At 40.2% G+C, this 72,089-nt stretch overlaps 6 non-coding genes across 6 annotated transcripts; all 6 read left to right on the top strand.

The window, feature by feature from the left end:
- The first annotated feature begins 3,494 nt into the window (after nucleotides 1-3,494).
- LOC145677057 (5S ribosomal RNA) lies at nucleotides 3,495-3,613 on the top strand. Its single transcript, XR_014129604.1, has one exon. It is a non-coding gene; the product is annotated as a 5S ribosomal RNA (ribosomal RNA).
- Nucleotides 3,614-19,569: 15,956 nt separating this feature from the next.
- Nucleotides 19,570-19,688, top strand: LOC145677066 (5S ribosomal RNA). Its single transcript, XR_014129612.1, has one exon. It is a non-coding gene; the product is annotated as a 5S ribosomal RNA (ribosomal RNA).
- An 18,323-nt stretch (nucleotides 19,689-38,011) lies between these two features.
- LOC145677062 (5S ribosomal RNA) lies at nucleotides 38,012-38,130 on the top strand. Its single transcript, XR_014129608.1, has one exon. It is a non-coding gene; the product is annotated as a 5S ribosomal RNA (ribosomal RNA).
- A 177-nt stretch (nucleotides 38,131-38,307) lies between these two features.
- LOC145677065 (5S ribosomal RNA) lies at nucleotides 38,308-38,426 on the top strand. The gene has a single exon (XR_014129611.1). It is a non-coding gene; the product is annotated as a 5S ribosomal RNA (ribosomal RNA).
- Nucleotides 38,427-59,907: 21,481 nt separating this feature from the next.
- Nucleotides 59,908-60,026, top strand: LOC145677061 (5S ribosomal RNA). The gene has a single exon (XR_014129607.1). It is a non-coding gene; the product is annotated as a 5S ribosomal RNA (ribosomal RNA).
- A 177-nt stretch (nucleotides 60,027-60,203) lies between these two features.
- On the top strand, nucleotides 60,204-60,322 carry LOC145677064 (5S ribosomal RNA). The gene has a single exon (XR_014129610.1). It is a non-coding gene; the product is annotated as a 5S ribosomal RNA (ribosomal RNA).
- Nucleotides 60,323-72,089: the final 11,767 nt, after the last annotated feature.

The raw sequence follows: 72,089 nt of genomic DNA, 5'->3' as shown, positions 1-72,089 counted from the left end.
GTGGTGGAATGAAGAAAGTGGGAGGAAACGGGAGAACCCCGCGGTAACCCACCGCACATAGTTTTTGTCCACCATAAAGTTAACTTGGCGGGGGCTCAAGACAGAAAGACGGTTGGAAAAACAAATAAACGATGTTCCATCCCGTAAAAATGTTGGCGACCTATGAAATCAATATTTTTTCTTAAAGAAAAAAAAAAGAATTAAAAAGAGAAAAAAAGGTCAAAATTTCGCGCTCGCTTCGCTCGCGATCAGCAGAGAAAAGAGGACGTGACGCACCCCTAAAAGTGTTGGCGACCGATTGAATAAATATTGTGGGTAAAAAAAAAAAAAAAAAAGTCAAAAATTTCGCGCTCGCTTCGCTCGCGATCAGCACAGAAAGAAGGACGTGACGCGCCCCTAAAGGTGTTGGCAACCGATTCAATACATATTGTCGGTAAAAAAAAAAAAAAAAAAAAACGCTCGCTTCGCTCGCGATCGACATGAAAAAGGCAACGACGTGACGCCCCGTAAAATTGTCGGCGACCTATTCAATCAATATATTCGGTTGAAAAACAAAGTCAAAAGTTTCCCAATCGCTTCCCTGCCGATCGACATAAAAAAAAAGGCAACCCCTTCACCTCTCCTTATGCATTCATCAGTAAACATACAACCATAGATCACAATACCACTCACATCACCTATCAGTTCTCCACGTCCATCAAGATCCAATCATCGCCCTGGCCCTTTATGATGATACACAACATTACATGTTATTGTGTGCATTGCCCCGCGTTACAATACATGACCAAAAAAAAAAGAGAAAAAGAGCTGCACTGCCTTCAGTGTAGACATGTTCGTATTCGTAGAAAATGATTTTAGGTACACGATAGTACAGTAATCTATCTTCACATGCTTCAGATGTGAACGATACCTACACATGAAGAGGGCTCCCGAGGTTTCCTTTTCCAATAGGATGGAGCTCCACCACACTTGCAGAATGACGAGAAGTTATGTTAATAAATATATCCCAGAGTGTTTCGTAACTCGCCCTTGGTCCTAATGATGAAGCGTTCTTCAGATGGCCCCGATGTCTCCACACATGATACTATGCGACTTCTTTTCACGAGGCTCTCAAAGATCACGTTTGTGTCCTAACATTCTCTGCAGATATGACACAGCTGCGATAGCGGATCACAGAAGCCTTTCCTCTCCTTACAAGAGACGTGTTCATTCGAGCATGGGAGTAATTCGACTATCGATCAAATATCTCCCGTGTCACGATAGTAGTCACTTTCAATTCTTCTAACGAAGGTAAGAAAAAATGCTATACAAACTTCCTTTCGGTATATAAAGGATTAGGGGCCCAGAGAATATTTTCTTTCAAGAGGATACATTCTTTTTCGAACACCCTGTATATAGATCCTCTAATTATAACTGCAAACAAAATGTTGATTTTGCAATTGCTTCCATGAGAGAAAATTCTGTGCACTTTCTTTCTGAAGGGCCGGGCCTAAACGTTTTCCTTAATCATTAAATTTAGTAGTTATCTACAATTACATAGTTTTCCATTGTTCTCAAAATAAAGATTTTTCTCTATGAATTGTTGAATGTTGCTAGGGATATTGAAGTAATTCTTTTTAGTGTTTTTTTCTTTACAATAATGTACTGAACGCCTGCATTAAGGAAGTTCGTGTGTCCATCTTGCAAAATGTTTCGTCTTTTTTCATGCCCACTAAGATAAATATTCATTTTGCTCTTTTCTCCGTATGCAAACCACATTTCTTAAAGGCAACATTTTCATACAAATGTAGTACTAAAAACTTCTAATTGGCAACATCTGGGCTGCGAAGAGGAAAAAGAAAGAAATCTCGTACGTATTCGCGCGCAATTCGGAATTAGCCAATGAAAAGCACAAAAGCGGCCACCATCTCTCTCTCTTTCTTATTAACGGTTTTGTACTTTCTGCAGTTCTATCAGTGCTGCTAACCTCTTACTATATCATTGAATATGTATGTTTATATATATATATATATATATATATATATATATATATATATATATATATATATATATATATATATATATATATATATATATATATATATTTTACAAAAAATCATACTACTACGGAATAATATTAAATGCCTGTAAACCCTCATTTCTGTTTGCACTTTCTGTTACACTACCTTCCCCGAACTTCTTTCAAGTTATTAAGTGCAGAACGGGGAGTTATACATATTTACTTGCGCTTTCACAATATCTGCACATTGTGTAATAATAGGAGACGTATAAAATAAAACTATATACTAATACGTATATATATATATATATATATATATATATATATATATATATATATATATATATATATATATATATATATATATACAGTACACATTCCACTATCCGAGGCTTTCCTTTTCTTTTCTTGCTGACGATAAATTACGCTCTTAGAAATGTTGTCTGAAAACAATAAGAATATGTGCAAAAAATACAATCAGAGGTAGAGGTCTTTAACAGGAACTAAGCAAGGGAGTTGAAAAATTTTTTATGCATGTAAAAAATATAGACATGAACCAACTTGTGAAATAAAAAGACCAGAAAACTACTCTTTCTAAATTATGTGTAAACTTTTTACCGAAAACGAAAGTTGCACGAAAGACTTTTTGTCCCTTTTTTGGCCTCCGGTGCTTGGGGTCCCTGGTTCAATCCCAGCTCGTGCCGTGTGAACTTTGTCGTGCATAAAGACCGTGCTCATGGGTTTTCTCGGGTTTCTCCCGTTTCCTCCCACTTTCTTCATTCAGTACTCATCATCACCGTCTCCTTTAGCGTAACCGGTATAAGTATGCGACGTAAATCTAAAGATTTCATTTCATTTCCCTTTTCTGCTCATACTGCTGATTATGCGCGATTATGCCAACATCCAACTCCGCGGATAATCGTGCGATTACTGTATATACAACTAATACAGATACGTAATTACATTATCAGTTACAGTATCGGTTTTTATTTACTAATTTGCCTCACTTTATTTGCATCCCTGCAGTAAATAATTCTTATCGATAATAGTTAAAATGTATATTACATTTTAGTGCTTCACGACTGAATGATCATCTGCCTTACGTTATCTCGCAGCTGAAGAGGATGCTACACTGAAAACTACCTTGCGTTATAAAGGGTAAGTGAAACATATCTTAAAAATATCTTTCATACATTTCATTGTGTACATTAAAGAATGTAAGTTTGCCTTTTTCCTGTAATCAATACTTAATAAAGGATTTATTTTTATTTATTTATATACAATTTCATACGTGGTTCGTGATAGTAAACTCGATAGGACATAGTGGCACTATGAACATCCGAATCACTCATCATTCGAACATTCAAATATTTATTCGAATATTAGTATATTCCAAGTAATGTTAACGACGTTAATATGCTTGCCTTTATAGTTAATAATGTCAATTCTTACTTAAAACATACTTCCTTAACAGGACATTGAAGAAAAGGTAGTTGCCAACGGCCATACCATGCTGAATATACCGGTTCTCGTCCGATCACCGAAGTCAAGCAGCATCGGGCCTGGTCAGTACTTGGATGGGTGACCGCCTGGGAACACCAGGTGCTGTTGGCATCTCTTTTTCAAATTTCATTATCCTTCAAGTACGAAAATACTAGAAACATTAATTTTATAGTACTTTCAAGAGATAATTTATCAACATTATTTCATAGCGATTAATCGATATTCTAAGCGTTATACCCACTATTTCTTACACTAACAGCCTGTTTATTTGCACGGCACATTAAAATAACCTGATTTCCGATCCGTGTGCACCTACTACTATACTTAACACGGAATGTATTACCACTTTTTAAAAGTAAATTATTATGACTAAGTGTAGATCTCCGGCGAGTAAATGCCTTTCGTATACAAGCACGACACATCTCCGCTATGTGCTTTACTTTTTTACTAACAGCATATAGAAATTGGATTTCAAGGTGTTTCTACATAACAGAATGAAGCAAATTTCGTGATTTAACTCTTTCGAATAATGTGTTGGTCCTGACAAGGACCGTTTGAAATGAAAAATCTTGAAGAAGATTTTTACTTAGAGCTTGTGTACTTGGTAACAGCCTTCGTACCCTCACTTACAGCGTGCTTGGCAAGTTCACCAGGCAAAAGAAGGCGCACAGCTGTTTGGATTTCCCGGCTGGTGATAGTTGACCGCTTATTGTAATGGGCCAAACGAGAAGCTTCAGCAGCAATACGCTCGAAGATGTCATTAACAAAGCTGTTCATGATACTCATAGCTTTGCTAGATATGCCAGTGTCAGGATGCACTTGCTTCAAAACTTTGTAGATGTAAATGGCATAGCTCTCCTTCCTCCTCCTCTTCTTCTTCTTATCTCCCTTGGAGATATTCTTTTGGGCTTTACCAGCCTTCTTTGCAGCCTTTCCGCTAGTTTTTGGTGGCATGATGACTCACTCGTTCAGCAAAATTAGATGTGTCCGCAGAAACAGAAACAGAAAAGCTAGAATACAGAGGGCCCCTTAGCAAGAAAGCTCGCCCCGTGAGTGAAGCACCAACCTAAATCTACGTGCTTCTCCTGCATGCGTTAGTAAACCTAAAGCATGTGTCGGTAGGTGTGTGCCGCGGTTTCTATCTTTTTCGAGACATTTACACGCGAATCTGAGTTGTGTAAATAGGAAGAAAGAAGGGTAAGAAAAAGAAGATAGGAAAGCACGAGAAGTTTTTTCACATTTTGAGATTTGATAGAGGGATAAAAAACCTGGAAACCAGGAAAAAAAACCCCAATCGGTCATGCTGCATGCAATAGTCAATTTACATGGCAAAACCACACTTGAAGGGGTGGCAAAAATCCATGTAAACTTGTCTGTAGTAATAAATTAATATTTATCTGTTTAATTACAACCTATCTTAAAATCTGTTAAGTGTTAAAACAAATCTGTGTTGTCTGTAAGGGGAGGTGTATTGTTAGTGGGGACAACTGTTATTTTTTTCAACATGCAATTTGCCAATGTCGTTGTCCATTGTCGGTGCTGTGAGTCATCATCGGTCTGCGGGTGACGGCTGGCTATCTCCCCTCTGGTTCTTCTGCTTCTCTTCTGCCGGTCCCCCTGCTATGTATCTTCTTTGCCACTGTTATTGGATTTGTGACGTACAGCTGTCCTGTGGTTGTGGATAATGCATTTATTGACAGGTTGAATATCTTCCTGGTGGCTATGGCTATTATTTCTGTTAGTTTGGGCCTCTGTTCTGAGGGTGTTGTTATTGTCAGAATGGATGTGACCCAAGTTATTATTTTGTGTGTGGCCTGGTCTATTGCTTCTTCTATTTCTTGAATGGTAGGCGTTTTTCCGGGTTTTTCTTCTTCTGTTGCTTTGTCTGGTACTTCTTGGTTGTTGTTCTGTCCCTGAAAAGAGCCTGTTGTTGTGGGTCTGTCTTCAATGATTAGCTTCATTCTTACTGTTTGAGATGTTTTTGGCCTTTCAGGACAGTTGCTACTACCGGTTCTATGTCCATCTTTTCTACAAGTAGCACAGAAGTTATTATTTATTGGGAGGTTGCAGCTCGTTTCGTGCGTGTTTCCACATCTGTGGCATCTTCTCTTATTAGTGCATTGGTACTTGAGGTGACCGTATGCGTAGCAGTTCCAGCAGGGCATGGGACGCGGCTGGCTTCTCGACTGCTCTACTTTGTAAGTTCTGGGTCCTGATTTTAGGCCATATGTGATTAGTTTGTTCACATCTTCTGGGCTAGTTGAGAAAAGCCTCACGAACTGCGTGGGTCCAGTCTCTGTCCTGATTCTAGTGAGGTTACTAAAATTGATGTTCTGGTTGTATAAGTCGGTTTCAAGATCCTTTAATTCTTTGTTTACGGGATAGCCTTTGATTACACATGTAAATATGGGAGGTTTCCTCGTCTTCTGTTTTCCCTTGGAACTGCCTGGTTGGCTATTGTTTGCTCTGGTGCGTGCTTCTGATTGGTCAGAAGTTGTAGTAGTTTTAGTGGTAGCTGTACTCTTGTTTTCACTTCTTTTGTTTGCTTGGTTCCTTGTTGGATGATTTCTGGCTTCTGATTGGTTATTTGGTTTTTGCTTCTTGTTCTCTGATTGGGTATTGCCGTCTTGCTCTCTGTTGGTGCTTTGTTCCTTATGGTCCTGAGAAGGGCCGGAAATTGTGGTCTTCTCCTGGATGCGTGTGGTTTTCACCTGTGTGTTAGGTTCCACCAGTGTGTGTGCGGTCTCTTCCTGTGTGAGTTTAGTCACTTCTTGGGATGGTTTCAGGGATGCTACTTGATTTGGTTCTCTCATTTCTGTTGCTCTCTTCTTCCTGCTTCTTCTCTGGACTACGTGGAATTCATCTTCTTGGTTACTTTGGAGTTTTCTTCCTTCTTCTTTGCGGGATGATGACAAGTGGGTTTCATTCACGATTAGGACTTCTTCTATGTTTGCTTCTTCTGCAGTCTGGGGTGTATGGCCATCTCTGGTTGTTTCCCCCTGTTTGGCTCCCTCTGACTCTTCTTCGTCTTGGTTCGTATTTGGCCATTTAAACGATGCATCTAACTCTACATGTCGACCAAAATCTTCTGGTTTGAAGGACTTCAGAAATATTTCCCGCGCTGCCTTGTTTGTGAAGAACACTTTCATCTGGGTTCCATCGTCCACTACCAAAAAAGAATTTTCATCTAATTTCTCGACAATGATAGCGGTGATATCTTCATCTGTGTATCGGTGGGACACACCCTTCATAAATACTGGTGAGGTGTGCAGGAACACTTCAAGGTTTTGTCCCTCGTGACGGTCAAGCAGCTTCTGCACTCTTTTGTTGTGGTCATCTTCTCCATTGTCTGGGTGTCTTCTTGTTTTGTCTGCTCCTTCCTTGGCGTTCCAGAGAACTGGATCACCTTCTGACGGCGTTCTTCTCACGGGCGTCTTCTTGGGCGGGCGAGGCATGGCTCTGATAAGGGCCGCACTAGCTTGGGTGAACAGGATATGTTATTCTAATTTTGTGTTTAGTGCTTCTCTAAGCTATCCCAGAGAGATAATATTGCGTTCCCGTCAGCCGACTGTCGCCAAAGGCTGTACAACCTATATGGCCAGCGCGAAGCTTGACGCACAATAGGGGGTCAAGCCGACGGAAAACAATGTTTATTTCTCCAGGAAGCGGTGTGTGTGAGTGTGTTGTTTCAGTTTAACTTTATTAAGTAAACTCAACTCTTCTCTAAGATGTACTCTTCTGCCAAGAGTAAGTTTCGCTTGGCTGGTGTGCACACCTTCGTTAACACCGCAAGGTTTCCCGGTGTGTCACGGCGACTTCTGCAGCATTGAACGGCATCTTCATTTCTTCAACACTTCTCGAACGTAGAATTCTTCTCTGTGAGAACAGCCTCTCCTCCTGATCTAGCTGATGTGTCCGCCGATTTATCGACTTCATTTAAATTACAGTACGTGTTTCAATTCGCGCCAACTGCCTTGCTTTTCATTTGATGCACTCGGGTGCACGCTTGAAGTAGTAACAAAACTGACTTGATTCATGGGAGGCCGCAATTTTTCCTCTCATCTTATTACGAAAGAATATTGAACAATGTCTGGTCGCGGCAAAGGTGGAAAAGTCAAGGGAAAGAGCAAGTCCCGCTCCAGCAGGGCTGGCCTTCAATTCCCAGTAGGCAGAATCCATCGTCTTTTGCGAAAGGGTAACTATGCCGAACGAGTTGGTGCTGGCGCTCCCGTGTATTTGGCTGCAGTCATGGAATACCTGGCAGCTGAAGTTCTTGAGTTGGCAGGCAACGCTGCTCGTGACAACAAGAAGACTAGGATTATTCCACGTCATCTGCAGTTAGCTATCCGTAACGACGAGGAATTAAACAAGTTGTTGTCTGGAGTTACAATCGCTCAGGGTGGTGTTTTGCCCAACATTCAAGCTGTACTTCTGCCCAAGAAAACTGAGAAGAAGGCATAAATGTAAGACCTATATCTCATACAAATCGGCCCTTATGAGGGCCACAAACCCCTTTATAGAGGAGATTTACGATTGAAATGAATTGTTTTCGATATACAGACTCATCAAAAGTGTCTGAGATAGTTGCTTAGTGTCATTCGAAATTCTCGCTGCTATTCGATTAATTAGTATGTGTAGTCGTCGATCGTAATTGAAGCCCATAGGAAGTCACACTATCTTTAGAATACTCCAAACAGCGATGTGCTTAGTTCCCACTACATTATTAATTATAAGATCATTACCTTTTGTATTGTCGCTAGCTACATTTTTTTGATATTTGCGTACATCGGGCTCATATTACCCAGAGGACAGGACAGTCGAGCCCAGATTCTCAGCAATGGAAGAAAACCTCATACCACATATTCTCATGTACTTCATGCTAGACAAAGGAATTTCCAACATTCTTAAAGCACTCATGTTTCTCTCTTGCGTTGCGTTGGCTTGGCTGAAATTACTCTGTTCAATATGTTCTCGACATTTATTATTGTTCATTACTATGCCCCAATGACATCATGAACAGAGCGGATCAAAAAACTTTCCTAAATTTCTTTTGCAACATAGTAATGACATTAAATGCACACTTAAGTACGATTTATTCTTTGCAAGGTCGATATTCATATTTGTGTGATATGTGTTATATGTATATGGTTTGTAATACGCAACTACTCTTATTCTCTGATCTCAGAACTCATTTGCTACTGTGCCCAACGAGCGAGCCTAGGTTTCTTGTAACTACTGCCTTTCTTTAGTAAATAATGTGAAGTATACAATGCATTAACCTACATCTCATATTTGTATTACTCTTTATTTTACTAACCCGCTACGAAGTGTCATTAATTTACATGTAAATCACAATAGACACTACCGCAAAAGAAAAAAATCGAACCCAAGACCACGTAAACAAGATAAAGGACAAGATTCAGGTTTCTAACGCATTATTCGCCCCTCACAGCACAGTATAGAAGTTGTATAAGCCTCTATACGTACATCCTACTGTCAGAACAGAAATTCCGACTTGCGTTTCGCATCTCTCATGCTCGCTACTTCCAACAAATCGCCAATTTCCAACCAGAACCCCTTCTCCAGCATTAATACTGCTACATATGAATACGTATACATGAACGTACATAATGTAAAAAAAAACGTATGATTTTCTCAAATTAATCTCTCTACGTCTGTAATTTTGTGTGCATCAAAAGGCTTTAATGTAGTTACACGAATTCTTATAATCTAACAGAAAATCGCACAAAGTAAATCTTTCCCTTTATATAAATTTGTTGGCTCTGAAAAGAGCCGTTTATGCCAATTTTATATCCAAAATAGGAGGAACCCCAACTTAACCTCCGAAACCGTACAGGGTTCTTCCTTGCCTCTTCAAGGCATACACAACATCCATAGCTGTCACTGTCTTCCTCTTGGCGTGTTCTGTGTATGTAACAGCATCTCTGATTACGTTCTCCAGGAATACTTTCAATACTCCTCGGGTCTCTTCATAAATGAGACCAGAGATACGCTTCACACCACCACGGCGAGCAAGACGCCTAATAGCGGGTTTGGTGATACCCTGGATGTTGTCACGAAGAACTTTACGGTGGCGCTTGGCACCTCCTTTGCCAAGACCCTTGCCTCCTTTTCCACGTCCTGTCATTTCGATATGTTACTGCTTCGCTCACCACACACGAGAAATACAAGCCCAAGCAGCCCAAGACTCGTGGTTTTGTTCCTTCGATCATGCAGGGAAAGCACGGAGGAAAAACACAAAACGTGTCTAAGCCAATGAGAACTGTCCTTTTCGACTGACTTTATCCAATGAGAAATAGCTTGATTTAACGGTTTTGCTCTTTATATAACTTGACTTCATTCAGCGCGCAATTATTTGAAACAAGTCGTGACAGTTGCAATGGCACGTACCAAGCAGACAGCTAGGAAATCTACTGGAGGCAAAGCTCCTCGAAAGCAGCTTGCCACCAAAGCTGCAAGAAAGAGTGCTCCAGCTACCGGTGGAGTGAAAAAGCCCCATCGTTACAGGCCTGGTACTGTGGCTCTCCGAGAAATTCGTCGTTACCAGAAGAGCACTGAATTGCTCATCCGCAAGCTGCCCTTCCAACGACTCGTCCGAGAAATTGCACAAGATTTCAAGACAGATCTTCGCTTCCAAAGCTCAGCTGTCATGGCTTTACAGGAGGCAAGTGAAGCTTACCTTGTAGGGCTTTTCGAAGACACCAACTTGTGTGCTATTCACGCAAAGAGAGTCACAATCATGCCTAAGGACATTCAGCTTGCTCGCCGCATCCGTGGGGAACGTGCTTAAGTTTGAAGTTCTGGCACTGAGTTCAAAAACGGTCCTTTTTAGGACCAATACACTACTTAGAGATGCTGTTATCCTAACAAGGATCTTGTCCATACTTGTTATCTTTTTTTTTTAAATTCTCACGCCGTATGTTGCATAGTTAATACATCTACCTTCGTTTTCCTCTCGTTTCGTATATCATCCTATCTTTCAAGTATATTCTTTAGTTTTCCCCTATGTTTACCGATTGATTATCTTCGTTTTATGTGGTCAAGGATTCGATTTTGCCATATGTTGCATAAGTTAACTTCGATTCAACCACTGTTTGCCCTTCTCAACGTTATTAATCTCATAGAACTCGCAGGCGAAATATGTACTTCTTCCAAGGTAGCAAAAGTAATATTTTCTCAGAGGTCGCTGCTGTTGAATGCAAACGTTAAACTAAACTTTCTTTAAGTGTCTGTTTGTACTTAACATCAGTTCAATTGTACACCTACATTTCTGCTGGTGTTACTATTTTTCTTTATAGCAATATTACGAATTATAAGACGGTATCCGTGGTTATTAGCGTGTTCCCTTTTCCTAACACTTTCTCATTACACCAGTATTTCCATCATTCATTAGGCGTAATCACCCGTCTCCTTTATCATAAAAATCATAATAGTACGACGTTAAATTGAAACAGTCTACTTCACTTTCACGAGTTGTAATAAGTTCGAACATTTCTTTCACCCCAGCCTTGAAAAGAGTTGATTTTAGTTTAGTGTCCCTTTCAGCAGCAAGGCTGTTTCAAACGTGGACCTACTTATTAACGTGCAATGCGAAACATTTGAGCTCCCACCGAGAATCGAACCCAGTCAGCCTGCAAAAGTTTTTCTAACAAATGCATTAAGTGCGTTTTCTGTACTGTTTCGCTACTTGAAGATAGGAACAAGGAAAAAGTAAGTGATCACAAATTGACATTACGTAATGTGTTCCCCATTTTTTTTCGAGTACACCATTCTTGACACCCGTGAAAGCTTTCTTTCCCCACCCTCAATTCCCCTCTGTTATAAAGCACTTACATCAAGAAGTGCTTCGGTTAAAAAGAAAACTCAAAGTCCCTTGCGTGTATACTATACATTGCTATGAATGAACATGTGATAATGATAGGAAAAGCACAATTTTACTCTTCTCAAAGTATTTGATGGCTCTAAAAAGAGCCGTTTTAAAATGTCAGATGATTTACTGACACATTTACTTCTTCTTTGGTGCAGCCTTCTTAGCACTTTTCGGTTTTGCTGTAGCCTTCTTTGGCTTCGGGGCCTTTGGCTTCTTGGGAGTTTTTGCCTTCTTCACTTTAGATGGTGATTTCTTAGGTTTGGGAGCAGCAGCCTTTTTCTTTTCACCAGTCTTCTTGGGACGTTTAGCTGCTGGCTTTTTCGCAGGCTTCTTCTCCTTTGATGCTGATCGTTTCGCCTTGGTTGAAGATCCACCTTCAGGCTTCTCCTTCAGCGATGAAGCACTAAGCTTAAACGATCCAGATGCACCTTTTCCCTTGGTCTGAACCAAAGACCCAGAAGCAACTGCACTTCTCAAGTATTTCTTGATAAATGGAGCAAGCTTCTCGGCATCCACTTTGTAGTTCTGAGAGATGTATTTCTTAATAGCTTGCAGTGAACTTCCTCCCCTTTCCTTCAAATTCTTGATGGCGTTGTTCACCATTTCTGATGTTCTTGGATGAGAAGGTGTTGTTTTTGGTTTCTTAGGCTTTGCAGACTTCTTAGGAGAAGCCTGTGCCGGGGCTGCAGGTGCTGATGCCGTATCTGCCATTGCTTTCTGCAATAAACTCAACGATACTGAAGAATGAAATTTTCGCTGGCAGGCAGCGTTGAGTTTGGTTACGGAGCGCGGACCGGATAGAAAGCACTTGCTGAGGCGGGCTGAGGTAAACAGAAGTTCGTAGTTGCCACAACGATAAGTGTGTTTCCTTCTATTTTGATAAACGATTTTTTTCAGGTATTCAATGAATGCACCAGATCCTATTCTTCCTTACTGGCTAGAAGAAACTTTATTCCACATAACTCAAAAGGCATTTGTTTTTATTCGCTTTTCTATTTTATGTTTCAGTCATTGCTAAGTCGGTCACACTACTTTTTCACCCTCCTTGTGCTTATAATTTTCATAATTTAACATGGAAATACTTATCAATAAATAATTATATTACCATGGTAATTAACTTCAATCCTTCCTGTGATTATACGCAAAGTACCATCTTCGTACTGCTTACTATAGTTCAATGAAGGGAATCTATAAAGTAACGCGTGTCGCACACATCTGCCTTGCAAACTCCCTGGCCTACTTCCAATGTATAGACTTTTATTTCAAATCCTGATTTAATTTCATAATTTTCTGTAGATTTTAACATTTTATTACCCAGCTTCTTAATACGAATGACAATCAAGCCTAAATATTTATTCCCTTTAACTTTATTTTTCTTTTTTATTTTGTGCCTTGTTTCATATTTGTTCTTACGTTAGCAATTAACGCACTTACCGTAGTTATGTATGAACAGGTTGTTTCTATATTTATTTTATTCCAAATAAATTAAATATATATACGGATTATTTTATGGTAGTTGATATTTTCTGTTGTTTCCTACGTGAATTGAGGAAACGCACGGACTTTCGCCTAATTCTTGTGCTACTTTCATATGTCTGTATCTGTCGAATGCTGTCGATCTGTCGAAATGTGTATTACTATCTGTCGATTCATCGAGTGAACTGAATTCGTTAACCATTTCACCAGGCGCGCATGCATTTTTTTTTTTCTTCTAAGGGATCCAAGCTTCGGGGGGCAAGGTTCCAATACTACAAGCCACTATGTCTATATACTATTATTCTGCATTCGAAAACACGATAAATATTCCACTTACTTTTTCACAAAAACATGATACAGACAGAGTACAGATGAAGTGTAAGATCAGATTTATATTGATGATACATCAATATTTTCCCTGTTAATAACTACATTTAATGAGAAAGTCTGCAAATGTATGTTCACTTAGGAACTTTTGCGAGGAGTCCGCACCCGGTGGACACCCCGTGAGTACGCCTCTGCACTTGACTATACTTCGAATTATACTGCAAACAGTTGTATTTTAGTTTCCCCGTTTAGTTCATCGATATCATTAACACAAAGAAAATAGATGTTATAGATGCGTATTCTCAGTTCTCGCTTTATATCCGGACGTCTGCAAAAATCTACTCCTTTTCTTTCTTTCACGCATCCACCAAACTAACAATGATTTGTATTATAATATTTGCGCATAAAATGTATATCTCATACCTTCCATGTTCTCAAGTATTCATAGACAAAAACGGTTACTTTCTGCGAACAAATTGTCCAAACACAGTGCAAATGTCATCTATAGATTGTCCTGGTTCCGTCTGCGTGTACATAACAATGCGTCATAATCATACATTGCACATTAAGGATATCAATTAATCTTCCCAAATTCCTAGATATGCCTGGCAAAAGTTCCGCGTGTTGTAAGGATATTACATTTGTACTACCGACAAGGTGGTATCTTCCAACATTGAAGTTCAATAAACCCCAAATGTGTCGGATATAGTATTTGATTTCTTGTCTCATTGTTTGCGTCAGAGATGTCTTCTCAAGTTAGGATTTACGATACATACAGGATGAGTTGTATATATTGTTGCTGCCAGCTCTATATTAATCCCATATTTGTAAACGAATAAAAACAGTATTCTAATTATAACAATGTGCTCACAATTAATTTTATTCTTAATTGTTATACGTATTGTTGATTAAAAATGAAAATGTTGCTAAGTGAATTTTATTAATATTTTCTGTTGCGTGATATAGGAAGTGAGTGAAATATTGGAGGAATATAGTGTGCGTAGCAGATGATGTGCAGTGGCTTTGGATCGCCTGTGATAAGGTAAGGCATTTGCTATTTTAATTAACACATTTTATATACTGTAATCCTAATTATTTTTATGTGAATGTGCTTACTACTTGTGTATTCAGTGGGACCGATGTTTTAATATGTATGGTCAAGCAGTGTCGAGCCTGGTCAGTGTGTGGATAGGTGACCATTTTTTGTAAATCGATAACATTTAACTTTGTAAACACGGATGAAGTAGAAGTATATTTATTTTATTTTTTACCTCAAATATGTAGGACACTTCTCCTTTGTACATCAATTATTATTATTAGTTCAACTTGTTTACAAGTTAAATGAAAAGAATAGTCGTTATCGTGTGATGATTGTGCTCATTAGGCTAAAGAAGACTCGTGATAAGAAAGAAAAGAAGAACGGTGCTCAAGTTTCGTCACAGCATATTCTCAAAAATTTACAGGCAAAATTCAGTGTTCTGCATGAAAAGGCATATTTGTACGAAAAAAAAAAAAAATTCTGCAGACGACAGAATTAAATAAAGTAATACACATGTATTTTAGAGTTACTGGTGTAAAATCATTACAAGTGCTTTGCCAGGTGGCCAATAAAAAGCACGAATACTATTTAAGGGAGCCAAAACAGGAGAAAGCTGGGGGCCTGAGCGATAGCAAGAATGTGCGTCCAAAGTGAACAGGAGCGAAGGCGACGCGGGTATACGTATAAGCAAGGGTAGTGGAAACCAGTTAGTTTTCGAGTTTCAATAGCACTTGTCATGCATCCATACTAGTAGCGCCCCGCTTGTAAACATTAAGTACACTATGCAAGAATACACCGCCGGTGGAAAATAGTACCTAATACAGTTATCTTTCATATATACTGACTTATTTTACAGTAGTAACCCAACACTAGTAAACGTAAAATAAAAGTGTATAACTTTATATTTAATTCTATCGCCTGGCTTAGTTTTTCACCTGTAAGATGTACTTATTTAGAGCAAGTTTCTTAACTAGCAAATTAAACCGAGAACCACAGCAACCATATATATATTCTTATGATGTACTTTTCTTTGAGTGGTGTTCTCTGTCTATTCAATAACATTTTCTCAGTTTAATGCTAGCAAAAAACAAAACAAAATCAAAGTGTTTCTATATAAATTTAGTTCACCGTGTTGTAATATCACATGGAATTGAAAAACGAATAGTCGAACCTCTGCTATCTCGATCAAACTTCTCAGGATGATATACTGACTTACCGCAGAAGTTCGACTGAATACGTTTCTCAGTTCCATGGGAGAACCTGGAGAAGCAAAAGCCTGCGCAACGGAAAATACTAAATAAACTTGTAGAGCAGGTCAAGATGTATCATCATGCCAAGTTTCATTCAGATCAGAGAAGTTTGGCTGCAGCCATTTTCATTACAAAGCACAAAATGGATGGTCCCTAACCTCGAGAATCTTCACAATTGTCGACGAGTTGAACTGCACTCATCTGATCAAAATCAAACTTAAAATGGCAGTTCACTTTCAACTGTTAAATAATATGATATGCAGGCTTCTGCTTTCCTAGTTACAGTCTATCCACTGTGGTATGCATATTAGTAGAAATGTGAGAGTGCATATTTATTAAAGATTTGCTTCAAAAAGCGATGAAAGACATAGGCATTCCCGCGGGCGGTGATAACAAGATGCCGGAAAACGAACAAGCAGAAAGAATATGGGCTGAAGAAGTGTAAACGACGACGCGGCGGCCCGTAAAGGTGTTGCCGTCCTATTAAATGAATAATATCAAAAGAAAGAAAAAAAAAGTAAAAAATTTCGCGCTCGTAATCAAGACAGAAAGCAACTAAAGGAAATCTTTGTTTTACGTCCCACGTTATGCCGCTTAGGCTAAAAGAGGCGCTGATTATGAGAAATGATTGAAATGGTGGTGGAATGAAGAAAGTGGGAGGAAACGGGAGAACCCCGCGGTAACCCACCGCACATAGTTTTTGTCCACCATAAAGTTAACTTGGCGGGGGCTCAAGACAGAAAGACGGTTGGAAAAACAAATAAACGATGTTCCATCCCGTAAAAATGTTGGCGACCTATGAAATCAATATTTTTTCTTAAAGAAAAAAAAAAGAATTAAAAAGAGAAAAAAAGGTCAAAATTTCGCGCTCGCTTCGCTCGCGATCAGCAGAGAAAAGAGGACGTGACGCACCCCTAAAAGTGTTGGCGACCGATTGAATAAATATTGTGGGTAAAAAAAAAAAAAAAAAAGTCAAAAATTTCGCGCTCGCTTCGCTCGCGATCAGCACAGAAAGAAGGACGTGACGCGCCCCTAAAGGTGTTGGCAACCGATTCAATACATATTGTCGGTAAAAAAAAAAAAAAAAAAAAACGCTCGCTTCGCTCGCGATCGACATGAAAAAGGCAACGACGTGACGCCCCGTAAAATTGTCGGCGACCTATTCAATCAATATATTCGGTTGAAAAACAAAGTCAAAAGTTTCCCAATCGCTTCCCTGCCGATCGACATAAAAAAAAAGGCAACCCCTTCACCTCTCCTTATGCATTCATCAGTAAACATACAACCATAGATCACAATACCACTCACATCACCTATCAGTTCTCCACGTCCATCAAGATCCAATCATCGCCCTGGCCCTTTATGATGATACACAACATTACATGTTATTGTGTGCATTGCCCCGCGTTACAATACATGACCAAAAAAAAAAGAGAAAAAGAGCTGCACTGCCTTCAGTGTAGACATGTTCGTATTCGTAGAAAATGATTTTAGGTACACGATAGTACAGTAATCTATCTTCACATGCTTCAGATGTGAACGATACCTACACATGAAGAGGGCTCCCGAGGTTTCCTTTTCCAATAGGATGGAGCTCCACCACACTTGCAGAATGACGAGAAGTTATGTTAATAAATATATCCCAGAGTGTTTCGTAACTCGCCCTTGGTCCTAATGATGAAGCGTTCTTCAGATGGCCCCGATGTCTCCACACATGATACTATGCGACTTCTTTTCACGAGGCTCTCAAAGATCACGTTTGTGTCCTAACATTCTCTGCAGATATGACACAGCTGCGATAGCGGATCACAGAAGCCTTTCCTCTCCTTACAAGAGACGTGTTCATTCGAGCATGGGAGTAATTCGACTATCGATCAAATATCTCCCGTGTCACGATAGTAGTCACTTTCAATTCTTCTAACGAAGGTAAGAAAAAATGCTATACAAACTTCCTTTCGGTATATAAAGGATTAGGGGCCCAGAGAATATTTTCTTTCAAGAGGATACATTCTTTTTCGAACACCCTGTATATAGATCCTCTAATTATAACTGCAAACAAAATGTTGATTTTGCAATTGCTTCCATGAGAGAAAATTCTGTGCACTTTCTTTCTGAAGGGCCGGGCCTAAACGTTTTCCTTAATCATTAAATTTAGTAGTTATCTACAATTACATAGTTTTCCATTGTTCTCAAAATAAAGATTTTTCTCTATGAATTGTTGAATGTTGCTAGGGATATTGAAGTAATTCTTTTTAGTGTTTTTTTCTTTACAATAATGTACTGAACGCCTGCATTAAGGAAGTTCGTGTGTCCATCTTGCAAAATGTTTCGTCTTTTTTCATGCCCACTAAGATAAATATTCATTTTGCTCTTTTCTCCGTATGCAAACCACATTTCTTAAAGGCAACATTTTCATACAAATGTAGTACTAAAAACTTCTAATTGGCAACATCTGGGCTGCGAAGAGGAAAAAGAAAGAAATCTCGTACGTATTCGCGCGCAATTCGGAATTAGCCAATGAAAAGCACAAAAGCGGCCACCATCTCTCTCTCTTTCTTATTAACGGTTTTGTACTTTCTGCAGTTCTATCAGTGCTGCTAACCTCTTACTATATCATTGAATATGTATGTATATATATATATATATATATATATATATATATATATATATATATATATATATATATATATATATATATATATATATATATTTTACAAAAAATCATACTACTACGGAATAATATTAAATGCCTGTAAACCCTCATTTCTGTTTGCACTTTCTGTTACACTACCTTCCCCGAACTTCTTTCAAGTTATTAAGTGCAGAACGGGGAGTTATACATATTTACTTGCGCTTTCACAATATCTGCACATTGTGTAATAATAGGAGACGTATAAAATAAAACTATATACTAATACGTATATATATATATATATATATATATATATATATATATACAGTACACATTCCACTATCCGAGGCTTTCCTTTTCTTTTCTTGCTGACGATAAATTACGCTCTTAGAAATGTTGTCTGAAAACAATAAGAATATGTGCAAAAAATACAATCAGAGGTAGAGGTCTTTAACAGGAACTAAGCAAGGGAGTTGAAAAATTTTTTATGCATGTAAAAAATATAGACATGAACCAACTTGTGAAATAAAAAGACCAGAAAACTACTCTTTCTAAATTATGTGTAAACTTTTTACCGAAAACGAAAGTTGCACGAAAGACTTTTTGTCCCTTTTTTGGCCTCCGGTGCTTGGGGTCCCTGGTTCAATCCCAGCTCGTGCCGTGTGAACTTTGTCGTGCATAAAGACCGTGCTCATGGGTTTTCTCGGGTTTCTCCCGTTTCCTCCCACTTTCTTCATTCAGTACTCATCATCACCGTCTCCTTTAGCGTAACCGGTATAAGTATGCGACGTAAATCTAAAGATTTCATTTCATTTCCCTTTTCTGCTCATACTGCTGATTATGCGCGATTATGCCAACATCCAACTCCGCGGATAATCGTGCGATTACTGTATATACAACTAATACAGATACGTAATTACATTATCAGTTACAGTATCGGTTTTTATTTACTAATTTGCCTCACTTTATTTGCATCCCTGCAGTAAATAATTCTTATCGATAATAGTTAAAATGTATATTACATTTTAGTGCTTCACGACTGAATGATCATCTGCCTTACGTTATCTCGCAGCTGAAGAGGATGCTACACTGAAAACTACCTTGCGTTATAAAGGGTAAGTGAAACATATCTTAAAAATATCTTTCATACATTTCATTGTGTACATTAAAGAATGTAAGTTTGCCTTTTTCCTGTAATCAATACTTAATAAAGGATTTATTTTTATTTATTTATATACAATTTCATACGTGGTTCGTGATAGTAAACTCGATAGGACATAGTGGCACTATGAACATCCGAATCACTCATCATTCGAACATTCAAATATTTATTCGAATATTAGTATATTCCAAGTAATGTTAACGACGTTAATATGCTTGCCTTTATAGTTAATAATGTCAATTCTTACTTAAAACATACTTCCTTAACAGGACATTGAAGAAAAGGTAGTTGCCAACGGCCATACCATGCTGAATATACCGGTTCTCGTCCGATCACCGAAGTCAAGCAGCATCGGGCCTGGTCAGTACTTGGATGGGTGACCGCCTGGGAACACCAGGTGCTGTTGGCATCTCTTTTTCAAATTTCATTATCCTTCAAGTACGAAAATACTAGAAACATTAATTTTATAGTACTTTCAAGAGATAATTTATCAACATTATTTCATAGCGATTAATCGATATTCTAAGCGTTATACCCACTATTTCTTACACTAACAGCCTGTTTATTTGCACGGCACATTAAAATAACCTGATTTCCGATCCGTGTGCACCTACTACTATACTTAACACGGAATGTATTACCACTTTTTAAAAGTAAATTATTATGACTAAGTGTAGATCTCCGGCGAGTAAATGCCTTTCGTATACAAGCACGACACATCTCCGCTATGTGCTTTACTTTTTTACTAACAGCATATAGAAATTGGATTTCAAGGTGTTTCTACATAACAGAATGAAGCAAATTTCGTGATTTAACTCTTTCGAATAATGTGTTGGTCCTGACAAGGACCGTTTGAAATGAAAAATCTTGAAGAAGATTTTTACTTAGAGCTTGTGTACTTGGTAACAGCCTTCGTACCCTCACTTACAGCGTGCTTGGCAAGTTCACCAGGCAAAAGAAGGCGCACAGCTGTTTGGATTTCCCGGCTGGTGATAGTTGACCGCTTATTGTAATGGGCCAAACGAGAAGCTTCAGCAGCAATACGCTCGAAGATGTCATTAACAAAGCTGTTCATGATACTCATAGCTTTGCTAGATATGCCAGTGTCAGGATGCACTTGCTTCAAAACTTTGTAGATGTAAATGGCATAGCTCTCCTTCCTCCTCCTCTTCTTCTTCTTATCTCCCTTGGAGATATTCTTTTGGGCTTTACCAGCCTTCTTTGCAGCCTTTCCGCTAGTTTTTGGTGGCATGATGACTCACTCGTTCAGCAAAATTAGATGTGTCCGCCGATTTATCGACTTCATTTAAATTACAGTACGTGTTTCAATTCGCGCCAACTGCCTTGCTTTTCATTTGATGCACTCGGGTGCACGCTTGAAGTAGTAACAAAACTGACTTGATTCATGGGAGGCCGCAATTTTTCCTCTCATCTTATTACGAAAGAATATTGAACAATGTCTGGTCGCGGCAAAGGTGGAAAAGTCAAGGGAAAGAGCAAGTCCCGCTCCAGCAGGGCTGGCCTTCAATTCCCAGTAGGCAGAATCCATCGTCTTTTGCGAAAGGGTAACTATGCCGAACGAGTTGGTGCTGGCGCTCCCGTGTATTTGGCTGCAGTCATGGAATACCTGGCAGCTGAAGTTCTTGAGTTGGCAGGCAACGCTGCTCGTGACAACAAGAAGACTAGGATTATTCCACGTCATCTGCAGTTAGCTATCCGTAACGACGAGGAATTAAACAAGTTGTTGTCTGGAGTTACAATCGCTCAGGGTGGTGTTTTGCCCAACATTCAAGCTGTACTTCTGCCCAAGAAAACTGAGAAGAAGGCATAAATGTAAGACCTATATCTCATACAAATCGGCCCTTATGAGGGCCACAAACCCCTTTATAGAGGAGATTTACGATTGAAATGAATTGTTTTCGATATACAGACTCATCAAAAGTGTCTGAGATAGTTGCTTAGTGTCATTCGAAATTCTCGCTGCTATTCGATTAATTAGTATGTGTAGTCGTCGATCGTAATTGAAGCCCATAGGAAGTCACACTATCTTTAGAATACTCCAAACAGCGATGTGCTTAGTTCCCACTACATTATTAATTATAAGATCATTACCTTTTGTATTGTCGCTAGCTACATTTTTTTGATATTTGCGTACATCGGGCTCATATTACCCAGAGGACAGGACAGTCGAGCCCAGATTCTCAGCAATGGAAGAAAACCTCATACCACATATTCTCATGTACTTCATGCTAGACAAAGGAATTTCCAACATTCTTAAAGCACTCATGTTTCTCTCTTGCGTTGGCTTGGCTGAAATTACTCTGTTCAATATGTTCTCGACATTTATTATTGTTCATTACTATGCCCCAATGACATCATGAACAGAGCGGATCAAAAAACTTTCCTAAATTTCTTTTGCAACATAGTAATGACATTAAATGCACACTTAAGTACGATTTATTCTTTGCAAGGTCGATATTCATATTTGTGTGATATGTGTTATATGTATATGGTTTGTAATACGCAACTACTCTTATTCTCTGATCTCAGAACTCATTTGCTACTGTGCCCAACGAGCGAGCCTAGGTTTCTTGTAACTACTGCCTTTCTTTAGTAAATAATGTGAAGTATACAATGCATTAACCTACATCTCATATTTGTATTACTCTTTATTTTACTAACCCGCTACGAAGTGTCATTAATTTACATGTAAATCACAATAGACACTACCGCAAAAGAAAAAAATCGAACCCAAGACCACGTAAACAAGATAAAGGACAAGATTCAGGTTTCTAACGCATTATTCGCCCCTCACAGCACAGTATAGAAGTTGTATAAGCCTCTATACGTACATCCTACTGTCAGAACAGAAATTCCGACTTGCGTTTCGCATCTCTCATGCTCGCTACTTCCAACAAATCGCCAATTTCCAACCAGAACCCCTTCTCCAGCATTAATACTGCTACATATGAATACGTATACATGAACGTACATAATGTAAAAAAAAACGTATGATTTTCTCAAATTAATCTCTCTACGTCTGTAATTTTGTGTGCATCAAAAGGCTTTAATGTAGTTACACGAATTCTTATAATCTAACAGAAAATCGCACAAAGTAAATCTTTCCCTTTATATAAATTTGTTGGCTCTGAAAAGAGCCGTTTATGCCAATTTTATATCCAAAATAGGAGGAACCCCAACTTAACCTCCGAAACCGTACAGGGTTCTTCCTTGCCTCTTCAAGGCATACACAACATCCATAGCTGTCACTGTCTTCCTCTTGGCGTGTTCTGTGTATGTAACAGCATCTCTGATTACGTTCTCCAGGAATACTTTCAATACTCCTCGGGTCTCTTCATAAATGAGACCAGAGATACGCTTCACACCACCACGGCGAGCAAGACGCCTAATAGCGGGTTTGGTGATACCCTGGATGTTGTCACGAAGAACTTTACGGTGGCGCTTGGCACCTCCTTTGCCAAGACCCTTGCCTCCTTTTCCACGTCCTGTCATTTCGATATGTTACTGCTTCGCTCACCACACACGAGAAATACAAGCCCAAGCAGCCCAAGACTCGTGGTTTTGTTCCTTCGATCATGCAGGGAAAGCACGGAGGAAAAACACAAAACGTGTCTAAGCCAATGAGAACTGTCCTTTTCGACTGACTTTATCCAATGAGAAATAGCTTGATTTAACGGTTTTGCTCTTTATATAACTTGACTTCATTCAGCGCGCAATTATTTGAAACAAGTCGTGACAGTTGCAATGGCACGTACCAAGCAGACAGCTAGGAAATCTACTGGAGGCAAAGCTCCTCGAAAGCAGCTTGCCACCAAAGCTGCAAGAAAGAGTGCTCCAGCTACCGGTGGAGTGAAAAAGCCCCATCGTTACAGGCCTGGTACTGTGGCTCTCCGAGAAATTCGTCGTTACCAGAAGAGCACTGAATTGCTCATCCGCAAGCTGCCCTTCCAACGACTCGTCCGAGAAATTGCACAAGATTTCAAGACAGATCTTCGCTTCCAAAGCTCAGCTGTCATGGCTTTACAGGAGGCAAGTGAAGCTTACCTTGTAGGGCTTTTCGAAGACACCAACTTGTGTGCTATTCACGCAAAGAGAGTCACAATCATGCCTAAGGACATTCAGCTTGCTCGCCGCATCCGTGGGGAACGTGCTTAAGTTTGAAGTTCTGGCACTGAGTTCAAAAACGGTCCTTTTTAGGACCAATACACTACTTAGAGATGCTGTTATCCTAACAAGGATCTTGTCCATACTTGTTATCTTTTTTTTTTAAATTCTCACGCCGTATGTTGCATAGTTAATACATCTACCTTCGTTTTCCTCTCGTTTCGTATATCATCCTATCTTTCAAGTATATTCTTTAGTTTTCCCCTATGTTTACCGATTGATTATCTTCGTTTTATGTGGTCAAGGATTCGATTTTGCCATATGTTGCATAAGTTAACTTCGATTCAACCACTGTTTGCCCTTCTCAACGTTATTAATCTCATAGAACTCGCAGGCGAAATATGTACTTCTTCCAAGGTAGCAAAAGTAATATTTTCTCAGAGGTCGCTGCTGTTGAATGCAAACGTTAAACTAAACTTTCTTTAAGTGTCTGTTTGTACTTAACATCAGTTCAATTGTACACCTACATTTCTGCTGGTGTTACTATTTTTCTTTATAGCAATATTACGAATTATAAGACGGTATCCGTGGTTATTAGCGTGTTCCCTTTTCCTAACACTTTCTCATTACACCAGTATTTCCATCATTCATTAGGCGTAATCACCCGTCTCCTTTATCATAAAAATCATAATAGTACGACGTTAAATTGAAACAGTCTACTTCACTTTCACGAGTTGTAATAAGTTCGAACATTTCTTTCACCCCAGCCTTGAAAAGAGTTGATTTTAGTTTAGTGTCCCTTTCAGCAGCAAGGCTGTTTCAAACGTGGACCTACTTATTAACGTGCAATGCGAAACATTTGAGCTCCCACCGAGAATCGAACCCAGTCAGCCTGCAAAAGTTTTTCTAACAAATGCATTAAGTGCGTTTTCTGTACTGTTTCGCTACTTGAAGATAGGAACAAGGAAAAAGTAAGTGATCACAAATTGACATTACGTAATGTGTTCCCCATTTTTTTTCGAGTACACCATTCTTGACACCCGTGAAAGCTTTCTTTCCCCACCCTCAATTCCCCTCTGTTATAAAGCACTTACATCAAGAAGTGCTTCGGTTAAAAAGAAAACTCAAAGTCCCTTGCGTGTATACTATACATTGCTATGAATGAACATGTGATAATGATAGGAAAAGCACAATTTTACTCTTCTCAAAGTATTTGATGGCTCTAAAAAGAGCCGTTTTAAAATGTCAGATGATTTACTGACACATTTACTTCTTCTTTGGTGCAGCCTTCTTAGCACTTTTCGGTTTTGCTGTAGCCTTCTTTGGCTTCGGGGCCTTTGGCTTCTTGGGAGTTTTTGCCTTCTTCACTTTAGATGGTGATTTCTTAGGTTTGGGAGCAGCAGCCTTTTTCTTTTCACCAGTCTTCTTGGGACGTTTAGCTGCTGGCTTTTTCGCAGGCTTCTTCTCCTTTGATGCTGATCGTTTCGCCTTGGTTGAAGATCCACCTTCAGGCTTCTCCTTCAGCGATGAAGCACTAAGCTTAAACGATCCAGATGCACCTTTTCCCTTGGTCTGAACCAAAGACCCAGAAGCAACTGCACTTCTCAAGTATTTCTTGATAAATGGAGCAAGCTTCTCGGCATCCACTTTGTAGTTCTGAGAGATGTATTTCTTAATAGCTTGCAGTGAACTTCCTCCCCTTTCCTTCAAATTCTTGATGGCGTTGTTCACCATTTCTGATGTTCTTGGATGAGAAGGTGTTGTTTTTGGTTTCTTAGGCTTTGCAGACTTCTTAGGAGAAGCCTGTGCCGGGGCTGCAGGTGCTGATGCCGTATCTGCCATTGCTTTCTGCAATAAACTCAACGATACTGAAGAATGAAATTTTCGCTGACAGACAGACAGACAGACAGTATGTGGCAGGCATTAACCTGGGTTTGAAGTTACGGGCTTTTGCCCTTGCCTTCAATCATGTTTTGTAATTGATTACTGTTGATGGTTGTTAGTCATCTTCTGAAAGGGTCGCAACTGTCGCGTGTCCCTTTGATGGCAGTGGTTCAGGGTAGTGGCCCTGGCATCCTGTAGACTCTTCGATGAGGCTCTGCTCGTCCGATGTTGGTGACATGCTGGTGGGGTGAGTGCCTGATGGCTCTCCAGAATGTTGCTGTACGTCTTCTTCTGACATCTTCGAGGAACGGCAGATCCAGGTCCTCGTGGATCTGTTGGAGGCGCGTGTCCATGGAATGTCCTGTGATGGCCCTGGCTGCTCTGTTCTGTAGGACTTGAAGTTGTCGGAGTCTGGTAGGTGCTGCGTGTTGCCACGCAGGGTGAGCGTAGAGGAGGATTGGACGGATGCTCATTTCGTACACATGTTTCCGTGTCTTATGAGCTAGGGATGGGGAGAGGAGTATGGGTAGTAGCGCTTTGAACCTTTGCGACGCTTTCTTCGTGACTGTTTGTATGTGGTGGTCGAACGTCAGCTTTCGGTCTAAGTGGACTCCGAGGTATTTTGCTTGTCCTTCTTCAGGTAGTGGTGTTCCCGCTAGTTGGAATTCTGTAGGCTCTAGTACTCTTCGTCTGGTAAAGTTCACTACTGAAGTTTTGCGGGGGTTGACCTTGATCCTCCACCGCTGAGTCCACTCGTCGAGGAGTTGGAGATGTCTTCGCAAGTAGACCGAAGCGTAGCGTTGGTTGCCATGTGTTGCGAAGATCGCTGTGTCGTCCGCAAAGGTTGCTAGGGTGGTGTTTAGGGTGGTGGGAATGTCGTTGGTGTATAAGGCGTATAGGATAGGTGAAATGCAGGAGCCTTGCGGAACTCCTGCGTGGATAGGTCTTGGGTTGGTGCTGTGCCCTGCGTGGGAGATGTAGAAACTTCTCTCGTACAGGTACGAGGCTATCACTCTCAGTTGGTAGTGCGGGAAGGCCTGGAGGTGGAGCTTGTGTATCAGACCTTCGTGCCACACCTTGTCGAAGGCTTTCTCGATGTCGAGGAATACACCCAAGGTGTGGCCTCCGTCGTTGAATCGGGCGGTGATGAGCTCGACTACTCGAACGAGTTGCATTTCGGCGCTGTGGCCAGCACGGAATCCAAATTGGTGGTTGGGCAACAGATTGTTGTCGTTGACGAACTGAATGAGTCTTCTTTGGAAGATCCTTTCGAACACCTTACTGGTGTGCGAAAGGAGGCTGATTGGTCGATAATTTGATGGGTTCGTTCGAGTAGCGCCCGGTTTGGGTATCATGCAGATCCTCGCTTGTTTCCAGGCCTTCGGATAGTATCCTGTGGTGAGTATGGCATTGAATATCCTGCAGAGCAAGACCAGGGCCTTCCTCGGTATGTTCCGGAGAGCTTCAGGTGTGATTCTGTCCGGTCCAGGGGCACGATGCAATGCTTGGCGGCGGATGACTTGTTGGACTTCCCTCGGAGTGGTGAGTGCATCCGGCGGAGGTGGATCGTCAAAGTTGGTATCCTCTATGGTGCGTCGCACTGCTTCACGGGTGTCGGCTGGTGCGGGTGTGATGTTGGGTTGGAGGGTGGCTTCCAGGGTGTCTGCAAACTGTTGGGCTTGCTCTTCTGGCTCGTAGAGTAGGCCTTGTGGTCCTTGGAGCGGGTAATTCCGTGGACCGGCCGATGGTCTGGCGAATCGGCGGACCAGTCCCCAGAAGTCTCGATTTGGCGTGTCCAGCTCTTGTAGTCTCTGATTCCATTGTGCTAATTTTATCCGCAGGAGCCTCTTCCGCACTCTGGAAGTGAGAGCGTTCCAGAGTGTTTTGTAGGCTGGATGACGTGTCCTCTGCCACTTCTTTCGTGCCCATCTCTTCATTTGCACTAGCACCGTGGTGCGATGTTCTTCTGCACTGGGGGGTTTTTCGGCCCTTGTGGTAGATGTTGTCGCCAGTTTGTGAGCTGATTGAATTTGCGCTGTCAGTGTCTCCACTGTGTTGTCCAAGCTATCTGGTGTGTTGACAGGCAGACGTGGGTTCACCATTTGAGCAAGCAGCTGGCGGAAGTATCCCCAGTCTGTGGTGGTTATCTTCGGGAGGTTGGAGCGCTGTATGTGGTGGCGAATGGCTATTGTTTGGAGCACTGGGATGTGGTCTGAGTTGAGTGTATGAAGGACTGATGGGCCATCCAGAAGGGCGAGGTTGGCGGTCAGCACCATGTCCAGCACGTCTGGTCTTCCTCCATTACGTGGGTAATGAGTTGGTTCGGTGGGGGCGGATGGGATGAAGTCTATTGTTCTAAGGGCTCGATGGAGTATTCTGCCATTGTCATTGGACACCCTGGAATTCCACTCGTGATGTTTAGCGTTTAGGTCGCCTCCAATCAGGACTCGGTGGCCAAGTCGGCGCAGTGTCCGAAGGTCTTCTGGATCTAGGTTCCTGCTATGCGGTCTGTAGGCTGCCAGTATCTGGATTGGTCCATCTGGTGAGTGGAGCGTGATGCCCGTGACCTCTAGGGACTGGAGTTGGATGGGGGGAAGTGGGTCGTGGGGTAGGGAATTTTTGATGATGATAGCAGTGCCACCGAGGGTGGTTGCTCCAGGACGGTCTGTTCTGTGGATGGTGTAGTTCGGGATTTGGAATGGGATGGGTGGTTTCAGCTTTGTTTCTGTGACTAGTGCGATGTCGATTCTCTCTCGTCGGAGGAAGTCCTCCAGAATCACTTTTTGGGTACGGATACCATCCGCGTTCCAGTGGACGACCCTGAGGTCACGGGAGATTGTCGATCTAGTCCGTTCCATCGTCGACCAGGGATGCTACTACTTCGAACATTGTCGTCATTTTTTCGATGGGATCTTCAGCGGCTGCGATTTTACGGAGTCCTGTTTTAATCTTTTCCAGGAAAGTTTTCAGGTTCAGCCCCTGGAAAAGTTCCTTTATGTCCTTCACAAGGGACAAAATGGAAGTGGTTTCGTTCTTGTCTTGGCTGCCTGCTGCGTCGGTGCGTGGACCTGAATTGTTCTGCTTGGCGTTGTTCCTGCGTGGTCTGGGTGGTGTGGGTGCTGCCTCTTGTTGTTCTTCTTGGTTGGTTGGGTTGTTGCTGCTGTTTGATTGTTGGTTGCTGGCTTGGTTTTCTTTTCTGTTGTGTGTGGGTGGAGGCGTTGCCTTGTCGGAGGTGGCGGAGGCATAGTCCTTGTGTTTCTGTGGTGGTGTTTTGTTTCCTTGGTCGTTGTTGGTTTGTTCGGAGTTCTGCTTGTTTCCTTCCGGGTTTCTTGGTTGGCGCCGTGCTTTGGCCGCTTTCAATGTAGGACAGCCTTGGTAATTAGCTGGGTGAGGGCCCCCGCAGTTTGCGCACTTTGCTGGTGTATCCCGGGTGGTTTTGGGACACAGTGTGCTGAGGTGGGAATCTTCACATTTTACACATCGTGGCGTTGCTCGGCAGGTTCTTTGTGAGTGCCCTACCCTCTGGCATCTATGACATTGCAGTACTGTCGGTCCGCGATACGGCTCGATTGTAACTCTGTAGTTTAGTAGTCGGTTAAGGTTGTAAATGGCTGAGATGCCTGGCACTTTTCGCAATGATACCAGGAACAGCGGAAAGAGTGGACGTGTCCCGTTCGGGTCAGTGCGTCCCCTCAGCTGCCTCACTTCTTGAACTGGGTATTCCAGTTCGTTGAGCTCCTCTTCTATGTCTTCCGGGGGGGTATCAAGGGGCAATTTGCGGATCACCACCTTGAAATATCGAGCTGATTTCGGGATTTCTGAGGCAAATGATCGGTTTGTTTGTACACAGTAGGCTTCTATTTTCTCGTAGTCTGCCCATGAACGGCAAGTGAACTTGATGTATTCCTTGCAATGGTCCACTGCTGGAGGAGTATGGCATGTTGCTGACACAGTGCGAGAGAAGTTGTAAGTTTTCTCGACACCATATACATAAATCGGGGGGGGTTTGCTGGTGGTTTGGCTGTTTGACTCACTGGGGCCTGCTTGCTCTGGTGGGTCTTGATCATTTTCTTCGGTCGCTAGGGGAGCGAATTGGTTTTTGAATTCTATCAAGGACGCAACGTTCACTGTTTCACGGCGACGCACACGCTTCTTGGCACGCTGGAACTCGTGCCCATCTTCTTCCGCCTCTGTTTCTGTGTAGTCACTCATTTCAATAAGGTTCTCTTCTTGGTTCGAGTCCGGATGGGTCACCGACTCGTTCTTTTCGTCGTTATGCTGTGGTGGGGGGGTCTGGTGCGAGGCGCCACTGGTGTTAGCCACTTCTTGAAGCTCCTGGGTGGTGAGGGGGGGGAATTGCTTGGTCCTATTGGATGCACGGCGTTTTTGCACTGAACCCAATGTGCTAAATTGCATGGATTTCAGTTGGTTCGCTAAGGTAGTCACTGGCGTACTTTGGGGGGGTCTTCTGATGGGGGGCTCCCCGCCCTGGGCGTTGGGGTCCTGTTTGGGTGGTGCCTGTTTCATATTATTATCTTGGTGGTACTGGCTCTTGTAAGGGCCGGATACAGTTCGGTTGGTTAACTGGTAGCACTACGCTGTGGCCCTTGAAAGGACCGCTGCGGCGTGAATTACCGTGATTTTTTTTTGTTAAGAGTCACTAAAGTTTTTGATTTGCTATTTATGTGCACTGTTTCGTTTGCCGGAGGCGTTTTTGGCTTGCGCCCGGCTGGCCAATTTTTCTTTTTGCCAATTATTGTTTGGTAATATCACTATAGTTATATCGGATATAATTTGTTTGTAAATGTTTATTGGTATTCAGGGTTCTAATTTCACTTTTTTTGTGCAGGCAGTGCGACGAACCGCACGCTGCCGCTTCCGCAGGCAGACTGAACGAGTAGAACGTCTGTCCTGTATTTTATAGGCGGTCTGGGGTAGGGGATCACTTCAGCCAATGAGCTTCGACCTTTCCAGTACGAACTGGCCAATCACAGGTGGGTGCTTACTACCCCGTCCGCTCTCTCAGATGACTAGTTGGAGATACTCAGTGCTGTAGCGTGGGCCTGTTGTGTGCTTTTGGCGGCATGCACATGCACACACTAACTACAAAGCCTAGCTACAAAAGCACACTTTTTAGCACTTTCACAACACAGATTGGCACAAAACTGTCACTATAAGGAGAGGAAGTGTTCCGATTCAGTTTGGTAATGTTTGTGGGGAGAAAAAGTTTATTTTTCCACACGAAAAGCACAGATATTAGAGAGTAAAATCGCGCGTGGTTGCACTGTTTACATCTAACTTCTGTATTTTCGCTAGCAGGCAGCGTTGAGTTTGGTTACGGAGCGCGGACCGGATAGAAAGCACTTGCTGAGGCGGGCTGAGGTAAACAGAAGTTCGTAGTTGCCACAACGATAAGTGTGTTTCCTTCTATTTTGATAAACGATTTTTTTCAGGTATTCAATGAATGCACCAGATCCTATTCTTCCTTACTGGCTAGAAGAAACTTTATTCCACATAACTCAAAAGGCATTTGTTTTTATTCGCTTTTCTATTTTATGTTTCAGTCATTGCTAAGTCGGTCACACTACTTTTTCACCCTCCTTGTGCTTATAATTTTCATAATTTAACATGGAAATACTTATCAATAAATAATTATATTACCATGGTAATTAACTTCAATCCTTCCTGTGATTATACGCAAAGTACCATCTTCGTACTGCTTACTATAGTTCAATGAAGGGAATCTATAAAGTAACGCGTGTCGCACACATCTGCCTTGCAAACTCCCTGGCCTACTTCCAATGTATAGACTTTTATTTCAAATCCTGATTTAATTTCATAATTTTCTGTAGATTTTAACATTTTATTACCCAGCTTCTTAATACGAATGACAATCAAGCCTAAATATTTATTCCCTTTAACTTTATTTTTCTTTTTTATTTTGTGCCTTGTTTCATATTTGTTCTTACGTTAGCAATTAACGCACTTACCGTAGTTATGTATGAACAGGTTGTTTCTATATTTATTTTATTCCAAATAAATTAAATATATATACGGATTATTTTATGGTAGTTGATATTTTCTGTTGTTTCCTACGTGAATTGAGGAAACGCACGGACTTTCGCCTAATTCTTGTGCTACTTTCATATGTCTGTATCTGTCGAATGCTGTCGATCTGTCGAAATGTGTATTACTATCTGTCGATTCATCGAGTGAACTGAATTCGTTAACCATTTCACCAGGCGCGCATGCATTTTTTTTTCTTCTAAGGGATCCAAGCTTCGGGGGGCAAGGTTCCAATACTACAAGCCACTATGTCTATATACTATTATTCTGCATTCGAAAACACGATAAATATTCCACTTACTTTTTCACAAAAACATGATACAGACAGAGTACAGATGAAGTGTAAGATCAGATTTATATTGATGATACATCAATATTTTCCCTGTTAATAACTACATTTAATGAGAAAGTCTGCAAATGTATGTTCACTTAGGAACTTTTGCGAGGAGTCCGCACCCGGTGGACACCCCGTGAGTACGCCTCTGCACTTGACTATACTTCGAATTATACTGCAAACAGTTGTATTTTAGTTTCCCCGTTTAGTTCATCGATATCATTAACACAAAGAAAATAGATGTTATAGATGCGTATTCTCAGTTCTCGCTTTATATCCGGACGTCTGCAAAAATCTACTCCTTTTCTTTCTTTCACGCATCCACCAAACTAACAATGATTTGTATTATAATATTTGCGCATAAAATGTATATCTCATACCTTCCATGTTCTCAAGTATTCATAGACAAAAACGGTTATTTTCTGCGAACAAATTGTCCAAACACAGTGCAAATGTCATCTATAGATTGTCCTGGTTCCGTCTGCGTGTACATAACAATGCGTCATAATCATACATTGCACATTAAGGATATCAATTAATCTTCCCAAATTCCTAGATATGCCTGGCAAAAGTTCCGCGTGTTGTAAGGATATTACATTTGTACTACCGACAAGGTGGTATCTTCCAACATTGAAGTTCAATAAACCCCAAATGTGTCGGATATAGTATTTGATTTCTTGTCTCATTGTTTGCGTCAGAGATGTCTTCTCAAGTTAGGATTTACGATACATACAGGATGAGTTGTATATATTGTTGCTGCCAGCTCTATATTAATCCCATATTTGTAAACGAATAAAAACAGTATTCTAATTATAACAATGTGCTCACAATTAATTTTATTCTTAATTGTTATACGTATTGTTGATTAAAAATGAAAATGTTGCTAAGTGAATTTTATTAATATTTTCTGTTGCGTGATATAGGAAGTGAGTGAAATATTGGAGGAATATAGTGTGCGTAGCAGATGATGTGCAGTGGCTTTGGATCGCCTGTGATAAGGTAAGGCATTTGCTATTTTAATTAACGCATTTTATATACTGTAATCCTAATTATTTTTATGTGAATGTGCTTACTACTTGTGTATTCAGTGGGACCGATGTTTTAATATGTATGGTCAAGCAGTGTCGAGCCTGGTCAGTGTGTGGATAGGTGACCATTTTTTGTAAATCGATAACATTTAACTTTGTAAACACGGATGAAGTAGAAGTATATTTATTTTATTTTTTACCTCAAATATGTAGGACACTTCTCCTTTGTACATCAATTATTATTATTAGTTCAACTTGTTTACAAGTTAAATGAAAAGAATAGTCGTTATCGTGTGATGATTGTGCTCATTAGGCTAAAGAAGACTCGTGATAAGAAAGAAAAGAAGAACGGTGCTCAAGTTTCGTCACAGCATATTCTCAAAAATTTACAGGCAAAATTCAGTGTTCTGCATGAAAAGGCATATTTGTACGAAAAAAAAAAAAATTCTGCAGACGACAGAATTAAATAAAGTAATACACATGTATTTTAGAGTTACTGGTGTAAAATCATTACAAGTGCTTTGCCAGGTGGCCAATAAAAAGCACGAATACTATTTAAGGGAGCCAAAACAGGAGAAAGCTGGGGGCCTGAGCGATAGCAAGAATGTGCGTCCAAAGTGAACAGGAGCGAAGGCGACGCGGGTATACGTATAAGCAAGGGTAGTGGAAACCAGTTAGTTTTCGAGTTTCAATAGCACTTGTCATGCATCCATACTAGTAGCGCCCCGCTTGTAAACATTAAGTACACTATGCAAGAATACACCGCCGGTGGAAAATAGTACCTAATACAGTTATCTTTCATATATACTGACTTATTTTACAGTGTAGTAACCCAACACTAGTAAACGTAAAATAAAAGTGTATAACTTTATATTTAATTCTATCGCCTGGCTTAGTTTTTCACCTGTAAGATGTACTTATTTAGAGCAAGTTTCTTAACTAGCAAATTAAACCGAGAACCACAGCAACCATATATATATTCTTATGATGTACTTTTCTTTGAGTGGTGTTCTCTGTCTATTGAATAACATTTTCTCAGTTTAATGCTAGCAAAAAACAAAACAAAATCAAAGTGTTTCTATATAAATTTAGTTCACCGTGTTGTAATATCACATGGAATTGAAAAACGAATAGTCGAACCTCTGCTATCTCGATCAAACTTCTCAGGATGATATACTGACTTACCGCAGAAGTTCGACTGAATACGTTTCTCAGTTCCATGGGAGAACCTGGAGAAGCAAAAGCCTGCGCAACGGAAAATACTAAATAAACTTGTAGAGCAGGTCAAGATGTATCATCATGCCAAGTTTCATTCAGATCAGAGAAGTTTGGCTGCAGCCATTTTCATTACAAAGCACAAAATGGATGGTCCCTAACCTCGAGAATCTTCACAATTGTCGACGAGTTGAACTGCACTCATCTGATCAAAATCAAACTTAAAATGACAGTTCACTTTCAACTGTTAAATAATATGATATGCAGGCTTCTGCTTTCCTAGTTACAGTCTATCCACTGTGGTATGCATATTAGTACAAATGTGAGAGTGCATATTTATTAAAGATTTGCTTCAAAAAGCGATGAAAGACATAGGCATTGCCGCGGGCGGTGATAACAAGATGCCGGAAAACGAACAAGCAGAAAGAATATGGGCTGAAGAAGTGTAAACGACGACGCGGCGGCCCGTAAAGGTGTTGCCGTCCTATTAAATGAATAATATCAAAAGAAAGAAAAAAAAAGTAAAAAATTTCGCGCTCGTAATCAAGACAGAAAGCAACTAAAGGAAATCTTTGTTTTACGTCCCACGTTATGCCGCTTAGGCTAAAAGAGGCGCTGATTATGAGAAATGATTGAAATGGTGGTGGAATGAAGAAAGTGGGAGGAAACGGGAGAACCCCGCGGTAACCCACCGCACATAGTTTTTGTCCACCATAAAGTTAACTTGGCGGGGGCTCAAGACAGAAAGACGGTTGGAAAAACAAATAAACGATGTTGCATCCCGTAAAAATGTTCGCGACCTATGAAATCAATATTTTTTCTTAAAGAAAAAAAAGAATTAAAAAGAGAAAAAAAGGTCAAAATTTCGCGCTCGCTTCGCTCGCGATCAGCAGAGAAAAGAGGACGTGACGCACCCCTAAAAGTGTTGGCGACCGATTGAATAAATATTGTGGGTAAAAAAAAAAAAAAAAAAAAAAAAAAAGTCAAAAATTTCGCGCTCGCTTCGCTCGCGATCAGCACAGAAAGAAGGACGTGACGCGCCCCTAAAGGTGTTGGCAACCGATTCAATACATATTGTCGGTAAAAAAAAAAAAAAAAAAAAAAAAAAAAAAAAAAAACGCTCGCTTCGCTCGCGATCGACATGAAAAAGGCAACGACGTGACGCCCCGTAAAATTGTCGGCGACCTATTCAATCAATATATTCGGTTGAAAAACAAAGTCAAAAGTTTCCCAATCGCTTCCCTCCCGATCGACATAAAAAAAAAGGCAACCCCTTCACCTCTCCTTATGCATTCATCAGTAAACATACAACCATAGATCACAATACCACTCACATCACCTATCAGTTCTCCACGTCCATCAAGATCCAATCATCGCCCTGGCCCTTTATGATGATACACAACATTACATGTTATTGTGTGCATTGCCCCGCGTTACAATACATGACCAAAAAAAAGAGAAAAAGAGCTGCACTGCCTTCAGTGTAGACATGTTCGTATTCGTAGAAAATGATTTTAGGTACACGATAGTACAGTAATCTATCTTCACATGCTTCAGATGTGAACGATACCTACACATGAAGAGGGCTCCCGAGGTTTCCTTTTCCAATAGGATGGAGCTCCACCACACTTGCAGAATGACGAGAAGTTATGTTAATAAATATATCCCAGAGTGTTTCGTAACTCGCCCTTGGTCCTAATGATGAAGCGTTCTTCAGATGGCCCCGATGTCTCCACACATGATACTATGCGACTTCTTTTCACGAGGCTCTCAAAGATCACGTTTGTGTCCTAACATTCTCTGCAGATATGACACAGCTGCGATAGCGGATCACAGAAGCCTTTCCTCTCCTTACAAGAGACGTGTTCATTCGAGTATGTGAGTAATTCGACTATCGATTAAATATCTCCCGTGTCACGATAGTAGTCACTTTCAATTCTTCTAACGAAGGTAAGAAAAAATGCTATACAAACTTCCTTTCGGTATATAAAGGATTAGGGGCCCAGAGAATATTTTCTTTCAAGAGGATACATTCTTTTTCGAACACCCTGTATATAGATCCTCTAATTATAACTGCAAACAAAATGTTGATTTTGCAATTGCTTCCATGAGAGAATATTCTGTGCACTTTCTTTCTGAAGGGCCGGGCCTAAACGTTTTCCTTAATCATTAAATTTAGTAGTTATCTACAATTACATAGTTTTCCATTGTTCTCAAAATAAAGATTTTTCTCTATGAATTGTTGAATGTTGCTAGGGATATTGAAGTAATTCTTTTTAGTGTTTTTTTCTTTACAATAATGTACTGAACGCCTGCATTAAGGAAGTTCGTGTGTCCATCTTGCAAAATGTTTCGTCTTTTTTCATGCCCACTAAGGTAAATATTCATTTTGCTCTTTTCTCTGTATGCAAACCACATTTCTTAAAGGCAACATTTTCATACAAATGTAGTACTAAAAACTTCTAATTGGCAACATCTGGGCTGCGAAGAGGAAAAAGAAAGAAATCTCGTACGTATTCGCGCGCAATTCGGAATTAGCCAATGAAAAGCACAAAAGCGGCCACCATCTCTCTCTCTTTCTTATTAACGGTTTTGTACTTTCTGCAGTTCTATCAGTGCTGCTAACCTCTTACTATATCATTGAATATGTATGTTTAGATATATATATATATATATATATATATATATATTTTTTTTTTTACAAAAAATCATACTACTACGGAATAATATTAAATGCCTTTAAACCCTCATTTCTGTTTGCACTTTCTGTTACACTACCTTCCCCGAACTTCTTTCAAGTTATTAAGTGCAGAACGGGGAGTTATACATATTTACTTGCGCTTTGACAATATCTGCACATTGTGTAATAATAGGAGACGTATAAAATAAAACTATATACTAATACGATATATATATATATATATATATATATATATATATATATATATATACAGTACACATTCCACTATCCGAGGCTTTCCTTTTCTTTTCTTGCTGACGATAAATTACGCTTTTAGAAATGTTGTCTGAAAACAATAAGAATATGTGCAAAAAATACAATCAGAGGTAGAGGTCTTTAACAGGAAATAAGCAAGGGAGTTGAAAAATTTTTTATGCATGTAAAAAATATAGACATGAACCAACTTGTGAAATAAAAAGACCAGAAAACTACTCTTTCTAAATTATGTGTAAACTTTTTACCGAAAACGAAAGTTGCACGAAAGACTTTTTGTCCGTTTTTTGGCCTCCGGTGCTTGGGGTCCCTGATTCAATCCCAGCTCGTGCCGTGTGAACTTTGTCGTGCATAAAGACCGTGCTCATGGGTTTTCTCGGGTTTCTCCCGTTTCCTCCCACTTTCTTCATTCAGTACTCATCATCACCGTCTCCTTTAGCGTAACCGGTATAAGTATGCGACGTAAATCTAAATATTTCATTTCATTTCCCTTTTCTGCTCATACTGCTGATTATGCGCGATTATGCCAACATCCAACTCCGCGGATAATCGTGCGATTACTGTATATACAACTAATACAGATACAACTAATTATATTATCAGTTACAGTATCGGTTTTTATTTACTAATTTGCCTCACTTTATTTGCATCCCTGCAGTAAATAATTCTTATCGATAATAGTTAAAATGTATATTACATTTTAGTGCTTCACGACTGAATGATCATCTGCCTTACGTTATCTCGCAGCTGAAGAGAATGCTACACTGAAAACTACCTTGCGTTATAAAGGGTAAGTGAAACATATCTTAAAAATATCTTTCATACATTTCATTGTGTACATTAAAGAATGTAAGTTTGCCTTTTTCCTGTAATCAATACTTAATAAAGGATTTATTTTTATTTATTTATATACAATTTCATACGTGGTTCGTGATAGTAAACTCGATAGGACACAGTGGCACTATGAACATCCGAATCACTCATCATTCGAACATTCAAATATTTATTCGAATATTAGTATATTCCAAGTAATGTTAACGACGTTAATATGCTTGCCTTTATAGTTAATAATGTCAATTCTTACTTAAAACATACTTCCTTAACAGGACATTGAAGAAAAGGTAGTTGCCAACGGCCATACCATGCTGAATATACCGGTTCTCGTCCGATCACCGAAGTCAAGCAGCATCGGGCCTGGTCAGTACTTGGATGGGTGACCGCCTGGGAACACCAGGTGCTGTTGGTATACTTTTTCTAATTTTGTTTTTCACAAAGACGAATATTCTCACATCGTTCACCACGATAATTTCGTAATCATGCATTACTTAAAACAATTAGCAACGCTTTCCACGCGCTGGTCTTTTTGAGTATTCACCGACAAACCTACGTAGCTACAATAACTCACTCGAAGCCATATGCATTCGCCAACGGCCATACCATGCTGAATATACCGGTTCTCGTCCGATCACCGAAGTCAAGCAGCATCGGGCCTGGTCAGTACTTGGATGGGTGACCGCCTGGGAACACCAGGTGCTGTTGGCATCTCTTTTTCAAATTTCATTATCCTTCAAGTACGAAAATACTAGAAACATTAATTTTATAGTACTTTCAAGAGATAATTTATCAACATTATTTCATAGCGATTAATCGATATTCTAAGCGTTATACCCACTATTTCTTACACTAACAGCCTGTTTATTTGCACGGCACATTAAAATAACCTGATTTCCGATCCGTGTGCACCTACTACTATACTTAACACGGAATGTATTACCACTTTTTAAAAGTAAATTATTATGACTAAGTGTAGATCTCCGGCGAGTAAATGCCTTTCGTATACAAGCACGACACATCTCCGCTATGTGCTTTACTTTTTTACTAACAGCATATAGAAATTGGATTTCAACGTGTTTCTACATAACAGAATGAAGCAAATTTCGTGATTTAACTCTTTCGAATAATGTGTTGGTCCTGACAAGGACCGTTTGAAATGAAAAATCTTGAAGAAGATTTTTACTTAGAGCTTGTGTACTTGGTAACAGCCTTCGTACCCTCACTTACAGCGTGCTTGGCAAGTTCACCAGGCAAAAGAAGGCGCACAGCTGTTTGGATTTCCCGGCTGGTGATAGTTGACCGCTTATTGTAATGGGCCAAACGAGAAGCTTCAGCAGCAATACGCTCGAAGATGTCATTAACAAAGCTGTTCATGATACTCATAGCTTTGCTAGATATGCCAGTGTCAGGATGCACTTGCTTCAAAACTTTGTAGATGTAAATGGCATAGCTCTCCTTCCTCCTCCTCTTCTTCTTCTTATCTCCCTTGGAGATATTCTTTTGGGCTTTACCAGCCTTCTTTGCAGCCTTTCCGCTAGTTTTTGGTGGCATGATGACTCACTCGTTCAGCAAAATTAGATGTGTCCGCAGAAACAGAAACAGAAAAGTTAAAAATAAGGACGCCCCTCGGGAAAGCCCGCGCCCTGACAGAGAGTAAGGCATCAACCATCTATCTACATGCCTCTCCTCACATGCGATTAGTACACTAAAGTATCTGTCGGGTGTAGGTGTATGCCGCGGCTTCTATCTTTTACGAAAGACATTTACACGCGAATCTGTCAATGTGTGAAATAGAAGGAAAGAAGGGTAAAATAGATGATAGGAAAGCGCGAGAGAAGGTTTATTATGTTTTGAGAGAGGGACAAAAAACCTGGAAACCAGGAAAAAACCCCCTATATCGGTCATGCTGCATGCAATAGTATTTACATGGCAAAACCACAGTTGAAGGGTGGCCAAAATCCATGTAAAAGTGTCTGTAGTAATAAATTAATAAATTATCTGTTATATTGCAACCTAGTTTAAAATCTTTTAGTTTTTTAATGCAAATCTGTGTTGTCTGTAGGTGGGGGATTATATTGTTAGTGGGATATCTGTTATTTTTTAAGCATGCAAGTCGGTTCATTGTCCATGGCCAGGCCTGGTCGTCATCTGTTTGCTTCCGTCACAGCTGCTTTATCCCGTGCCTTCCTTCTCAGCTTGCTGTTCCTTCCGCTTTGTTTTCGCATGGTCTGTACTGGTTTTCCTTTTAACTGTGTCGGCAAAAGTCCTTGTGATGTAAAGGTGCCCTGTTGTGGTCTGGAGTGCATTTACTGTATTATCAAAAATCTTCTTGGAGGCGGTTTGTAAAGCTATTGCAAGATTTTTCTGTTGTTGCTGTGGTGTTGTGGTGGTTATTACGTAGGTCATCCATGTTATGATTCTGTTTGTTGCTTCTTCTATTTCTTGTTTGATCCATCTCTGTAATTCCTTGTTGGGTGTTTCCGACTTGTTGGTTTCTTCTTGGTGAGCTGCCTGTTGGTCCTGACAAGAGCCGTTGGTTGTGATTTTTGTTACATCTGTGGGCGTTAGCAGCGGTGGTGGTCTGGTTGGTTGTGTAGCTCTTGGTCTCTTGGGGCAGTTTCCGCTACCAGTACGGTGTGTGTCGCTAATACATGTAGCGCAGAAGTTTCTTTTTCTGGGTGTATTGCAGTCCTCTCTATGTGGTTTCCCACATCGGTTGCAGATTCTTTCGGCTTGGCACCGGTTCTTGAAGTGACCGTATTGGTAGCAGTTATGGCAGGGAAAAGGTCTTGGTACTGTTCTTGACGATTCTACTTTGTAGTGGGTATGCTGAATTTTCACTCCAGATGACAGTAATCTGCTAATTTGTTCCGGGTTTTCTGAGAAGATCCTTAGTAATGGTGTGGGTCCTTTGTCTGATTTTATGCGGGTTATGCCTCTGAAGTCAATCTTCTGTTTTCTCAGTTCATCTCTTACTTCCTGGACTTCTATGTTTATAGGGACACCTTTGACAACACACGTAAATGTTGCTTCTTTTCTTTCTTTTGTTTTCTGCCTGTATCTGATTGGTTCTGAGCCTTCAGGTTGTTTATTCTTCGTACTTCCATTGGCTTGCAGAGGAGTACGGGTCTCTAACTCTTGCTGCTTCCTGTTTGTGTTTGCTGTTGCTCTGGAATTGTGGTCCTGACAAGGGCCGGGCCCTTGTTTGGCGTCTTCTTTCTTTTGTCTTCTCGACTTCACTAACGTGAAATCATCCTCTTCCTTGTGTTTGTCAGATGTGGCATCGTCTTCAGGAGTAGTTTTGTGGTCCTGATAAGGGCCAGTCTTCTCGCCAGGGTGTGATTTCAGCTTCTGGGTTTTTTGATTTTTCACCTGTATGGGGCTTGGGCTTTTAGCAGACCCGACGTATGGTTCCTCCTCCTGGGTGTGGTTAGTCTTCTCTGTCTGTGATGGGGCTTCTTGTTTTTTATTTGGCGATTTGACCTCTTCTCTGGGATGGGATCCGGTTTGCTTCTCCAATATCTTAGCCTTCGAGCCGAAGTCTGCATCTTGGAAAACTTTCAGGAATCTGTCCCTCGTCGCTTCCGATTTGAAGAGCACTTTGTATGTGGTGTCTTCCACTTGTACAACAAAGAATTCTTCTTTTAGTATTCTCAGGCTGATTACTCTGGTTAGATAAGCTTCTGTGGCTTCTCTGAAGGTCTTCTCTATTGTAACCGGGTCCACTAATGAGAATGAAACGTCTAGATGGGATGTATCACGGACCGTGTCCACATCGATGAATTCTTCATCTTCCTCCTCTGGTGGTCTCTTCGTCGGCGTCCTCTTCCTGGGTCTGGGCATGGCTCTGACGTGTATTCACTTCGTTAAAAAGCACTGAGCTTGGTTTTGGTCCTAGAAAGGGCCACACTTGTTTGGTACACTTCACGTCACTACGTCACAGATTGGGGAGGATGGTCCTTGAAAGGGCCTTTTAGTCACTAAGTGATAGTGTTTTTGCTCCTCTAATGCTATCCCGAGGAGATAGTATTGGGTTCCCGTCAGCCGACTGTCGCCAAAGGCTGTGCAACCTATATGGCCAGCGCGAAGCTTGACTCACAATAGGGGGTCTAGCCGACGGAAAGCAATGCCTATTTCCACAGGAAGCGGTGTGTGTAAGTGTGTTGTGAAATTTTTCTTTATTAAAAATAACGTAAACACTCTCTTCTCTAAATAGACTCTTTGCAGAGTCGTTTTGTATCTCAGTGTTGAGATTTCTTCCCAGCTGGTGATCACACCTCAGTTAACACCGCAAGGTTTACTGGTGTGTCACGGCGTAGTCTTCTTTTCTCTCAGCTTCAATCTTCATAACGACGCTCCATTTAAATTACAGTACGTGTTTCAATTCGCGCCAACTGCCTTGCTTTTCATTTGATGCACTCGGGTGCACGCTTGAAGTAGTAACAAAACTGACTTGATTCATGGGAGGCCGCAATTTTTCCTCTCATCTTATTACGAAAGAATATTGAACAATGTCTGGTCGCGGCAAAGGTGGAAAAGTCAAGGGAAAGAGCAAGTCCCGCTCCAGCAGGGCTGGCCTTCAATTCCCAGTAGGCAGAATCCATCGTCTTTTGCGAAAGGGTAACTATGCCGAACGAGTTGGTGCTGGCGCTCCCGTGTATTTGGCTGCAGTCATGGAATACCTGGCAGCTGAAGTTCTTGAGTTGGCAGGCAACGCTGCTCGTGACAACAAGAAGACTAGGATTATTCCACGTCATCTGCAGTTAGCTATCCGTAACGACGAGGAATTAAACAAGTTGTTGTCTGGAGTTACAATCGCTCAGGGTGGTGTTTTGCCCAACATTCAAGCTGTACTTCTGCCCAAGAAAACTGAGAAGAAGGCATAAATGTAAGACCTATATCTCATACAAATCGGCCCTTATGAGGGCCACAAACCCCTTTATAGAGGAGATTTACGATTGAAATGAATTGTTTTCGATATACAGACTCATCAAAAGTGTCTGAGATAGTTGCTTAGTTTCATTCGAAATTCTCGCTGCTATTCGATTAATTAGTATATGTGTAGTCGTCGATCGTAATTGAAGCCCATAGGAAGTCACACTAACTTTAGAATACTCCAAACAGCGATGTGCTTAGTTCCCACTACATTATTAATTATAAGATCATTACCTTTTGTATTGTCGCTAGCTACATTTTTTTGATATTTGCGTACATCGGGCTCATATTACCCAGAGGACAGGACAGTCGAGCCCAGATTCTCAGCAATGGAAGAAAACCTCATACCACATATTCTCATGTACTTCATGCTAGACAAAGGAATTTCCAACATTCTTAAAGCACTCATGTTTCTCTCTTGCGTTGGCTTGGCTGAAATTACTCTGTTCAATATGTTCTCGACATTTATTATTGTTCATTACTATGCCCCAATGACATCATGAACAGAGCGGATCAGAAAACTTTCCTAAATTTCTTTTGCAACATAGTAATGACATTAAATGCACACTTAAGTACGATTTATTCTTTGCAAGGTCGATATTCATATTTGTGTGATATGTGTTATATGTATATGGTTTGTAATACGCAACTACTCTTATTCTCTGATCTCAGAACTCATTTGCTACTGTGCCCAACGAGCGAGCCTAGGTTTCTTGTAACTACTGCCTTTCTTTAGTAAATAATGTGAAGTATACAATGCATTAACCTACATCTCATATTTGTATTACTCTTTATTTTAGTAACCCGCTACGAAGTGTCATTAATTTACATGTAAATCACAATAGACACTACCGCAAAAGAAAGAAATCGAACCCAAGACCACGTAAACAAGATAAAGGACAAGATTCAGGTTTCTAACGCATTATTCGCCCCTCACAGCACAGTATAGAAGTTGTATAAGCCTCTATACGTACATCCTACTGTCAGAACAGAAATTCCGACTTGCGTTTCGCATCTCTCATGCTCGCTACTTCCAACAAATCGCCAATTTCCAACCAGAACCCCTTCTCCAGCATTAATACTGCTACATGATATGAATACGTATACATGAACGTACATAATGTAAAAAAAAACGTATGATTTTCTCAAATTAATCTCTCTACGTCTGTAATTTAGTGTGCATCAAAAGGCTTTAATGTAGTTACACGAATTCTTATAATCTAACAGAAAATCGCACAAAGTAAATCTTTCCCTTTATATAAATTTGTTGGCTCTGAAAAGAGCCGTTTATGCCAATTTTATATCCAAAATAGGAGGAACCCCAACTTAACCTCCGAAACCGTACAGGGTTCTTCCTTGCCTCTTCAAGGCATACACAACATCCATAGCTGTCACTGTCTTCCTCTTGGCGTGTTCTGTGTATGTAACAGCATCTCTGATTACGTTCTCCAGGAATACTTTCAATACTCCTCGGGTCTCTTCATAAATGAGACCAGAGATACGCTTCACACCACCACGGCGAGCAAGACGCCTAATAGCGGGTTTGGTGATACCCTGGATGTTGTCACGAAGAACTTTACGGTGGCGCTTGGCACCTCCTTTGCCAAGACCCTTGCCTCCTTTTCCACGTCCTGTCATTTCGATATGTTACTGCTTCGCTCACCACACACGAGAAATACAAGCCCAAGCAGCCCAAGACTCGTGGTTTTGTTCCTTCGATCATGCAGGGAAAGCACGGAGGAAAAACACAAAACGTGTCTAAGCCAATGAGAACTGTCCTTTTCGACTGACTTTATCCAATGAGAAATAGCTTGATTTAACGGTTTTGCTCTTTATATAACTTGACTTCATTCAGCGCGCAATTATCAATCAGGACGGAAGCTAAAGCAACTCCACACGGATTGAGAGAAGCAAGCGGTCTCCACGCGCAGAGAAGAATCAGCACACAGGACCACACGAGTCTTTGGAACTGGCAGTGACCGGATAGCTCGCGCTTAATTAGTGATAGTGATAGTGACAGTGTCGTTCAGCGCCGAGTGATAAAGCCACATCCTGTTATGCTAGCTGTCTGAGACTACAGACCAAGACACAACAACCAACTGGTTCTTCTCAGAGCCACCACAGACTTCCTAACTTTACTGACAATCGACTTGGACAGCACTGATCCTATGGATAGTACTCGTCCGGCTCTTATCAGGGCCACTGACTTATGACGTGACCAGGATTGATCGGTTCTTCTCAGAACGGGTCCTTCCGGCTCTTATTAGGGCCACACCTCAGACATAAACTGACTGAATAAAGGATTGTACAGCTCTTGTTAGAGCTGTACCTTCCGGCTCTTTTCAGGGCCAGCGACGAGCTAAATTATTATTTCTCCCTCCCCGACAGAATTGACGACTCACGCACCGAAAGGATTAGTTTGGACTATCAGCTCTCCTGTCCCTCTTGAGTGACCGAGCTTAGAGTAGGCACTCTCGTATGTACAGGCCTTGCCGACAGTCGGAGCGCGAATAGGCTAAACTGATCCCAACGGGACGTCACTATAGGACCCCAACACTAACACCAACACACACACACACACACACAACACAGTTGCTCTGGATACCTTGCGGTGTTATACCAAGGAGCCACTTATACACACAAAAACAAATTAATACAGACCCTCTCACCCCCCCCCTCACCCTAACTGGAAGCGAAGCATACACACACTGAGCTACTGCATACCTTAAAGAAAGAAACAAAATGAAGCCACACAGGAACACCAGAAGTAGAAGCCAGGCGAGCAAGGAAATGCCCAAAGACGAACAGCAACCAGCAAGAAGAAAACAACGAAATCCCGCACAGACTACACCGGAGAGGAACATGCAACCTACACCGGAACGAGACCCGCCGTCGGATGACGATCTGCCACCAGACGCTACTTTCTCTCCTACAACGGGATCACCTAACTCCAGTTACTCGGAAGCCTTGAAATCTCCTAGCTCACCATCGCATCTCGCCCATTCACCTACCAATAAAACAAGACGCACGAACACCAGAAGTGAATACAACTGCAGCTACAGGGACATGCCTATAACAACTCAGGCGCGGATCCGCCCCACAGCAATCGGCAACCAAGATGGGAGAAAGACCAGCGAGCTGATGATACATGACAATCACATAGAAAACTCAGTACCACAAGAGGAGACCAGAGGAAACACACTCAACCCAACGAAGAAAAACACGAAATCCCTCCACCCGAGAGAAGGACCATCTAGCACAGGCGACAACGAGACAAACGAACTCAGCAGCCAACAGAGACCACAAAGCAAGCAAAACAATGTACACAATTCACATGAACGAAGGATCTTCTCTATTGCTATTTTCAACCCAGACCCTCGAAAGACGAACCCAATAACACTAAAGAAAAAGTTTGCAGAAATTAAACCAGCCATCAAAGCCACTATATACAACCTCAATAGAAACAACGGTGTGAAACTAATCTTCAATACTAAAGAAGACAAGACTAAGTTTCTGGATGGATTTACAGTGACGGACTTTGGGGCCAATGCTCAATGGAACACTAATGACTACACAAAACGAACCAACCTGCCACCACAGACGCCACAAGCCACTTTTACATGCGTAGTCCGAGGAGTCCCTGTTCACTTAGACATCGCAGAAATTAAAGAAGATATGATGGAACAACGAATACAATTCACCAATGTTACACGAATGAAATCTGATAGAGGGCCGATCCCACTTCTGAGGATTTTCTCTAGAGACCCAGAGACCATAAACTCACTTATTACCAACGGAATAAATATTGGGATAGCAAGATATAAAGTAGAGAACTCGAAAACCACTGGACGCCCTACACCATGCACACGATGTTTCTCATACGGCCACCACGCAACCAGATGCAACAACGAGGTCACGTGCTACAAATGCGGGAAGAAACACTCACCAAGAACATGCAACTCAGAGGCCACGAAGTCATTCTGCGCAACATGCACAGCTAAAGGACACAGAACCGGAAGTAGCAACTGCCCTGCAAGGCCATACCAGAATGAAGACCACCAAATAAAGAAAGTTATTACACTGCCTAACCAGCAAGACCTCAACAAGGAAACCAGTAATAATGAAGAACACACAGAACCCATAGATGACGAAACGCCACCAGAACATACTACACTGGAGGATACAATGGAGGATCTAAAAAACAAGATACTGCAACTTCAAGACAACATTCTTACATGGGTGAGTAGCACCCTCACTCTAATTCACAAAGATAAGCCCAAGGAACTGATAGACATACTTAGAAGAACAACAGAAGATATATTCAGCGAAAAAATAAACATTATGACTTCCAGAGAAGGCTTTTTGTACGTTGGAAAACAGTACTACCACAGAAACAAAAAACAGAAACCCCACTATAACAAAGATGGCTTCACAAACTCACCAGATCCATCTGATGATGAACAATAAAAAGGAGAAGATCAGCAGTAAGCTCCGAATGATGCTCTTCAACATCGAGGGGGCTCGCCAAAAAACTGCAGAACTAACACAATACGCAAGGGACCACAACATCCACATTATAATACTAAATGAAACAATGCTCCGGAAGAACAACTCACTTCACATTCCAGGCTACAATACAGTCCGACACGATAAAACACAGGCAATAAAAGCTAATGGTGGCACGGCCATATTAATAAAACAGGGCATCAACTACACGGAATATCCTATACCTCCAGATATCAAATGTGACTCCCAAACCCCCATCCTGATCCAAATCCACACAGAAAATCCTTTCTACCTAGCCACACTATATAACTCACCAAACCTAAACGTTGAAAACTCCTTCCCTATCCTAAACTACCTCTCCCAGTTCAGAAGAATTATCGTAGCCTCGGACATAAACAGCCAGCACCAGCTAATAGAAGACCCCATTACCAACAACAATGGAAGAAAGTTAATCGAATATCTAGCCATGACCACATGGATGAATGCCAGAATTCCTGGACCTACCAGGAAAGCACGCAGAATTAACGAAATAGACACCAAGCCCGACAAAATTCTCACGTCACCCCAAATGCTACCAAAAACCGAGTGCCATGCTCCCGACTTCGCCACCGGGTCGGACCATGCCATAATCCCTTTCACAATACATGGGACGCACATGGAAGTAATAAACACAAAAACAATATATAGATATGACAAAACGAACTGGGAAGACTTCAGGAACACAATTAGTGACCAAATAATCAACTTACAAATAGACGCAACCCCGGAATCAATAGAAGCAGCTAATCAACGTCTCACCGAAGCAGTACAAGCAGCTATAGAAGAACACATTCCAAAATCTTGCATCAACCCCCAGGAAGAAAGGCTTCCAGAAGACATCATAATCAAAATCAAAGAGAAAAGAGAACTTCATCGGATACATAAGATCCACCCAAACCCAAACACAAAAAACGCTATTAATAGGCTACAACGGGAAATAAAAGAAGACATCATCAGACACAATGAATCAAAAATAAACAGAATATGTAGTCACCTCGAGGCATTACAAAGAAGTAATCCAAGAAAGTTCTGGAAAACCATCAAAATGAGGTACAGCCGCCGCACAGCAAACCCCAACCCGCACAAGATAGACAACAGAGACTTACCAACTGTAAATGATAAACTACAGTATTTCGAAGACATTATGAGGAGAAAATATGCTCGAGCCAACAACGCAACAGCACAACAAAGAGACATAGAAAACCGAGCACATCTCATTACCAATATTATTAACCACCACCAAAACCTGATAGAGGCTGACAAGCTCGACAATCACCCAGGAGATCACAACATACTACTAAAAGATATCACACATGAAGAAGTAATTAATGTTCTTAGAAAGAAAAAATGCACTGCTCCAGGTCCGGATAGGATCACCGCTCTCCATATCAAGAAATCCCCGGAAACTCTCACCCGCAAACTCACAGACCTATACAACGCCACTCTAGCCACTGGATATATACCAACAGCGTGGAAGCAAGCGCACACTATACTAATCCTGAAGCCAGGGAAACCACCCACACTATCCAATAGTTATAGACCTATTACTCTCACACCCACCTTCTCTAAGCTCATAGAGAAGATAATAGTAAACAGGATCCACCAATACATGGCCGAGAGTAAACAACTCAATAAGCACCAGGCAGGATTCAGGCCAACATATAACACAATCCAGCACACCATAAGAATATTCAATGACGCTCAGGAAGCCTTCAAACGGAAGTACAAATTAGGAGCCATGTTCTTTGACCTGAGCAGTGCATTTGACACTGTGTGGCACGAGGGGCTCTTGTATAAGCTGACAAACCTCAACCTCCCAACAACAATAATACGATGGATCTACTTCTTCCTTAAAAACCGGGAAACAAGACTTAAATTCCAAGATAAGCTGTCGAACCCCATTCCCATAGAGAGAGGCGTTCCTCAGGGATCCACTCTTGCACCACTCTTATACATCGTGTATGTTAACGACACTCCAAAAAACGATAACACTCAGCTGGCATTATACGCAGATGACACGGCCTACTGGACCACATCCCGCATCACCAAGAACATTCTAACTAAGCTAGAAAAACAAGCAGACAGTTTCTCCAAGTGGTGTAAAGAGTGGCATCTGGAGATGAACTCTGCCAAGACTCAGCTACTCATATTATACCCAACAGCCAAAGGCACCAGGAAAAATAAAAACAGAACCATTAAAGTCAACAACGTACGGATCAAGCCTCAAAACAATGCCACCTACCTAGGAATCACGTTCAACAACAGACTGAGTCTACACCAACATACTAAGAAACTAAAAAGTAAGGCAATTAAAATTATGCATTTACTTAAACCAATTCTGAAAAACGCCAACAACTCAGCTCAGGTTAACTCAAGAATCTACAAAACGATTATAAGATCTAATCTCACCTACGGCTCCCCACTCTTCACTAACCAAGACGTCGAAAGACTGAAACGTACGGAAAGGTACTGGATAAGAATAACGATGGGAGAAACACAGACAGATGAGGCATATCAAATATATAAACTCAAAAAGCTCAACGAGTTCATATCGTATCTAAACAGAAAGTTCGCCAATAGATTGATTGAATCAAATTTCTTCAAAGAACACTACGCAACAATACCAAATACAGAAAACCCCAAAACCATTATCGAAACACTAGCAAACATCGCTAAAAACTAAACCAAACCATATATATATATTAAAAAAAAAAAAAAAAAAAAAAAAAAAAAAGTTTTTGGACTCAATGGCGGAGCTTACGAGCGCCTCAACACTGGATTACGGCCAAGCTGTTCCACAGGGAAGATCAAGAAGAAAGATAAATAAACAACGCTAGCTTCCAGTAGAAATCCGATACCTTTAATCCCAACTCCTTTTCACATACCCAATTCCTAGGCCCTCTGATTAGCACCACAAACAAAACACAAATAACACCATGGACAAAGTAGCCCTACTGGCTAGACGTCCCTCCCATTCTGGGAAAACAGACTTTGACTTTGACTTTGACTTTGAGCGCGCAATTATTTGAAACAAGTCGTGACAGTTGCAATGGCACGTACCAAGCAGACAGCTAGGAAATCTACTGGAGGCAAAGCTCCTCGAAAGCAGCTTGCCACCAAAGCTGCAAGAAAGAGTGCTCCAGCTACCGGTGGAGTGAAAAAGCCCCATCGTTACAGGCCTGGTACTGTGGCTCTCCGAGAAATTCGTCGTTACCAGAAGAGCACTGAATTGCTCATCCGCAAGCTGCCCTTCCAACGACTCGTCCGAGAAATTGCACAAGATTTCAAGACAGATCTTCGCTTCCAAAGCTCAGCTGTCATGGCTTTACAGGAGGCAAGTGAAGCTTACCTTGTAGGGCTTTTCGAAGACACCAACTTGTGTGCTATTCACGCAAAGAGAGTCACAATCATGCCTAAGGACATTCAGCTTGCTCGCCGCATCCGTGGGGAACGTGCTTAAGTTTGAAGTTCTGGCACTGAGTTCAAAAACGGTCCTTTTTAGGACCAATACACTACTTAGAGATGCTGTTATCCTAACAAGGATCTTGTCCATACTTGTTATCTTTTTTTTTTAAATTCTCACGCCGTATGTTGCATAGTTAATACATCTACCTTCGTTTTCCTGTCGTTTCGTATATCATCCTATCTTTCAAGTATATTCTTTAGTTTTCCCCTATGTTTACCGATTGATTATCTTCGTTTTATGTGGTCAAGGGTTCGATTTTGCCATATGTTGCATAACTTAACTTCGATTCAACCACTGTTTGCCCTTCTCAACGTTATTAATCTGATAGAACTCGCAGGCGAAATATGTACTTCTTCCAAGGTAGCAAAAGTAATATTATTTTGTCAGAGGTCGCTGCTGTTGAATGCAAACGTTAAACTAAACTTTCTTTAAGTGTCTGTTTGTACTTAACATCAGTTCAATTGTACACCTACATTTCTGCTGGTGTTACTATTTTTCTTTATAGCAATATTACGAATTATAAGACGGTATCCGTGGTTATTAGCGTGTTCCCTTTTCCTAACACTTTCTCATTACACCAGTATTTCCATCATTCATTAGGCGTAATCACCCGTCTCCTTTATCATAAAAATCATAATAGTACGACGTTAAATTGAAACATAGTCTACTTCACTTTCACGAGTTGTAATAAGTTCGAACATTTCTTTCACCCCAGCCTTGAAAAGAGTTGATTTTAGTTTAGTGTCCCTTTCAGCAGCAAGGCTGTTTCAAACGTGGACCTACTTATTAACGTGCAATGCGAAACATTTGAGCTCCCACCGAGAATCGAACCCAGTCAGCCTGCAAAAGTTTTTCTAACAAATGCATTAAGTGCGTTTTCTGTACTGTTTCGCTACTTGAAGATAGGAACAAGGAAAAAGTAAGTGATCACAAATTGACATTACGTAATGTGTTCCCCATTTTTTTTCGAGTACACCATTCTTGACACCCGTGAAAGCTTTCTTTCCCCACCCTCAATTCCCCTCTGTTATAAAGCACTTACATCAAGAAGTGCTTCGGTTAAAAAGAAAACTCAAAGTCCCTTGCGTGTATACTATACATTGCTATGAATGAACATGTGATAATGATAGGAAAAGCACAATTTTACTCTTCTCAAAGTATTTGATGGCTCTAAAAAGAGCCGTTTTAAAATGTCAGATGATTTACTGACACATTTACTTCTTCTTTGGTGCAGCCTTCTTAGCACTTTTCGGTTTTGCTGTAGCCTTCTTTGGCTTCGGGGCCTTTGGCTTCTTGGGAGTTTTTGCCTTCTTCACTTTAGATGGTGATTTCTTAGGTTTGGGAGCAGCAGCCTTTTTCTTTTCACCAGTCTTCTTGGGACGTTTAGCTGCTGGCTTTTTCGCAGGCTTCTTCTCCTTTGATGCTGATCGTTTCGCCTTGGTTGAAGATCCACCTTCAGGCTTCTCCTTCAGCGATGAAGCACTAAGCTTAAACGATCCAGATGCACCTTTTCCCTTGGTCTGAACCAAAGACCCAGAAGCAACTGCACTTCTCAAGTATTTCTTGATAAATGGAGCAAGCTTCTCGGCATCCACTTTGTAGTTCTGAGAGATGTATTTCTTAATAGCTTGCAGTGAACTTCCTCCCCTTTCCTTCAAATTCTTGATGGCGTTGTTCACCATTTCTGATGTTCTTGGATGAGAAGGTGTTGTTTTTGGTTTCTTAGGCTTTGCAGACTTCTTAGGAGAAGCCTGTGCCGGGGCTGCAGGTGCTGATGCCGTATCTGCCATTGCTTTCTGCAATAAACTCAACGATACTGAAGAATGAAATTTTCGCTAGCAGGCAGCGTTGAGTTTGGTTACGGAGCGCGGACCGGATAGAAAGCACTTGCTGAGGCGGGCTGAGGTAAACAGAAGTTCGTAGTTGCCACAACGATAAGTGTGTTTCCTTCTATTTTGATAAACGATTTTTTTCAGGTATTCAATGAATGCACCAGATCCTATTCTTCCTTACTGGCTAGAAGAAACTTTATTCCACATAACTCAAAAGGCATTTGTTTTTATTCGCTTTTCTATTTTATGTTTCAGTCATTGCTAAGTCGGTCACACTACTTTTTCACCCTCCTTGTGCTTATAATTTTCATAATTTAACATGGAAATACTTATCAATAAATAATTATATTACCATGGTAATTAACTTCAATCCTTCCTGTGATTATACGCAAAGTACCATCTTCGTACTGCTTACTATAGTTCAATGAAGGGAATCTATAAAGTAACGCGTGTCGCACACATCTGCCTTGCAAACTCCCTGGCCTACTTCCAATGTATAGACTTTTATTTCAAATCCTGATTTAATTTCATAATTTTCTGTAGATTTTAACATTTTATTACCCAGCTTCTTAATACGAATGACAATCAAGCCTAAATATTTATTCCCTTTAACTTTATTTTTCTTTTTTATTTTGTGCCTTGTTTCATATTTGTTCTTACGTTAGCAATTAACGCACTTACCGTAGTTATGTATGAACAGGTTGTTTCTATATTTATTTTATTCCAAATAAATTAAATATATATACGGATTATTTTATGGTAGTTGATATTTTCTGTTGTTTCCTACGTGAATTGAGGAAACGCACGGACTTTCGCCTAATTCTTGTGCTACTTTCATATGTCTGTATCTGTCGAATGCTGTCGATCTGTCGAAATGTGTATTACTATCTGTCGATTCATCGAGTGAACTGAATTCGTTAACCATTTCACCAGGCGCGCATGCATTTTTTTTTCTTCTAAGGGATCCAAGCTTCGGGGGGCAAGGTTCCAATACTACAAGCCACTATGTCTATATACTATTATTCTGCATTCGAAAACACGATAAATATTCCACTTACTTTTTCACAAAAACATGATACAGACAGAGTACAGATGAAGTGTAAGATCAGATTTATATTGATGATACATCAATATTTTCCCTGTTAATAACTACATTTAATGAGAAAGTCTGCAAATGTATGTTCACTTAGGAACTTTTGCGAGGAGTCCGCACCCGGTGGACACCCCGTGAGTACGCCTCTGCACTTGACTATACTTCGAATTATACTGCAAACAGTTGTATTTTAGTTTCCCCGTTTAGTTCATCGATATCATTAACACAAAGAAAATAGATGTTATAGATGCGTATTCTCAGTTCTCGCTTTATATCCGGACGTCTGCAAAAATCTACTCCTTTTCTTTCTTTCACGCATCCACCAAACTAACAATGATTTGTATTATAATATTTGCGCATAAAATGTATATCTCATACCTTCCATGTTCTCAAGTATTCATAGACAAAAACGGTTATTTTCTGCGAACAAATTGTCCAAACACAGTGCAAATGTCATCTATAGATTGTCCTGGTTCCGTCTGCGTGTACATAACAATGCGTCATAATCATACATTGCACATTAAGGATATCAATTAATCTTCCCAAATTCCTAGATATGCCTGGCAAAAGTTCCGCGTGTTGTAAGGATATTACATTTGTACTACCGACAAGGTGGTATCTTCCAACATTGAAGTTCAATAAACCCCAAATGTGTCGGATATAGTATTTGATTTCTTGTCTCATTGTTTGCGTCAGAGATGTCTTCTCAAGTTAGGATTTACGATACATACAGGATGAGTTGTATATATTGTTGCTGCCAGCTCTATATTAATCCCATATTTGTAAACGAATAAAAACAGTATTCTAATTATAACAATGTGCTCACAATTAATTTTATTCTTAATTGTTATACGTATTGTTGATTAAAAATGAAAATGTTGCTAAGTGAATTTTATTAATATTTTCTGTTGCGTGATATAGGAAGTGAGTGAAATATTGGAGGAATATAGTGTGCGTAGCAGATGATGTGCAGTGGCTTTGGATCGCCTGTGATAAGGTAAGGCATTTGCTATTTTAATTAACGCATTTTATATACTGTAATCCTAATTATTTTTATGTGAATGTGCTTACTACTTGTGTATTCAGTGGGACCGATGTTTTAATATGTATGGTCAAGCAGTGTCGAGCCTGGTCAGTGTGTGGATAGGTGACCATTTTTTGTAAATCGATAACATTTAACTTTTGTAAACACGGATGAAGTAGAAGTATATTTATTTTATTTTTTACCTCAAATATGTAGGACACTTCTCCTTTGTACATCAATTATTATTATTAGTTCAACTTGTTTACAAGTTAAATGAAAAGAATAGTCGTTATCGTGTGATGATTGTGCTCATTAGGCTAAAGAAGACTCGTGATAAGAAAGAAAAGAAGAACGGTGCTCAAGTTTCGTCACAGCATATTCTCAAAAATTTACAGGCAAAATTCAGTGTTCTGCATGAAAAGGCATATTTGTACGAAAAAAAAAAAAATTCTGCAGACGACAGAATTAAATAAAGTAATACACATGTATTTTAGAGTTACTGGTGTAAAATCATTACAAGTGCTTTGCCAGGTGGCCAATAAAAAGCACGAATACTATTTAAGGGAGCCAAAACAGGAGAAAGCTGGGGGCCTGAGCGATAGCAAGAATGTGCGTCCAAAGTGAACAGGAGCGAAGGCGACGCGGGTATACGTATAAGCAAGGGTAGTGGAAACCAGTTAGTTTTCGAGTTTCAATAGCACTTGTCATGCATCCATACTAGTAGCGCCCCGCTTGTAAACATTAAGTACACTATGCAAGAATACACCGCCGGTGGAAAATAGTACCTAATACAGTTATCTTTCATATATACTGACTTATTTTACAGTAGTAACCCAACACTAGTAAACGTAAAATAAAAGTGTATAACTTTATATTTAATTCTATCGCCTGGCTTAGTTTTTCACCTGTAAGATGTACTTATTTAGAGCAAGTTTCTTAACTAGCAAATTAAACCGAGAACCACAGCAACCATATATATATTCTTATGATGTACTTTTCTTTGAGTGGTGTTCTCTGTCTATTGAATAACATTTTCTCAGTTTAATGCTAGCAAAAAACAAAACAAAATCAAAGTGTTTCTATATAAATTTAGTTCACCGTGTTGTAATATCACATGGAATTGAAAAACGAATAGTCGAACCTCTGCTATCTCGATCAAACTTCTCAGGATGATATACTGACTTACCGCAGAAGTTCGACTGAATACGTTTCTCAGTTCCATGGGAGAACCTGGAGAAGCAAAAGCCTGCGCAACGGAAAATACTAAATAAACTTGTAGAGCAGGTCAAGATGTATCATCATGCCAAGTTTCATTCAGATCAGAGAAGTTTGGCTGCAGCCATTTTCATTACAAAGCACAAAATGGATGGTCCCTAACCTCGAGAATCTTCACAATTGTCGACGAGTTGAACTGCACTCATCTGATCAAAATCAAACTTAAAATGACAGTTCACTTTCAACTGTTAAATAATATGATATGCAGGCTTCTGCTTTCCTAGTTACAGTCTATCCACTGTGGTATGCATATTAGTACAAATGTGAGAGTGCATATTTATTAAAGATTTGCTTCAAAAAGCGATGAAAGACATAGGCATTGCCGCGGGCGGTGATAACAAGATGCCGGAAAACGAACAAGCAGAAAGAATATGGGCTGAAGAAGTGTAAACGACGACGCGGCGGCCCGTAAAGGTGTTGCCGTCCTATTAAATGAATAATATCAAAAGAAAGAAAAAAAAAGTAAAAAATTTCGCGCTCGTAATCAAGACAGAAAGCAACTAAAGGAAATCTTTGTTTTACGTCCCACGTTATGCCGCTTAGGCTAAAAGAGGCGCTGATTATGAGAAATGATTGAAATGGTGGTGGAATGAAGAAAGTGGGAGGAAACGGGAGAACCCCGCGGTAACCCACCGCACATAGTTTTTGTCCACCATAAAGTTAACTTGGCGGGGGCTCAAGACAGAAAGACGGTTGGAAAAACAAATAAACGATGTTGCATCCCGTAAAAATGTTCGCGACCTATGAAATCAATATTTTTTCTTAAAGAAAAAAAAGAATTAAAAAGAGAAAAAAAGGTCAAAATTTCGCGCTCGCTTCGCTCGCGATCAGCAGAGAAAAGAGGACGTGACGCACCCCTAAAAGTGTTGGCGACCGATTGAATAAATATTGTGGGTAAAAAAAAAAAAAAAAAAAAAAAAAAAGTCAAAAATTTCGCGCTCGCTTCGCTCGCGATCAGCACAGAAAGAAGGACGTGACGCGCCCCTAAAGGTGTTGGCAACCGATTCAATACATATTGTCGGTAAAAAAAAAAAAAAAAAAAAAAAAAAAAAAAAAAAAAAACGCTCGCTTCGCTCGCGATCGACATGAAAAAGGCAACGACGTGACGCCCCGTAAAATTGTCGGCGACCTATTCAATCAATATATTCGGTTGAAAAACAAAGTCAAAAGTTTCCCAATCGCTTCCCTCCCGATCGACATAAAAAAAAAGGCAACCCCTTCACCTCTCCTTATGCATTCATCAGTAAACATACAACCATAGATCACAATACCACTCACATCACCTATCAGTTCTCCACGTCCATCAAGATCCAATCATCGCCCTGGCCCTTTATGATGATACACAACATTACATGTTATTGTGTGCATTGCCCCGCGTTACAATACATGACCAAAAAAAAGAGAAAAAGAGCTGCACTGCCTTCAGTGTAGACATGTTCGTATTCGTAGAAAATGATTTTAGGTACACGATAGTACAGTAATCTATCTTCACATGCTTCAGATGTGAACGATACCTACACATGAAGAGGGCTCCCGAGGTTTCCTTTTCCAATAGGATGGAGCTCCACCACACTTGCAGAATGACGAGAAGTTATGTTAATAAATATATCCCAGAGTGTTTCGTAACTCGCCCTTGGTCCTAATGATGAAGCGTTCTTCAGATGGCCCCGATGTCTCCACACATGATACTATGCGACTTCTTTTCACGAGGCTCTCAAAGATCACGTTTGTGTCCTAACATTCTCTGCAGATATGACACAGCTGCGATAGCGGATCACAGAAGCCTTTCCTCTCCTTACAAGAGACGTGTTCATTCGAGTATGTGAGTAATTCGACTATCGATTAAATATCTCCCGTGTCACGATAGTAGTCACTTTCAATTCTTCTAACGAAGGTAAGAAAAAATGCTATACAAACTTCCTTTCGGTATATAAAGGATTAGGGGCCCAGAGAATATTTTCTTTCAAGAGGATACATTCTTTTTCGAACACCCTGTATATAGATCCTCTAATTATAACTGCAAACAAAATGTTGATTTTGCAATTGCTTCCATGAGAGAATATTCTGTGCACTTTCTTTCTGAAGGGCCGGGCCTAAACGTTTTCCTTAATCATTAAATTTAGTAGTTATCTACAATTACATAGTTTTCCATTGTTCTCAAAATAAAGATTTTTCTCTATGAATTGTTGAATGTTGCTAGGGATATTGAAGTAATTCTTTTTAGTGTTTTTTTCTTTACAATAATGTACTGAACGCCTGCATTAAGGAAGTTCGTGTGTCCATCTTGCAAAATGTTTCGTCTTTTTTCATGCCCACTAAGGTAAATATTCATTTTGCTCTTTTCTCTGTATGCAAACCACATTTCTTAAAGGCAACATTTTCATACAAATGTAGTACTAAAAACTTCTAATTGGCAACATCTGGGCTGCGAAGAGGAAAAAGAAAGAAATCTCGTACGTATTCGCGCGCAATTCGGAATTAGCCAATGAAAAGCACAAAAGCGGCCACCATCTCTCTCTCTTTCTTATTAACGGTTTTGTACTTTCTGCAGTTCTATCAGTGCTGCTAACCTCTTACTATATCATTGAATATGTATGTTTAGATATATATATATATATATATATATATATTTTTTTTTTTACAAAAAATCATACTACTACGGAATAATATTAAATGCCTTTAAACCCTCATTTCTGTTTGCACTTTCTGTTACACTACCTTCCCCGAACTTCTTTCAAGTTATTAAGTGCAGAACGGGGAGTTATACATATTTACTTGCGCTTTGACAATATCTGCACATTGTGTAATAATAGGAGACGTATAAAATAAAACTATATACTAATACGTATATATATATATATATATATATATATATATATATATATATATACAGTACACATTCCACTATCCGAGGCTTTCCTTTTCTTTTCTTGCTGACGATAAATTACGCTTTTAGAAATGTTGTCTGAAAACAATAAGAATATGTGCAAAAAATACAATCAGAGGTAGAGGTCTTTAACAGGAAATAAGCAAGGGAGTTGAAAAATTTTTTATGCATGTAAAAAATATAGACATGAACCAACTTGTGAAATAAAAAGACCAGAAAACTACTCTTTCTAAATTATGTGTAAACTTTTTACCGAAAACGAAAGTTGCACGAAAGACTTTTTGTCCGTTTTTTGGCCTCCGGTGCTTGGGGTCCCTGATTCAATCCCAGCTCGTGCCGTGTGAACTTTGTCGTGCATAAAGACCGTGCTCATGGGTTTTCTCGGGTTTCTCCCGTTTCCTCCCACTTTCTTCATTCAGTACTCATCATCACCGTCTCCTTTAGCGTAACCGGTATAAGTATGCGACGTAAATCTAAATATTTCATTTCATTTCCCTTTTCTGCTCATACTGCTGATTATGCGCGATTATGCCAACATCCAACTCCGCGGATAATCGTGCGATTACTGTATATACAACTAATACAGATACAACTAATTATATTATCAGTTACAGTATCGGTTTTTATTTACTAATTTGCCTCACTTTATTTGCATCCCTGCAGTAAATAATTCTTATCGATAATAGTTAAAATGTATATTACATTTTAGTGCTTCACGACTGAATGATCATCTGCCTTACGTTATCTCGCAGCTGAAGAGAATGCTACACTGAAAACTACCTTGCGTTATAAAGGGTAAGTGAAACATATCTTAAAAATATCTTTCATACATTTCATTGTGTACATTAAAGAATGTAAGTTTGCCTTTTTCCTGTAATCAATACTTAATAAAGGATTTATTTTTATTTATTTATATACAATTTCATACGTGGTTCGTGATAGTAAACTCGATAGGACACAGTGGCACTATGAACATCCGAATCACTCATCATTCGAACATTCAAATATTTATTCGAATATTAGTATATTCCAAGTAATGTTAACGACGTTAATATGCTTGCCTTTATAGTTAATAATGTCAATTCTTACTTAAAACATACTTCCTTAACAGGACATTGAAGAAAAGGTAGTTGCCAACGGCCATACCATGCTGAATATACCGGTTCTCGTCCGATCACCGAAGTCAAGCAGCATCGGGCCTGGTCAGTACTTGGATGGGTGACCGCCTGGGAACACCAGGTGCTGTTGGTATACTTTTTCTAATTTTGTTTTTCACAAAGACGAATATTCTCACATCGTTCACCACGATAATTTCGTAATCATGCATTACTTAAAACAATTAGCAACGCTTTCCACGCGCTGGTCTTTTTGAGTATTCACCGACAAACCTACGTAGCTACAATAACTCACTCGAAGCCATATGCATTCGCCAACGGCCATACCATGCTGAATATACCGGTTCTCGTCCGATCACCGAAGTCAAGCAGCATCGGGCCTGGTCAGTACTTGGATGGGTGACCGCCTGGGAACACCAGGTGCTGTTGGCATCTCTTTTTCAAATTTCATTATCCTTCAAGTACGAAAATACTAGAAACATTAATTTTATAGTACTTTCAAGAGATAATTTATCAACATTATTTCATAGCGATTAATCGATATTCTAAGCGTTATACCCACTATTTCTTACACTAACAGCCTGTTTATTTGCACGGCACATTAAAATAACCTGATTTCCGATCCGTGTGCACCTACTACTATACTTAACACGGAATGTATTACCACTTTTTAAAAGTAAATTATTATGACTAAGTGTAGATCTCCGGCGAGTAAATGCCTTTCGTATACAAGCACGACACATCTCCGCTATGTGCTTTACTTTTTTACTAACAGCATATAGAAATTGGATTTCAACGTGTTTCTACATAACAGAATGAAGCAAATTTCGTGATTTAACTCTTTCGAATAATGTGTTGGTCCTGACAAGGACCGTTTGAAATGAAAAATCTTGAAGAAGATTTTTACTTAGAGCTTGTGTACTTGGTAACAGCCTTCGTACCCTCACTTACAGCGTGCTTGGCAAGTTCACCAGGCAAAAGAAGGCGCACAGCTGTTTGGATTTCCCGGCTGGTGATAGTTGACCGCTTATTGTAATGGGCCAAACGAGAAGCTTCAGCAGCAATACGCTCGAAGATGTCATTAACAAAGCTGTTCATGATACTCATAGCTTTGCTAGATATGCCAGTGTCAGGATGCACTTGCTTCAAAACTTTGTAGATGTAAATGGCATAGCTCTCCTTCCTCCTCCTCTTCTTCTTCTTATCTCCCTTGGAGATATTCTTTTGGGCTTTACCAGCCTTCTTTGCAGCCTTTCCGCTAGTTTTTGGTGGCATGATGACTCACTCGTTCAGCAAAATTAGATGTGTCCGCCGATTTATCGACTTCATTTAAATTACAGTACGTGTTTCAATTCGCGCCAACTGCCTTGCTTTTCATTTGATGCACTCGGGTGCACGCTTGAAGTAGTAACAAAACTGACTTGATTCATGGGAGGCCGCAATTTTTCCTCTCATCTTATTACGAAAGAATATTGAACAATGTCTGGTCGCGGCAAAGGTGGAAAAGTCAAGGGAAAGAGCAAGTCCCGCTCCAGCAGGGCTGGCCTTCAATTCCCAGTAGGCAGAATCCATCGTCTTTTGCGAAAGGGTAACTATGCCGAACGAGTTGGTGCTGGCGCTCCCGTGTATTTGGCTGCAGTCATGGAATACCTGGCAGCTGAAGTTCTTGAGTTGGCAGGCAACGCTGCTCGTGACAACAAGAAGACTAGGATTATTCCACGTCATCTGCAGTTAGCTATCCGTAACGACGAGGAATTAAACAAGTTGTTGTCTGGAGTTACAATCGCTCAGGGTGGTGTTTTGCCCAACATTCAAGCTGTACTTCTGCCCAAGAAAACTGAGAAGAAGGCATAAATGTAAGACCTATATCTCATACAAATCGGCCCTTATGAGGGCCACAAACCCCTTTATAGAGGAGATTTACGATTGAAATGAATTGTTTTCGATATACAGACTCATCAAAAGTGTCTGAGATAGTTGCTTAGTTTCATTCGAAATTCTCGCTGCTATTCGATTAATTAGTATATGTGTAGTCGTCGATCGTAATTGAAGCCCATAGGAAGTCACACTAACTTTAGAATACTCCAAACAGCGATGTGCTTAGTTCCCACTACATTATTAATTATAAGATCATTACCTTTTGTATTGTCGCTAGCTACATTTTTTTGATATTTGCGTACATCGGGCTCATATTACCCAGAGGACAGGACAGTCGAGCCCAGATTCTCAGCAATGGAAGAAAACCTCATACCACATATTCTCATGTACTTCATGCTAGACAAAGGAATTTCCAACATTCTTAAAGCACTCATGTTTCTCTCTTGCGTTGGCTTGGCTGAAATTACTCTGTTCAATATGTTCTCGACATTTATTATTGTTCATTACTATGCCCCAATGACATCATGAACAGAGCGGATCAGAAAACTTTCCTAAATTTCTTTTGCAACATAGTAATGACATTAAATGCACACTTAAGTACGATTTATTCTTTGCAAGGTCGATATTCATATTTGTGTGATATGTGTTATATGTATATGGTTTGTAATACGCAACTACTCTTATTCTCTGATCTCAGAACTCATTTGCTACTGTGCCCAACGAGCGAGCCTAGGTTTCTTGTAACTACTGCCTTTCTTTAGTAAATAATGTGAAGTATACAATGCATTAACCTACATCTCATATTTGTATTACTCTTTATTTTAGTAACCCGCTACGAAGTGTCATTAATTTACATGTAAATCACAATAGACACTACCGCAAAAGAAAGAAATCGAACCCAAGACCACGTAAACAAGATAAAGGACAAGATTCAGGTTTCTAACGCATTATTCGCCCCTCACAGCACAGTATAGAAGTTGTATAAGCCTCTATACGTACATCCTACTGTCAGAACAGAAATTCCGACTTGCGTTTCGCATCTCTCATGCTCGCTACTTCCAACAAATCGCCAATTTCCAACCAGAACCCCTTCTCCAGCATTAATACTGCTACATGATATGAATACGTATACATGAACGTACATAATGTAAAAAAAAACGTATGATTTTCTCAAATTAATCTCTCTACGTCTGTAATTTAGTGTGCATCAAAAGGCTTTAATGTAGTTACACGAATTCTTATAATCTAACAGAAAATCGCACAAAGTAAATCTTTCCCTTTATATAAATTTGTTGGCTCTGAAAAGAGCCGTTTATGCCAATTTTATATCCAAAATAGGAGGAACCCCAACTTAACCTCCGAAACCGTACAGGGTTCTTCCTTGCCTCTTCAAGGCATACACAACATCCATAGCTGTCACTGTCTTCCTCTTGGCGTGTTCTGTGTATGTAACAGCATCTCTGATTACGTTCTCCAGGAATACTTTCAATACTCCTCGGGTCTCTTCATAAATGAGACCAGAGATACGCTTCACACCACCACGGCGAGCAAGACGCCTAATAGCGGGTTTGGTGATACCCTGGATGTTGTCACGAAGAACTTTACGGTGGCGCTTGGCACCTCCTTTGCCAAGACCCTTGCCTCCTTTTCCACGTCCTGTCATTTCGATATGTTACTGCTTCGCTCACCACACACGAGAAATACAAGCCCAAGCAGCCCAAGACTCGTGGTTTTGTTCCTTCGATCATGCAGGGAAAGCACGGAGGAAAAACACAAAACGTGTCTAAGCCAATGAGAACTGTCCTTTTCGACTGACTTTATCCAATGAGAAATAGCTTGATTTAACGGTTTTGCTCTTTATATAACTTGACTTAAGACTTCCGCTAATAAGGCTTTTCTCTTCAAATACAGAAACCATTAGCAGCTTAATTGCGAAGGGTATCATCATTAACAACAAGAAACATCGAGTTGAGGCATCAAGATCGGCGGCACGACCTACACCATGTTACAATTGTTACAAATACGACCATCTAACCCATCTCTGTACGCAGAGTAGAGTCTGTTTTCGTTGTGGCGATAGTCACACTTCACCTTGTGGAAGACCAATTAACCGAATGTTCTGCGCCACCTGTAAGACAATAGGACACCGCACAGGAAGCAGTGACTGCCCCAAGAGGCCACACTTCACAGAAAGAAGACAAATCATCCCAAACATTTTGAATACAACAGAATTCCCACCACTACCAGAAACTGGCCCTTGCAAGGATCACCACCAGACCTCCACAATTCCAGAAGATGAAGAAGCAGAAGAACCCGACCAGCAACAGACCACTCCAAATTCAGATTTTCAAGACCAAATTAACGAAGCAATAGAACGAGCCACAAATTCCATCATGAAATGGGTAGCATCAATACTTGCAATAGTAACAGAACCCCCGAAACAAAAAACACTCCATCAGGCCATTTCTCAAGCCACCAGACAAATTTTTCGAAAACAGTTAAATATTCTCACAACCACTCATGGCAATATCTATATCACTCATAAAAATTTATCCCCATTTCCACAGAAAAACAACACATCTAATTCTTCTCACATCACATAAATCATCCCACCTACATTAACACACACACAATGTTTTTGAACTCAATGCCGAAAACTTCTCTCTTCGGCACTCTTCACGGATTCACAAAGAGAAGAAGATAGAAGATCAAAAGCTCCAACCAAGAAGATAAGAAGACTTTCAACGGCCAAGTACAGGACCACGAACAGGACCATCTACCTGATGGACGCACTTATGCATCGGCTTCACTCAACATCGGAAGCACACAATCAGCAGACCCAAGAACAGAAGCCTTCGTGTTAAGACTTGTTGAGACCAGTTGTGCGCTTATCATCGCTGCTACCAACTCATCACATCAATTTATTAATATTTTCTCTGGATGAAGTAGCTAATAGCTAATATATCCTTCCATCTTCTGATGGTAAACAGACTATGCCTATGCCTATGCCTATGCCTATGCCTTCGTGTTAAGACTTGTTGAGACCAGTTGTGCGCTTATCATCGCTGCTACCAACTCATCACATCAATTTATTAATATTTTCTCTGGATGAAGTAGCTAATAGCTAATATATCCTTCCATCTTCTGATGGTAAACAGACTATGCCTATGCCTATGCCTATATCAGCGCGCAATTATTTGAAACAAGTCGTGACAGTTGCAATGGCACGTACCAAGCAGACAGCTAGGAAATCTACTGGAGGCAAAGCTCCTCGAAAGCAGCTTGCCACCAAAGCTGCAAGAAAGAGTGCTCCAGCTACCGGTGGAGTGAAAAAGCCCCATCGTTACAGGCCTGGTACTGTGGCTCTCCGAGAAATTCGTCGTTACCAGAAGAGCACTGAATTGCTCATCCGCAAGCTGCCCTTCCAACGACTCGTCCGAGAAATTGCACAAGATTTCAAGACAGATCTTCGCTTCCAAAGCTCAGCTGTCATGGCTTTACAGGAGGCAAGTGAAGCTTACCTTGTAGGGCTTTTCGAAGACACCAACTTGTGTGCTATTCACGCAAAGAGAGTCACAATCATGCCTAAGGACATTCAGCTTGCTCGCCGCATCCGTGGGGAACGTGCTTAAGTTTGAAGTTCTGGCACTGAGTTCAAAAACGGTCCTTTTTAGGACCAATACACTACTTAGAGATGCTGTTATCCTAACAAGGATCTTGTCCATACTTGTTATCTTTTTTTTTTAAATTCTCACGCCGTATGTTGCATAGTTAATACATCTACCTTCGTTTTCCTGTCGTTTCGTATATCATCCTATCTTTCAAGTATATTCTTTAGTTTTCCCCTATGTTTACCGATTGATTATCTTCGTTTTATGTGGTCAAGGGTTCGATTTTGCCATATGTTGCATAACTTAACTTCGATTCAACCACTGTTTGCCCTTCTCAACGTTATTAATCTGATAGAACTCGCAGGCGAAATATGTACTTCTTCCAAGGTAGCAAAAGTAATATTATTTTGTCAGAGGTCGCTGCTGTTGAATGCAAACGTTAAACTAAACTTTCTTTAAGTGTCTGTTTGTACTTAACATCAGTTCAATTGTACACCTACATTTCTGCTGGTGTTACTATTTTTCTTTATAGCAATATTACGAATTATAAGACGGTATCCGTGGTTATTAGCGTGTTCCCTTTTCCTAACACTTTCTCATTACACCAGTATTTCCATCATTCATTAGGCGTAATCACCCGTCTCCTTTATCATAAAAATCATAATAGTACGACGTTAAATTGAAACATAGTCTACTTCACTTTCACGAGTTGTAATAAGTTCGAACATTTCTTTCACCCCAGCCTTGAAAAGAGTTGATTTTAGTTTAGTGTCCCTTTCAGCAGCAAGGCTGTTTCAAACGTGGACCTACTTATTAACGTGCAATGCGAAACATTTGAGCTCCCACCGAGAATCGAACCCAGTCAGCCTGCAAAAGTTTTTCTAACAAATGCATTAAGTGCGTTTTCTGTACTGTTTCGCTACTTGAAGATAGGAACAAGGAAAAAGTAAGTGATCACAAATTGACATTACGTAATGTGTTCCCCATTTTTTTTCGAGTACACCATTCTTGACACCCGTGAAAGCTTTCTTTCCCCACCCTCAATTCCCCTCTGTTATAAAGCACTTACATCAAGAAGTGCTTCGGTTAAAAAGAAAACTCAAAGTCCCTTGCGTGTATACTATACATTGCTATGAATGAACATGTGATAATGATAGGAAAAGCACAATTTTACTCTTCTCAAAGTATTTGATGGCTCTAAAAAGAGCCGTTTTAAAATGTCAGATGATTTACTGACACATTTACTTCTTCTTTGGTGCAGCCTTCTTAGCACTTTTCGGTTTTGCTGTAGCCTTCTTTGGCTTCGGGGCCTTTGGCTTCTTGGGAGTTTTTGCCTTCTTCACTTTAGATGGTGATTTCTTAGGTTTGGGAGCAGCAGCCTTTTTCTTTTCACCAGTCTTCTTGGGACGTTTAGCTGCTGGCTTTTTCGCAGGCTTCTTCTCCTTTGATGCTGATCGTTTCGCCTTGGTTGAAGATCCACCTTCAGGCTTCTCCTTCAGCGATGAAGCACTAAGCTTAAACGATCCAGATGCACCTTTTCCCTTGGTCTGAACCAAAGACCCAGAAGCAACTGCACTTCTCAAGTATTTCTTGATAAATGGAGCAAGCTTCTCGGCATCCACTTTGTAGTTCTGAGAGATGTATTTCTTAATAGCTTGCAGTGAACTTCCTCCCCTTTCCTTCAAATTCTTGATGGCGTTGTTCACCATTTCTGATGTTCTTGGATGAGAAGGTGTTGTTTTTGGTTTCTTAGGCTTTGCAGACTTCTTAGGAGAAGCCTGTGCCGGGGCTGCAGGTGCTGATGCCGTATCTGCCATTGCTTTCTGCAATAAACTCAACGATACTGAAGAATGAAATTTTCGCTAGCAGGCAGCGTTGAGTTTGGTTACGGAGCGCGGACCGGATAGAAAGCACTTGCTGAGGCGGGCTGAGGTAAACAGAAGTTCGTAGTTGCCACAACGATAAGTGTGTTTCCTTCTATTTTGATAAACGATTTTTTTCAGGTATTCAATGAATGCACCAGATCCTATTCTTCCTTACTGGCTAGAAGAAACTTTATTCCACATAACTCAAAAGGCATTTGTTTTTATTCGCTTTTCTATTTTATGTTTCAGTCATTGCTAAGTCGGTCACACTACTTTTTCACCCTCCTTGTGCTTATAATTTTCATAATTTAACATGGAAATACTTATCAATAAATAATTATATTACCATGGTAATTAACTTCAATCCTTCCTGTGATTATACGCAAAGTACCATCTTCGTACTGCTTACTATAGTTCAATGAAGGGAATCTATAAAGTAACGCGTGTCGCACACATCTGCCTTGCAAACTCCCTGGCCTACTTCCAATGTATAGACTTTTATTTCAAATCCTGATTTAATTTCATAATTTTCTGTAGATTTTAACATTTTATTACCCAGCTTCTTAATACGAATGACAATCAAGCCTAAATATTTATTCCCTTTAACTTTATTTTTCTTTTTTATTTTGTGCCTTGTTTCATATTTGTTCTTACGTTAGCAATTAACGCACTTACCGTAGTTATGTATGAACAGGTTGTTTCTATATTTATTTTATTCCAAATAAATTAAATATATATACGGATTATTTTATGGTAGTTGATATTTTCTGTTGTTTCCTACGTGAATTGAGGAAACGCACGGACTTTCGCCTAATTCTTGTGCTACTTTCATATGTCTGTATCTGTCGAATGCTGTCGATCTGTCGAAATGTGTATTACTATCTGTCGATTCATCGAGTGAACTGAATTCGTTAACCATTTCACCAGGCGCGCATGCATTTTTTTTTCTTCTAAGGGATCCAAGCTTCGGGGGGCAAGGTTCCAATACTACAAGCCACTATGTCTATATACTATTATTCTGCATTCGAAAACACGATAAATATTCCACTTACTTTTTCACAAAAACATGATACAGACAGAGTACAGATGAAGTGTAAGATCAGATTTATATTGATGATACATCAATATTTTCCCTGTTAATAACTACATTTAATGAGAAAGTCTGCAAATGTATGTTCACTTAGGAACTTTTGCGAGGAGTCCGCACCCGGTGGACACCCCGTGAGTACGCCTCTGCACTTGACTATACTTCGAATTATACTGCAAACAGTTGTATTTTAGTTTCCCCGTTTAGTTCATCGATATCATTAACACAAAGAAAATAGATGTTATAGATGCGTATTCTCAGTTCTCGCTTTATATCCGGACGTCTGCAAAAATCTACTCCTTTTCTTTCTTTCACGCATCCACCAAACTAACAATGATTTGTATTATAATATTTGCGCATAAAATGTATATCTCATACCTTCCATGTTCTCAAGTATTCATAGACAAAAACGGTTATTTTCTGCGAACAAATTGTCCAAACACAGTGCAAATGTCATCTATAGATTGTCCTGGTTCCGTCTGCGTGTACATAACAATGCGTCATAATCATACATTGCACATTAAGGATATCAATTAATCTTCCCAAATTCCTAGATATGCCTGGCAAAAGTTCCGCGTGTTGTAAGGATATTACATTTGTACTACCGACAAGGTGGTATCTTCCAACATTGAAGTTCAATAAACCCCAAATGTGTCGGATATAGTATTTGATTTCTTGTCTCATTGTTTGCGTCAGAGATGTCTTCTCAAGTTAGGATTTACGATACATACAGGATGAGTTGTATATATTGTTGCTGCCAGCTCTATATTAATCCCATATTTGTAAACGAATAAAAACAGTATTCTAATTATAACAATGTGCTCACAATTAATTTTATTCTTAATTGTTATACGTATTGTTGATTAAAAATGAAAATGTTGCTAAGTGAATTTTATTAATATTTTCTGTTGCGTGATATAGGAAGTGAGTGAAATATTGGAGGAATATAGTGTGCGTAGCAGATGATGTGCAGTGGCTTTGGATCGCCTGTGATAAGGTAAGGCATTTGCTATTTTAATTAACGCATTTTATATACTGTAATCCTAATTATTTTTATGTGAATGTGCTTACTACTTGTGTATTCAGTGGGACCGATGTTTTAATATGTATGGTCAAGCAGTGTCGAGCCTGGTCAGTGTGTGGATAGGTGACCATTTTTTGTAAATCGATAACATTTAACTTTGTAAACACGGATGAAGTAGAAGTATATTTATTTTATTTTTTACCTCAAATATGTAGGACACTTCTCCTTTGTACATCAATTATTATTATTAGTTCAACTTGTTTACAAGTTAAATGAAAAGAATAGTCGTTATCGTGTGATGATTGTGCTCATTAGGCTAAAGAAGACTCGTGATAAGAAAGAAAAGAAGAACGGTGCTCAAGTTTCGTCACAGCATATTCTCAAAAATTTACAGGCAAAATTCAGTGTTCTGCATGAAAAGGCATATTTGTACGAAAAAAAAAAAAATTCTGCAGACGACAGAATTAAATAAAGTAATACACATGTATTTTAGAGTTACTGGTGTAAAATCATTACAAGTGCTTTGCCAGGTGGCCAATAAAAAGCACGAATACTATTTAAGGGAGCCAAAACAGGAGAAAGCTGGGGGCCTGAGCGATAGCAAGAATGTGCGTCCAAAGTGAACAGGAGCGAAGGCGACGCGGGTATACGTATAAGCAAGGGTAGTGGAAACCAGTTAGTTTTCGAGTTTCAATAGCACTTGTCATGCATCCATACTAGTAGCGCCCCGCTTGTAAACATTAAGTACACTATGCAAGAATACACCGCCGGTGGAAAATAGTACCTAATACAGTTATCTTTCATATATACTGACTTATTTTACAGTAGTAACCCAACACTAGTAAACGTAAAATAAAAGTGTATAACTTTATATTTAATTCTATCGCCTGGCTTAGTTTTTCACCTGTAAGATGTACTTATTTAGAGCAAGTTTCTTAACTAGCAAATTAAACCGAGAACCACAGCAACCATATATATATTCTTATGATGTACTTTTCTTTGAGTGGTGTTCTCTGTCTATTGAATAACATTTTCTCAGTTTAATGCTAGCAAAAAACAAAACAAAATCAAAGTGTTTCTATATAAATTTAGTTCACCGTGTTGTAATATCACATGGAATTGAAAAACGAATAGTCGAACCTCTGCTATCTCGATCAAACTTCTCAGGATGATATACTGACTTACCGCAGAAGTTCGACTGAATACGTTTCTCAGTTCCATGGGAGAACCTGGAGAAGCAAAAGCCTGCGCAACGGAAAATACTAAATAAACTTGTAGAGCAGGTCAAGATGTATCATCATGCCAAGTTTCATTCAGATCAGAGAAGTTTGGCTGCAGCCATTTTCATTACAAAGCACAAAATGGATGGTCCCTAACCTCGAGAATCTTCACAATTGTCGACGAGTTGAACTGCACTCATCTGATCAAAATCAAACTTAAAATGACAGTTCACTTTCAACTGTTAAATAATATGATATGCAGGCTTCTGCTTTCCTAGTTACAGTCTATCCACTGTGGTATGCATATTAGTACAAATGTGAGAGTGCATATTTATTAAAGATTTGCTTCAAAAAGCGATGAAAGACATAGGCATTGCCGCGGGCGGTGATAACAAGATGCCGGAAAACGAACAAGCAGAAAGAATATGGGCTGAAGAAGTGTAAACGACGACGCGGCGGCCCGTAAAGGTGTTGCCGTCCTATTAAATGAATAATATCAAAAGAAAGAAAAAAAAAGTAAAAAATTTCGCGCTCGTAATCAAGACAGAAAGCAACTAAAGGAAATCTTTGTTTTACGTCCCACGTTATGCCGCTTAGGCTAAAAGAGGCGCTGATTATGAGAAATGATTGAAATGGTGGTGGAATGAAGAAAGTGGGAGGAAACGGGAGAACCCCGCGGTAACCCACCGCACATAGTTTTTGTCCACCATAAAGTTAACTTGGCGGGGGCTCAAGACAGAAAGACGGTTGGAAAAACAAATAAACGATGTTGCATCCCGTAAAAATGTTCGCGACCTATGAAATCAATATTTTTTCTTAAAGAAAAAAAAGAATTAAAAAGAGAAAAAAAGGTCAAAATTTCGCGCTCGCTTCGCTCGCGATCAGCAGAGAAAAGAGGACGTGACGCACCCCTAAAAGTGTTGGCGACCGATTGAATAAATATTGTGGGTAAAAAAAAAAAAAAAAAAAAAAAAAAAGTCAAAAATTTCGCGCTCGCTTCGCTCGCGATCAGCACAGAAAGAAGGACGTGACGCGCCCCTAAAGGTGTTGGCAACCGATTCAATACATATTGTCGGTAAAAAAAAAAAAAAAAAAAAAAAAAAAAAAAAAAAAAACGCTCGCTTCGCTCGCGATCGACATGAAAAAGGCAACGACGTGACGCCCCGTAAAATTGTCGGCGACCTATTCAATCAATATATTCGGTTGAAAAACAAAGTCAAAAGTTTCCCAATCGCTTCCCTCCCGATCGACATAAAAAAAAAGGCAACCCCTTCACCTCTCCTTATGCATTCATCAGTAAACATACAACCATAGATCACAATACCACTCACATCACCTATCAGTTCTCCACGTCCATCAAGATCCAATCATCGCCCTGGCCCTTTATGATGATACACAACATTACATGTTATTGTGTGCATTGCCCCGCGTTACAATACATGACCAAAAAAAAGAGAAAAAGAGCTGCACTGCCTTCAGTGTAGACATGTTCGTATTCGTAGAAAATGATTTTA

This window comes from Thermobia domestica, unplaced genomic scaffold, assembly GCF_964235325.1.
Source record: "Thermobia domestica unplaced genomic scaffold, izTheDome1.hap1.1 HAP1_SCAFFOLD_581, whole genome shotgun sequence".
Lineage (NCBI taxonomy): Eukaryota > Metazoa > Arthropoda > Insecta > Zygentoma > Lepismatidae > Thermobia > Thermobia domestica.
The sequence above is the reverse complement of the archived record's forward strand: the minus strand, read 5'-3'. Positions and strand labels throughout refer to the sequence as shown.